Here is a 72,089-nt window from a genome sequence, read left to right as displayed (position 1 = left end):
ACCAGGTATCATGGTGTCACCCTGAGCTCATCCTTGTAAAATCTGTCTCTTTTTTGTCACCCTACAGCCAGACGGTCTTGCTGACTGAGCCTTCATCCCATTTGGGTGGATGCAACCAATGGAGTTGGAGGAAAGCTGCATTTAGCCTTTTATGGTTGGGTTGAACCAGGGAACAAGCATCCTTCTCCCCAGTCAAGGCACAGGCAATTAGATGACGGCACCAATATTACAGCAGTGGGAAAACACTTGCTTTGGAGCTCTTGGACCTGTTGGAGCAAAGGCCCCATGGGATGTTTACAAATGGTTTGTCAAAACAGAGCCCTGAGTGGGTACGTGTTGCCCTTAAGAGACACCACTCACACCAGTTCTGGAGACTCACTGCTCCCACACTTTGCCTTGGGGGGAGGGTACAAGGTGGCACCAAATCCTGGTGGCATTTGATCCCATGGAGGTGCCACAAGCGTGTCAGGGTACCCGAGGCTGGCACTCTGTGAGCAGGGAGGCACAAGCGTCACCCGAGGGCTAGCTCTGACTCCAGACAGAGCAAGATCTGTGTGATTAACTCTTAAAGGCAGGCTGCATTGTGCTTGAAGGTAATTTTCCTCTGGCATTGATTTGAGGTGCAATTTGAAATTCATGACAATCTATGTAAATGTGCTGGTGACACTGGAGAGACACACAGGGAGGATTATGCGTGACATCTTAAGAGCACACAGGGGTTGGGGTTTTTTTTTCATAAATACTCGTGCAGTGTCTGCCTTTTAGACATCCTGGTCCTACTCTGCTCTCAAGTTACACCCATTACATCTAAAATAACCCCCATGTTGCTATCAATACAAAAGAATTTAGTCTGCCCTCTCATTCTATCTTCACGTTTAATAAACTCTGGGTAACTGTAACGAAGAACACAAAATTTAAGGGGTCACAGGTACTGATCATCCACCTTTGAAGCTAGGATACATAAGAGGAAATGGAAAGAGGAGAGGAAAGGAAATGTTGAAGAAAGAAAGAAGGAAGCAGCTCCCCTCTTCACTGCTTTCCTCAACCTCAATTTTCCCTATGTGGTGATAAGATTGCTTGACCACAAATAGAACCGTGGGGATGTGTTTGGCTGATTCTTGTTGAATTTACATTTATTCCTTAGCACACTGTGGCCTTCCAGATGTCAATAAAACATCCATGAAGAGTTAGGGACAGGCAGTGACATCCTAAAGCAGACAGTGTGCTGACACTGTAGATAACCCTAAAAGGGGTTAAATCTGAAGCGAGTTACAGAAAGAGGCTCTTTCATGAGTGAGATAAATATGACTAATGTACTTTTACTAGAGACAGTTAAAAATAAAACCTTAAAGAAGAAAAACAGGCATTCATTTTCCACGACAGACACTATTATTTCTACGTATTTCAGATTCATTTGCAAGTTAGGAATATTGTGATTGAAAAAAGAAATTTAAAAAGAAAATGTTAGCAATCACATTTACAAGCAGGAATTCTACTGTGTTGAGTCATAAACTGCCCCCTTGCCTCAGCTATATTCCACTCCCGAGTTAAATCTATTCCTGAGCTTTTTCTTCACCTCATTTAGCAGTGGGTATATCTTTTGGATTAATTAGAGCAATCCTCTCATTCAATAATAGTCAATTGTTTTCTGTTCAACCATTATGCATAATTGTTTTCTTTGATCCATACAAATGCTGGCTATTTTTCATGCTTAATTACACCAGCCACCCCTCCCTCTCCTACTCCCCCCCCCTCAGAAAAAAAAGAAGAAGAAGAAAAAAATAACCCCTCTCGGAGTAGCGCGGAGCGGCGCGGAACGATGCGCGGCATCCCGCCGGCTCTGCACCGCACCGCGATGCCGGGAGAGGGCAGCCGAGCAAGAACAATCCGGCCGAGCAGGGATGCTCGCTGCAGATTATTTGTCAGCTGAAACAATTGGCCTCAAAAGCTTTTTCTTTTTTTTTTAAGTTTGGGTTGGGTGTTTTTTTTCCCTTTCTCCCCTTTTTTTCCCCCTCCCCTCCCTTTCCCCCTCTCCCTCCCTTCTCCCTCTTTCCTGACAAGCGGATCCTTGGCAGGCAGCTCCCTGCTTCCAGCACCAGCTCTCCACACCTGAACAGCAGGCACTGTGGTGCCCAGATTACTGCTGAGATACTTAAGAAACACGCCGAAAAAGAAAAAAAAAAAGGAGAAAAAGAAAAAACCCAAAAGACACATTAAAAAAAAAAACCCTCCAAACCCCACCAGCAAAAAGCGACAAGCAGAGCAGTAACTGATGTTTGCACAAGCTTCCAGTCTTCCTGAGTGATCTAGTTCTAATAAACAGCAGAAAGCTGGGCTTTTTATCTCCAAATTATAACAGCAAACAAAGGGGAATGTGTTTTTGCAGGGGAAGACCTGCAAGTGAAATTCTCACAGGAGGGCTAAGAGGTAAGGCCCAAGCTTGAAAGCACTCAGCCACACAAGGACTGATGCTTCTGTGACTCTCCTTAGCAAGGTTACACATGGATAGGGTTCTCCAGATATTTCTAAACACTTATTTATAAAAAATATATCTACACATGCAGAATTTCTTAATCCTACCTGCTAAAGAGAAATTCCTAATTCCTTAGAATTTGTGTGGGCTTAGATTTGCAGATCTTCTTAAGGGAAAATTACTTTTTAAAATAGGATTTCTCCATAAGAAATGGATGTGATATGCACAGCAGCAAGATAGCAACAAGGCAACATCTTGGGGAAAAGCATTCAGGCATATCTAGAAAGTTACAAGGATCAAACTGCAAATCTCTGAACTGCTGCAAATGTTCAGCATAGGGGTAGTCAGTGGTTTCCAACTTGGTTTACTTTAATGGGATGATTGTTAATAAAAGTGGCTTTAAAAGGGAAAAAAAAAAAAAAAAGAAAAAAAGAAAAAAGAAGGAAGAAAATCTTGGTTTGAGCAACCAAACCACAACCAAACCACTGATTAAGGGTGCAAACTTTGACCAGAATGATCTCTCTAAGCTACAAGTTTTACTTCTGTCTCCCCACCACAATTTCCAGCTGCTGACAAGCCGGGAAAGCACAGGAGTACCAAGAGGGCTGCTGCTGGATCTGCCTGGATCAGGCTGGATCCTGATCCCCTTCCCACCCCCTAAATACCAGCATAGCAGAGGAGGGACAGGCTACATCCCATGTCCAGCAGCAAAAGTTCCCAAGCTTTCCAGCTCCTTTCCATCCCTTGTGTTTTACCTCACCCTTTTTTCTTTAAACTACCCATCTAATTTACCACAGGTTGTCACCTACAGGGACAGGTAAACTGAGGCAATGCACAACCTCCCTGGAAGCTGGTGACATCTCCCCACACTGCTCCAGCAGAGATGGGACATCATCACCCCTTCAACACCAGCTATGGCCCTGCTTACACAATACCACAAGGTTATTCCAATTTTTAGCCAATTTTTAGGGGGAAATCAGCTAATTTGAGGATTTTTCTTTACAGGTCTATATGAGCTCAGAGGATGATGGTTGTCTTCTTTTTCCCTTTTCACAGAAACCTCTTAGTAGCAGACAAAGCTTCTGTTGAGAGAATTGTTTTTTACAGCAGTGGAAATAATCAGTGCAAGGCTAGTTTTTAAAAACCGCTCCTAAAGTGCTTGGAACATTAAACAATTATTTATGAACACTTGAAACATTAGCTGTTCCACTTGAAACCATTGGCAGGGCTTTAATAACAGCCCAAGCAATGCTCTGGAAGCAAGAGCAAAGGCTCTCACTAGTCACAAACCCTTTATTTCATTTTTACAGCTGCTGGTGCTCTGCACCAAAATTAAAAGGTTTTATCAGTATGATTAAAACAAAATCTCATCAGAGTCATGAGCATCTATTCCCTTCAGTGCTCCACTGAGACATTCCTCTCATTTTTTGACTGTTTGGCATGCCCTTGCTTTCCTCCACTTCTTCCTAAAACAAGTTATTCCTGCAGAAAGCTTGGCTGGGGCATTGCCTGCCCTCTCCCCCAGGATCTGGGTGGATTTTCACATCAAGGAGGCCAATTGACACCAGGTTAAATAGATTTCCTAATCAGGATTGCAAGCTCTTTGATAATGCAAGTACCCTAAATTTGTGTTATTTTGTTAAAAAAAAAAAAAAAAAAAAAAAGTAATAATAATCTTTCTGCTAAGAGAAGGGGAGTTCAATGACAGAGATTGCTCAGTGATGGGACAGAACACGTTCACTGAAGTTTGCAGCTATGTTTTTTTCCTGCAGTCCACTTTTCCCAGGGAAACAAAAGTGTTCCAACCCAAAGCAGGGTCCCATGACATGGGCTGTAGCACACTGGCTACACCCTGCATTCAGGATGGTGTTTGAAGAGAAAGGAAAACAGGCTGACCTGCTTTGAAATGAGAAAAATGTGTCTTATCATGGAGAAGCTGAGATGCAGGTCTGGAGGTGGATCCCTCATTCCCTAGGAACCCATCCCTGGGACATCAATCTACCTGTGCTCCTGCTCTGGTACTTCCAAGGTAAATGACACCCAAATCCCAGACCTACTACTATTCCACAGCCTAAAACTTCCCTTAAAAAAAGACCACATCACAACGAGGGAGACATTTCATAACCTCCTTTTAGCACATTTTTAGTTAAAGAGTTTTTGTCCAGGATGGTGGAAAGCTCTACTCGTGCTCCTGGGCTGGGAGGAACCCAAGCAGGGCTGAGCTGCCTTTCTTCATTTATTCTTCATTCACTCATTAGGATGTTCCTCAAGATTAGATTTCTATTTTTCTTTTTTTACAATTAATTTCTGATTTGTTTTTTTTTTTTTTCACAGAGGATGGAGGCAAGCAAAGGGCAGAAAGGTGTTTCCCACCAGGTGCTGTTGACCCCATGGTTAGGATCAAACATGGATCACCTGACCACATGTCCTAAAAGCAAAGCTAGTAAGAAAGGTGACATTCCAGCAAAGAGAAAGGGAAAAGCAGGCAGCATGGTGTTAAGAAATAACTGAGGCAGAAAAAGCAGCATGAAGACTCTGAAAGACATGAATGCCTGAGGAAATGCAGATTTTGGGGAATCTGTGAGTAAACAGGCATATGACTGACTGAGCCAAAATATATACAGGATTTCACAATATTTAAATCATGTCTCTTTGTGTTCTTAAAAATAAATTAAAACTATACCAAGGCTTGCACATGGGGAACTGCCATGCACTGAGTGCTGCTAAACCTGCAGCCAAGGGCCTCATCCTTCAGCATCCATGCAGAGGAGCAGAGCTGGGAGCCCCAGGACCCTGAAGAGCTGGCACCAGGGGCAGCAAAAGTTGTGAGTTGTTTCAAACAAGCCATCTGTGAGTGGTTTTAAACCCTCCCATCAAGGGCCCTAACAGCATTTGAGAATCACCCAACAGAATCTGCATTATCGCTGGTGGACCCTGTGCCCCCTTTTCAAGATGGCTGTGGTAAAGGAGTGGAAAAATGATTTGATCACATTCAGTGATATTGCTCAGAGCAACAGGGAAAGACATTTGAAAAAGTGGCCTGCAGTCATTTATATACCTCTTTCCACATGTTAACCATTTTTACTTTCAATAACCATGCATCAGTGCTCTTGCTGCATTACCTTATAACTCCTTTTCTTCTTTATGGTCCTTTGTGGACACATTTTCACCTGCTTAAATCTCTGCATATCTACTAGGAAAAAAAAAAACCATGAGGCATACACACAGGTATCCTGTCCTGGGTTAGAAATATATTAGAGACAAATTTCATCACAATCCTCAAATGCAGCTTCACCAACTCCTGCCACATTATGACTTGCTAGATGTGCACCAGCAGAGTCTGGGAAGGTTTCTGGGACTGGGACTCTTCTCTCATCTAGGTAATTTGTTACACAAGCTGTGATTTTATTAAAAGAGCTATTCTTTCCTCTCTGACTGCTTGCTGCTATGTTAGTTTTCCCCAGAGAGATGCAAAGCCCACACTTCGCTCATATTGACAGAGACATTTTCTTGTTGCAACTCTGGAGTTAAAACCCTGGACTTACAAACTGTGAAAAGCAACTCATGAAAATTTACCAGAATAAATCTGTCCACCTAGACCAGGGGCGATATTCTTGTAAACCATGAAGTTGCAACCAAAAATCAGATAGCTCCCCATGTTGCCTCTCCAGTTTAGGTCTGTTCCCTCCTCTCTTAAATCCTCTGTCATCTTCTGGAGGTATTGGTCCCAACTCATCATGCTGTACAACCAAGCAAAATCTCTACAGCACCTCTCCTACTCCAAGACTCCTGCCATTATTCTTGCTGACTTAGTAGAGATTTTGAATCCTTTCTGAATGATATTTTCAGAAAAATACAGATTTTTCTCTAGGCACGTGTTCAGGAGGGCTCAGCATCTGGAAAGTCAGTTCTCTGGGAGCTTGGCTATTCCTGCCCCAGCTGGAGATGCTGCCCTTGACTCTTGTGCCCATCCCTACCCCAGCTTTAGGCATGAAAGGGAAAACTGAGAAATCTGAAGTAGGTCCAGATTGAAGCAGTTTACATCTTATGTAAGACTCTTCTCAAGTGGTTTTAAGCTCTACAGGTCTTGCACCAAGTACTTTTGAGTTTAAAGAAAGCCTTTCCAGCATGGCAAACAGCATGCACACCCCATTTTCCTCATGTCTCTGTGTGGTGGTATTGGTCACATAACTTCACACTGGGAAGAAACACTGCTTCAGATTTTAGCAAGATTTTGGGGAAACAGAATGCCAGCAAGGAGCTGGATACGTTATTATTTCCTGCACAATTTCTGATGAAATTCTTACAGGCATAGAAAGCTGGAGAATTCTTGAACCTACAAGCAGTCCAGTAAGGAGAGCTGAAAATGTTTGGAAATGTTTGGAAAAGCATCGAAACAGCAGACAGAAATTCCTTCTGTCTCCTTTTGTCCTTAACCTTTGGAAGAATATTTTCCTAAAGTGATGGACTGAAAAGGCATGAGTGGCTGTGCAGCAAACAGCTTTATCCTTAATTTCATTTGTGGTCCAGAAATAATAAAAGGCTTCAGAATTCAATATGTTAGCACACATGGAATGTACCACCTAGAAATAAAACATACAGAGAGTAAAAGGAATTGATAGGATGCTTAGGGTGAAGATATAGAGAATAAATTAGAATTAATCTATCGTATTTTAGGACACTGAACTCCAGCTATGGTTCATCTCTTCCCAGTTATTGATCAAGCTGTAACTTACTAGTTCTTTATGAAAGAGACAAGGCCATTGTATTACTAGGTATGTCTGAGAAATCAAAATAGCACCAGCATATTCAGTAACTGGATTTCCAGTTATGAAACAGACATTTGACTCTTGAGAATGCTGGAGGCTGAATAAAGGTTAAAAACTCAGAAATAATATTGTTCCTGCAACTTTTGCAAAAATCTTTGAGAGATGAATTTAGCAATATGTGGCTTTTAATGGTGTTACATTAAACAGCAGGATTTCCATATGGCGTGAATCTGCTGAATTGTATCAAAGATGGGGATTTTGTTCCAAATTTCTATGGCATTCTGTGATTGTGTCATTAGGTACCCGCAAGCCTTTGCTACAATGAAGAGTACAGAATGTGCCAAGTAAAACAATCTTGAGTGTGCCTTCCAAGGGAAAATACTGAGACTAACATTTCAAATTCCTCAGCCCTGTTTTCCTTTGAAAAGCAGCGAGTTCTTTTTGCTAGAAAAGGGTTAAATGGAAATGTGTCATTTTCATAATAATAATGTGGTTTATATTGAAATTTGTTCTTTGCGTCTTTTCTTTTCAGTGTAAGTGTTGGTGTGTATGAGTGATATGAGGATAAGTTTGTGAGGGCAATTACCCATTATTGTTGAGTAGCTGAGTAGTCCCCTGAGCAAACTCATGCATAATTTGTTTGTTCATAAGATACTGTAGAGCTGAGGCTGCAGTATCTCCTATGCTCCAGCTTATGGGAAAATGGAAGCTTTTCCCCACTACTCTGCATTTCTTACCCTATTGTTTGAACTCTGCTCATCCTCCTTGCCCCTCTATTATGGGCACCTTGGTTGAATAGGAATCGCATATCAAGTGGGTGAAGGTCAGAAATACATCATAGAAAAGGGGAAACAGTGAATTCCTTTTACAAGATTCATTATGATAATCATGTCCAAATACATTATTAGAAGCATTAAAGAATTCCTTTTCTAATTTACTTTCGTGCCTCTCACTATCTGCATACCCTTGTTATCTAAGAGAAACAGTGTGGTCTGCAAAGTTGAGGTTACAGACGTGCAGTGGTCTTGGGATAGACAGGGCTGGCTTGAGATACAAGTTCAATGTGAAATCATTTTTCACTGTTGAAAAAAAAAACACTCTAATCTTTCCTGACGTGGATTTCTCCCCTTACAGCTCTCTCTTCCCTTATCAGCCAGAGGACTTGCCCTTCCCCTCAGGTAGCAGCATCCCTATTACCTCTTTCCCTTACACAGACTCCAGCAGTGATTTCTTGCTTTACTGATCAGCTCTGCAGTAGTTTCACCCTGGAGAAGCCCCACAATTTAAATGTTGCTGTCTGCAGCTCTTCCCCTCTCAAGAACTGCACACATTTCACATCATGCTGCACGGGCCATGTATTTTGTTATTAAAATTACTGTTATATGAACAGGAGCAGTTCCAAATGATTCATGGGCACAGGACAACTGCATGCCCTGATTTGTAAGGGTTTTCCTCCCACCTTTTTTGTTTCTAAGCCAACGTGGTGTTGTGCTGTAACACAAGGAGGAAAGCAGGCTGATAAACAAGAGATCTGTGTCAGGAGATACAGGTATCTGGATCAAGACATCACTTTCTGACATGAGTTAATATTCACTGTAACCCACAAAACACAGATCTTTGCAAAGGGGTTCACAAATTTTTCATCAGGTGCAGTTCAGGAGCCAGAGGCAGCACCAAAAGCAGAGGCAGGGACATGTCAGCTGTGCCTGTTTGGTGAGGCTGGCATGCTGTGTTTTGAAAGCTTTTATTTTAAAATGCAGATATTTAAAAAGTGTTTCTACAAATACTGTTAAGAAATTACATATAAGAAATACACCTTTAATTCTTTGAGTACATGGCAATATTTCTGTAACTTATTTTGGGTAAGACTTTCACAAGTGATTAGCTTTACAAAACCTGCAAATAAAGCTAACCCTAGTTTTATCCTTTGATCAGGACTAGGACAACATAAAAAATAGACAATCCCAGCATTATATTTTCATATTTGGGCAAAGAATTGTTATCTAGAATGAATTGTATTCCACCTGTCTCTAAGACCTTAAACAGTACAAACTGGTTCTTTCTGAAAGTGATGTTGTTAAGAGAAGGATGTAGCATTAATTGATGTCAAAACTATGTGGGTTTGGTGTTTTGTTCTAAATAAGACACCTTTTTGAGGAGGATTCTTGCTTCTTCTTTAGAAGCTTTCCATGTATTCTGTTGGTAATTAGGTAAGAATTTAGTTGCAGCATGATGGCAAGATAGCTTTAACTTAATTTGTATCAAGTCCTAATGTTTCAGTTTGGCAGAAATGCCAAACCAACACATGCATCTCCCCATACATCCCTCTTCTTGTGGAACTCCAAAATAAGATATTTTTTAAAGCAGCCTCAAACTCCCTCACACCTGAGCAGACTGAGCTAAAACCAGGAAAACTCCCCACAAGAAGAAAAACCTCCACAACCCAAAGTGCCTGAATTCACTTACCAGCCTCTACTTGTAGCTTATGAAGCACTAAATATCTTCATGTTATCTCCCCAGAAACTGAATATTCCCAGAAGTTAATGTGGGACTTTCAAACTAGCTTTTTTCTGATGAAGTTTCATAATAAATACAGTAGGGTTCCAGGCTGATTTGAATGACAAATCTAGTTATTAATTTTGGTACAGACTTTGGATGAGCCCTCCAAGACTTTATGACACCTTCCCTCACACGTGGAACTCTGCCACCAGTGCTTTTATCTCCTCTTTTGCTCTGGCTGATGTTATTAGCATCAGAAATGCTGTTTGGATGGAAAGAGGAAATGGAGATATAGCTATTTTCTTAAAAGGAGAGGCCATTAATCCTGTCAGAGGACTATTTGGATCCTGAAGGAGCAGATACTCTCAAGCTGGGAGCTGTCAGCTATAGATGAGCATAAAGGCTCTAAAGCCAGGTCCATCACCACAAAGCCCTCAGGTGCAAGGTGAAGGCACAGACTTTGTGGAAAGGATGTAAAAAAATAGGGGCAAGCAAACATTTACAAAATGCATTGGCAACTTGTGCCAAAGTCTGAGAGATCCATTGAGATGATGAACAATGAACAGTGAAGTTATGGGACAAACGGGGCCTAAATGAAGAATTAAGGATCCTTTGATAACCCTAAAAGCAATTCTGGGAAGGGACTGATGGGTCTTTCAAAAAATGGTGAATCTAAAAGAACTGTGCTGCACTTTTTGTTTCCTGGGTTCATGGCTCTTTAGGACCTTATATGACTTGCAACAGCCAGAATTTAGTGGCAGCAAGAACAAACCCTGAGCTGCATAAGACCTTTCCTGTTCACTGAGCTGTCATCTTTTCTTTTCACCCTCAGGCAGCTTTATTTTAAACAAATTAAATGCCCAAGAACATGAAAACTGACTTGGCACTAATTGGAATAGTTCTGGGGTCTCTACAGATTATATTTCCTAGCTAGAACATAACAGTTGATCACCATCTCATTTACAGATGGGGAAAAATACAATGATTTATCCAGATCACTCATCACGCAAACAGGAAACCAGGGAAATTTTCCTATATTTGCAAAGTCCTTAGCTGGTAAATGGTATTCACAAAACCACATCTTAGCTCTAAAACATAATTAATTATTGGGCTTTTCAGTGTATAGTAGTATATTAATGTATCTTTATCATTGTGAATCCCAAAGAGTGAGAGGAGGAACATGCTCCAGAAGATGTCCCAGAAAGACTTGCTACTGGAAAAAAATTACATCACATCATACAAAGTCTTCTCTAAAGACTGGAAACTTCTGAGCTTTGGATATAAGAAGGAACACCCTGATGTCTAAGATACTACCTCTAAAAACTTGAAAGTGGTTCTTGATATCCAAGACAGTTCTGTTCCTCAGCAAGAACTCGTAAGAGCTGGGAGGACACTGGGGAATCAGTCGGAAAATATGACTTGCAGTTAAGTCCCTGATCAATCAGTGGAGGGAAAGGAGCAGCATCACTCCTCGGAAGTTAATTAGACACTAAGAGTAATACTCTAGAAAGCTTTGAGAGCAAATTGTGTAAAGACAGCTCCCCGTATAAATCATTACCATACCTCAACTCTGAATATCTATGAATTATTAAAGCTTTTGAGGCAAGCTAAGCAGATATTCTAAGACACATATTTCAGAAATTTCCACGTTAAAAATTAAGTACTTCTGAAGAAGCTGGGCCAGGCAATGAGAGCCTTTGGAGGCCTCCATGGCAATCTACCCATGTCACTCATCACCCTCGCCCAGGTCTCCTTCAGGCTCCCTGCTGAGGCAATGCTGGGTCCATTCCCTCCATCCATGTCACCTTCCCAGCCAGCCAATGAATGTTGTTTGGTTTTTTGGGTTTTTTCCATGGTTTTGGGACAGATCTGGTGATACGTGTGTGTCTGAGGTTGTTCAGAAGTGCTCCTGGGTTCTTTGTGGCAGTAGGATATTAGATCATGACAGAAAATAAAGGAAATGGGGGTGGGAATTAAAATATTTGGCACAGGGAGAGCAGCTTGCCTGGAGAACCAAGGCTTGGCTAGATGATGGTAGGACTGAGGCTCTTCCCTTCATTCTTCAAGTTTGCCTATCATGTTTTCCTTGGATGTATGATCAGACCTGGGAAGAAACAGATCTGGACTGAAGATGTGATTTGAGCAAATCCTCCTGGTGTTCCCAGATGTCAAGACAAGTCAGACTTTGCTGCCCCTTCCCTTTGCTTTGGAGTTGAATTAAGAAACAGAGGTCCACTAAAGAGCTCTCATTTGGAGTGACTGCATTAAGGTTTCTCAAAATCCACCTGGCCAATAAAGTACTGGGAACAGAGGTTTGTTTTATTTAAATTAATCTGTCTGCTGTTTTTTCTTAGATTAGTTATTTTCAGTATTTCCAGCTAAGACAAAGAAAAGTGCAGCATAAAATATTCTGGAATAGCCCTGTATCAAATAAAGGCAGCCATTTCTCAGATTTCAGCAGTAAAACAAAATAATAAAATCAATCAATCTCATTAAGTCAGGGCAAAAATGTGGGAAGATAATCCCCCCATTTTATTCTGTGGACCTTTCTGGGTTTCTTTTTTTATATCAAATACAAGAGCTGTTAACTTTATTTGTAAATAACACGTAAGCTTGTCCTTTTGTTGGAACCAACAAAACAGATGAAGATCAGCAATGAAAATGTTCTAAGGAACTGGTGGGAATGGCAGCCTTTAGATTTGTGTGCAAAACTTTCCATGAGATGAAATGTACCCAAATAAAGTGTCTCTATTTTCTATTATTCAAATTAAATATGACTTTTTTTTTTTTTTTTTTGACACTCAAGACTTTGAGCTGTTTATCCATTTCCTTTCCTTACTACCCTTGTCCCCTGAGAATCCAAACAACTGAAATATAGCAACAGTGCAGAACATTTATTGGAAAAAACAAGCATTTCACATGGTTAAAAAATTCCAGATTCTCAAGAAGAAAAGGCAATAGCCATTAAAACAAAAGCTGCTTCTTAGCATTACAGATAAAACATCATTTTTTTTCAAGAAGAAAATTAAGCATAGTTGGAAAAGGGTGTTAAGACTGCTAATTGCACAGCAGAAGGAAGCCTTTGGAAAAATACACTAGTCCTGTGTTTTATCAGCTAGGTGATTTTTGAAAATACAGAGACTACTGGATTAGCTAAAACCCAATGACTGCTTAGGTAGAAAAGCAGAAGAAAGGCCTCAGAGATGAGCAGCTCTTCTCCAATGTAAATCACTCACATTTGAGAGATTTTTTGCAGAATGGTCTCATACCTCCTGCCCTTGCATTTCCAGCAAAGTCCATGCAGTGTCTGAAAAGCTCTCTGGAAACCTGTCACCAGGCTTTCCAGAGCAGGTCAAGTTGCCTTGCACAAATCCTTGTCTAAATCCAAGATATGGCCTAAACTAAAAATTACTCAAATAATATGATCACCCAGCATGTTAATAAATGAGGGAATAGAAATAAGGTTGCCTGAGCAACCTCAGTTCTGGCATTGCTTAATAGCAGAGCACTTGGCTAAGCAACCAGAATAATTTTCTTTTACTAGCAAGTAGATTTCTGGACAAACCTAGAGAGAACAACATCTTCAAAAGGTATCAGAAGTGAGGATACAAACACATGGATTTCACTTCCACCACCTCAGAACACATGGAAGCATCATCCTGCCTTAGGGTAAGATATTTCCAGTACAAAGCAGTACACCCAAAGTTCTACCTGAGCTTGCACCAAGTTCTCCAAACCTACTTTCACTGTGCCCTTGCCTTTCTCTCATTTATCTCACCATGAGCCAACTCAACCTCATGGAGCACCAGATAAGGTTTGGCCTTCCAGAGATGAGTTGAAACTCCAGGGCAAACTTTGGTGGTTTCCATTGTGTCACTTGTACATTGTCAGGACTGGTGACCACTCATTATCTGTGTTCAGGTCTACAGTTGACTGCAGATACAATTTTACCCTGTTCTCATCTGCATGCTTCCTATATATAGCACTAGTTTTTCTTTTTTTTCTTCCCTTCCAGCAACTTTGACAAATGCTTTTCAAGCTTTAGGTGGAAATCAATGCTGTCTTCAAAACAAAACAGGAAAAAAAAGAAAGCTTTTCCAAAACAATATCAATTTGATACTATTTCACCTGTGGAACACTTTGGCCACCCTCCTCCAGCCTGTTACATGTTTGAAAGAATCCCCTAATACAATTAATATGTACAAATAGCTTTAAACCTTTAATGGTTTTTGAAGTGTCATACTGCATTGAATCAGACAATTCTTCTCTTTCATCTCCATGCCAGACAACTGCACTTTTTCCCTGCAATCCTATTGCATTTGAAAAGAAATGGTCCCAGTTTACAGGGACAGAGCTCCAAACAGTTCTTGTGTTCTCCCTTAATTTTTGGTTGTATTTGTATTCTGTTCCAATTAGTCTCTGTTAGTGCTTCAAAGCTCTGCCTCAGCTGCAGATAACATCAAAAGATGAGAGCTTCCAGCTTTAAATTTGGTTTGTAGTTATTTTAAAGATACAAAGGCATCATTTGTGAATAGTTGATCAAATAGAATAAATACTTTTTTGTTTTGGGCTCTGAAAGGGGCAGAAAACTACTTCTCTTTTTGAAGTTCAATTTCATTTAGACATCATGCCTTCTTTTCAGGGGGCTGAACTCCCAGAGCTCACGATGACTTCAGTTGTCTGTGCTCAAGTGGGAAACAGGGCTCCTCTTCCACAAAACTTTGGAACTTGATAATTTTTTCTCATTTCCCTAGCCCAAATCTGTACCTTTACAAAGCATCTCATTGAAGCATTTGCAAGAGACCCCCCAAGTGACTCCCCAAACTGCCAACCTATTGGTTCCTTTAAGACAAAGTCTTAGACTAATATTAATCTTCTCTCTACTGCTGCCTTCTCTCTGGCCTGATAAGGATTTAAACAAAAGCAAACACTTTGCAAAAGACCAAGAAACTCATTTCAGTGGTGGCTAGCTGTGGAATAGCAGTGCTGAGCTCAAGGCAGCTACAAGTTCCCTTGACATCTTCCTGAATTAAGGCAGAGGTCTAATTTTATCTTTTTCTTATAAGAGTAATTTAGACAAAACCCCTCCCCTTCTCAGCCCTACTCAGCACCTCTGAGAAGGTGACCACAATTCAACCACTGTTGGGAAGGAGCTTATTAAAAAGCACGAAGGGAAAAGGCTCAAGTCCTTTTTCTCTATTTAAAAAAAGCACAGAGCTTTCCCTGACACTTGGATCGTGCTGGCTGGGGAGCTGGTGTCAAGCTTTGCTGGTCAGCAAAGATGTCTGTAAGTGCTCAGATTCCTCTTCATTAAAAAGTCTTTGCCACTGGCTTTTAAAGTATGATGGAAAATGTAGTAAATCTCTGCCTGGCTTGTAAATAATGTTCAAGACAGTGATCTGGCTGTCAGCAATCCCAGTGTGCAATTGCTGAGAACACAGTAATTCTGGAAGCATCCACCAGCATGACCAGAATAGGTCAGAGCTCACAAGCACTTTAGAGGACAGGATGAGTGTTCAAAATGATCTTCAAAAATGGGAAAAGTGTGGAATATTGGGATGAAGTTCAGGAATCAGAGCTGCACAGCCCTTGTGCTTAGGTAGGTTGAATAAAATAAAGCAAACAACTGGTTACATCAACATGCCACAAATCTTCATCTGGGGAAGAGGATGATTCTAAATCAAACATTAAGTCAACTGTTCTACACCACCATGAAAAAGACAAACATCATACTGGGGTGTATAAACAAAAAGAAAACTTGTAACCAACACCAGTAAGCTCACTGTGGGCAAAGTCTTTGGAGGATACATGAACACTTTTGGACACCACATTGCCAGAAAGGTGAAGGTCCACAGAGATCATAAGATTGATCAGAGACTAGTGAATAGGATCTAAATGTAAGTGTGGTAAAAAGACAGTTGTGATGAACACTTATCTGCTGAAAGGGCAGTCACAAAGGGATAGGAAACTGCACAGGTAGAACAGAAAGTCAAGAGGTAACAGGGTGAATCTGCAGCAAAGGAGGAGTCAATTTAGACATCAAAAAAAGTATTTGTTATCAGGATAGAAGACCACTGGAACAGACTGCCTGGAAAGGGCATGTACCTGGAGGTCTTCACGGGATTGTAAAATGGTTTGTGTGAGTATTGGCAAAGAGAGAAACAGAAAGTCAATCCTGTATTGAGCTAAACAAGGAGTAAATAGTGTCCTGAGATTCTTTAAAATTCTTGTAAGTATATTGAACTAAGGGTCTTGCAATAATCTGAGGCAGACAGTTTCTAGACAGTAATGAACTCCTACAATAAAAATACAACCTTCAGTTTTTCACCTGCTACACAAACTCCTGTACACTCCCATAAAAGTAACTGCAGCGGGTTGCACCCTTCTGCCACATCTCCTCCATGAGATGGTCACATTCCTGTCTCTTGCACCAGTGTACACCAGTGTACCAGTGATATGGCAGCAATCACACAATTCAGCTTATTTACCATCTCATCCAATCAAATCTTCCCCATTTTTTTGCTGTGATGCCCAAGAGCCTTTCAAATATTTGTCCAGAGAGCTGGCCTGCAACAGGTGTTCACCCAAGGGACCTGTTTCACCCCCCTTTCCAAATGGCCCAAACAGACTATTTTAAAGGGCAATTTTTCCCCAAATTACAATATATATATATCAATTTTTCAATTTATTTAAAAGATTTTGTGTTTAAGATACTTCCCACCCAAACACACTCACCTGAATACCAGGGCAATGCAGAGCACACAGAGAGGTAATGGAGAGCTCAGTCCCTGATGGACAACACAGAGAACAGCAGAGGAGAATTTTCTGCTTGAAGCCAGACCACACAAAGACACGCTTTGCTCATGTGTGACTATAAAACCTTTATAAAATCTGGGCCTTGATTTTGACCAGGGCCTTTAAGAGCTTTCTGCTGGTAGGAGGGAAGATGCTCAAAGTGTACTGCTGCATTGAGACCCTTCCCCAGCTTGGACAGGGATAGAGGGCTGGTTCTTTATGCCTTCCCCACCCCAGCACCACACTATCATCCTCTCAACTTTATATCAGACTTGACCTTCATCTTCTCCTAGCACTGTCCCCATCAGATTTCTCAGTGCAGACACCAAATAACATCCTCCTGCCCTCTTGGAAGATGGAAGAAATACAATCTCTCCCTTTTTTTAATGTCCCAGTAGAAGCATGGAACATTCTAAATCTGACTGTAGTAGGTGCTTCCTTTGTGTTATTAGTGACCACTACTCTAACTTGTTTTTAGAACCCTTTCCAAGCTTTTATTCCATCCTCCAAGTCTGAGCACAGTCACCAACTTACAGTGACACAGAGGGGAAAATTGAAATGAAACCCCATCCCTCCCTTTGCAGGACTCTGAGTTATTGAAAAATGACCTGGAATGTCACAAGGCAGAATGATGGGGAGTAAAATTCTCCTGCCTTTGTACTGCTCCAAGCCTCTGCAGCATAGAGATCACTGGTCAGTGCCAGTTTGAGGAAGTCTCTATAAACAGCCTGGTTTGCATTTGAAGCACTTGCAGGACATGATGGTTCAGCTCAAAACCATGCATTTTACATGTAACCACCAGGATAATTTGGCTGGCTATCAGAACTTAATATTCTACCTACAGATACATGATCAAGAAGAGAATCCTTAACTTTGACAGGGCACATCAAATTATACTCACTTTATTATTGGAAATGATCACCCCAGGGTGTAAAAAAAAGGGAGCAAAAGACAGTTTCATCTCAACTTTTTTTCTTTTTTTAAACCCACATTGACTGCAGTGAGGAATTCCAAAGGTACAGAGCGCCACTTGCCAGTGGACAAGTAGCTTAACTTTACTTGGATTGTGAAAGAAAAAAATTGCTTAAGCTAATGCTGTGCTGTGGAAAATTCACACTGGAAAATTCAACTTCGAGGCACACAGTTCATATCCTCAAATAAAAAGTCACTTTAGATAATGCATTGCAAAAGTTGTAGCTACTGATGTAACCAAAAACCTTCCTGATTCTGGCTGCACATCCTCCCTTAGACATGGGGCAAGAGCTTTTTTTTTTTTTCCCTTTGGATTGATGGTTATTACAAACTACCAAAATTTCCTATTCTCCAACTCTACAAAGACTTGCATGGACTTCCAGCTGAACAGACCAGAAAAATGGGCTCTTGAATCTCAACAAGCACAGTACATTTATATGGCAACTGATTGATATCACATCTATTTTGGCACTGTGATTTTATTTTATTTTTTTTAATCTTAGATATAAATGCCCTATTTCACAATCTGGAAGGAAAAGGAACAAGTGATGGCCCGTAGCTATTTAATAGCTGTAAAATAAAACCTATAAAATAAAAGTGAAATGAATTATCAAACCATAAACTAAAGTTCGGAGTTTAAAATGGGCCATGGCTTTAAAAATTCAATTACAGCTTTAATAGAAATAAGTTTACTCAATATTTTAATGACCTTTTCTCATAATGCTTTTTTCCCCTTTGTATAGCCTGGCATTGCTGAGGATGCATGGCAAGCCTGACTTTCCTCTAACTACTTTAAGATTGATTAGGGAACAGAAATATTGATGCATTTATCCAAAATAACTTAATTAAATGGGGCAAAAAATAGCACACAGAAACATGTCTCAGTAGAAAACTGGAGTTGATCAAGATTAAGAAAGGTTACTTTTAATGTTCCTGGACTGAAAGCATTAGGACCATAAATTGAGCATCAGCAATGGAGAATACTCTGAGTAGGGAACTCTGAGTATGGTTTTTTCCTAACTCACTGGTGGGCTATTTCCTCAGGTTCAGGTTAGGGAACTTCTGTAGATTCGTGTTACCCACACACAGAGGGGTCCTGCAAGACACCTCAGCTGAGAGCAGCAGATGAAAAGATGATCTCAGAATAGAAATCTCCAGTGTCTCTACTGAAAAACAGATTTAAAAACCCAAAACAAACAAACAAAAACCATAAAAGAAACAAAAAAAAACCAAAAAACAACTAAAACTACAAACAAACAAAACAAAAAAACCACCCCTGAACAAACAAACAGAAAAACCCCACTCCCCCCAAAAAGAAAAAAAACAAAAACAAAAAACAAAAAACAAAAAACACCCCAAAATCAAATCACTACACTCCTGGACACTGAGGCTGCACTTCCAAAGTAGGAAAAAAGCCTGGAAGAACACAACTTCAGGGGCTGTTACTTCAAGCAACAGCAGCTTTCAGGGCTGTGGTTTTCTTTTCTGTTTTACTTTCTTTGGGAGACATTAGGATTCAGACAAAATGTCTAGAAAAATAGGGAGGAGGTGCTGAAAGAACTTTCTCTGCAGCTCATTTTGGAAACAACCCATATCTTCAATTTAAAGGGTGCTGCTGAAATGCACAGGAGCATCATGTCCTATAACCTGCCCTGACAAATCCATCTGAAGAATCACCACCACCAATGCATTTAAAGCATTGGAGGTGCAACAAAAATGAATAAAAAAACCCCAACAGGTAAGTGATTATTACCTAAAAATTCTTGATTCTCAAAGCTGCATCCAAGGGGAACCGAACAAAGATCTTAAAATATTGCCCCTAGATGTTTCCCCCCCCCTGTGGTTGCAATTATTCCCAAAGTACCCTGTTTAAAATAGGTTTTCAAACCATGCAAGACTAATAATACTAATAATTGCAATTGGAGATGTAAGTAGGCACTTACCATGCAATTCACAATTAGCTAAAGATGGTAGAAGAATCTCAGTCATGTTGCACAGGAGATTTAAGAATAAAAAAGAAAAAAAAAGCAAACATTTTTTTTTCTTGTAAGAATGACATGTGATGGGAGAGTAGAGGAATATAATTGTCATAACAAAGGGAATATGTTATTATTTATTGGCCACACTTAAGCACAGGGATCTAGGATTATAGTATTTGGTGACAAATGCTGCGTGAAATTCCGTAAATATTGCTTAAGAGGCAACATAACTGAGTAAATCTGAAAGGGAATTTTGCAACCAAATTCAGGTCTGGGAAGCAAAGTGCCATTTTCTTTTTGTCCCATAGAAAAAGTAAGATGCAACATCGAAGCACTGGAAATTCATGTTCTCCTTGGGCTTGACTCTACAGAGCAATATTGCTGCTAACTATGGATAGAGAGGTTTTAAAGCCAACAAATAACCCTAAAGTTTTGGTACTTTTAAAGTACAGGGATGCCAAGCCTACTCAGCACAAGGAGACCACAGGAGACCACCCAGCCTTGTTGCAAAGGAGGTAAGGACTTGCCATCCCTACAAACCTCCCCTTCTTGGTGACAACAGACATCGAATCGCAGATGAGTTTGGGTTGAAAGGGCTTTAAAGATCATCTGGTTCCACCCCATGCCAGGATGCTCCAAGCCCCATCCAACCTTGCCTTGAAAAATTCCAGGGATAGCCACAGATTCTCTGGGCAACTTGGGTCAATGTCTCACCACCCTGATGGCAAAAACTTCTTCCTGGTGTCCAACCTGAATCTACTTCATCTAAATTTCACTCTCCTGAGTCCAGGAGGGTAGCAGCACTCAGGTCCTTACAGGATTAAACCTTTTATTTTTGCCAAACTGTCAGGAGAAAATAGCTATTTTAGGGCCTAACTTCTATATCCTTCAGTATTTTAACTTGATTTAGTCAAAACATTTATCTTATTTTTCACTAGTAGTTTCCTGCTTCCCTTTTTATTTTCTTGAGCCTCTTGCAGATAAGTTAAGAATTGCAATAATAACCATTTTTTCCTTTTTTTTTTCTTTTCCTCTTTTTTTCCCTAAGATTTTTATTTTATTCTGTTTTGGTTTTTAATCAATCCAAGCTGGGATGCTTATTACCCCCATTCCTCCCTTGCCCCTACCCAGCAAAGTGCACGCAAACAAAAAAGAGGCAGAAAAAAAAGAAAAAATAATTAAAAAAAAAATCATCTAAATCCCTTCAGCACTAAGTTGGCTGCTTCTGGCAGGAAGACAAATCTAGCACCACACAGCAGGCAGGCAGGCAGAGTGCACTGCTCATCCTTGCAGTTTTGTCAGTGTATGGGAATGCTGGACATCAGCAGAGAGCCAGGGAGCCGGCCGAGAGCTCTCCTCCTCCTGGGTGCCTGAACCCTGCTGCTTTCACCCCCCCGGTGGGAAGACACAGGTAAAAATAGAGAAATGCTTTAGTTAACTGGCTTCAGTGGAAATAGAAAGCAATTAGGAGAAGCCCAGACAGCTTAATCTTATTCCTAGCAGGCAATGGAAATAAACCACAGTGTACGGGCTGATGGCTGCTGTATACATAATACCCTCAGGTAGTGTAACTTCCATGGGATTCTCTGCATTACAGCAAATAAATCGTTGCAAGTGACAGTAAAATGTCCTTTATTTTTTTTTTGGGGGGGGGGGCTACACTTTGTTCAAGTTGTCTTTATAAATATTTATCATTATTTACATGATTATGCAGCAGGCTTTGCAGAGCGACTTTGAACCACAATAAACAGACAGACTGGATGCCTCCTTTTTAGCCAGACTGTATCTATTCTCTGTGTTCTATGCATACATCTATTACCAGCATGCTAAGAGCTATCACTCATTCATTTCATAATGTAGTTTATAGTTACATTACAAAAGAATCTATCTACAAACAGCAACTATGCAATATTGATAAGGCATTTAGGAACAGAACATAAATTTCACGACCGAGGTATTACTAGTATCAATAATCCTCAGGAAAAAGTGTCTGTGTAAGTAATCACTATTTATTATAGCAGGAACCTAAACAGAGACTGTATTTCTATGGCAGAAACTTTCTCTAAAAGAACTTGACATCCCAAACTTCTTTTCTCCCCCCACAGATGTCAGAAGCCGAGACAGACAAGGTAAAAATCAAACCAGCAGAAAGTTTTGAACATGACAAGCAAAATATTTCTTGGCTGAGGAAAGGTAAGTTACATTTCTGAGTTATTTGCTGCTGGTTTGCATTCCAATATATGTCTCATTTAATAAATATTCTTAAGAATATTATTATTATTATTATTATTGTTCTTAATATTCTTAAGAACACAGGCTTAAATGTGGCCGGAAATTTCTACCACACACTTCCATAGCTTGACTACTATGAAATGGGCATGTATATTTGGTTACTGTACAAAAAGGCCTAGCTTACCAAATTTTAAATTGCCTTGAAAGCTCATTTTTTTCTGATATCTTTGCATTCTTGAGGATGTTTTGACATTACAAGCCAATTTTGACAGTACAAGCCATTTAGAAGTAGGGGCCATCCTAATTCTGATGAAAAGTTCGTACTAAATCAAGCTGCAAGTGAATTGGATGAATATTTGTTTGGTTTTCTCAAGCAGTAAAGGTCAACCCTTTGGAGTTGGCAGCGTGTTGCATGAGGATAAAGAAGCATCAGCTGGGAGCAGTTTGGGAAATAGAGAACCAGAGAAGTTATGCAAAACAAGTATAGGAGACCCATCCAGTTTCAAAGGCTGAAAAATGGCAGGTGTTAAGAATTTGTGGCATTTCACAAACTAAATTCTAGTAAAGACAAATTATGGTAAAGGTTTTATCACATAGGCCTGTACAGGTAAAGAGAGAAGGTCCTTGGGATGTATTTTTTGCTGAAAAAGTTGATTTGCCAAGATAACACAGAGCTTATTATGTCTTCATGTATGCTTATTGGTCAGAGAATAGTTACTTTATTGTATTTTATTCACACACAAGAACAACATGAATATTTAAATAGAGTCTCAAAGCAGAGACTTTCAAGGCAGAAGTGATATTAAATTAAATATCTATGGTTAGAAGAAAATTATGTTTCTTAATCAGAACAGATATATTTTAATCCTAAGGAAAGTATTTTGGGAACACTCAACAAGTAAACCATTAACTTAGGGTATTGAGGAAAAGGCTCATTTATAGCTACTGTTTTGTCATCTGCAAAACATGCATCACTCTTCCAAGGTCCTGTAGTTAATGGTACGTGAGATTCTTTGGCTGCAAAAGGAGCTGCAATAATGCAGGCCTAAATTAAAGGCTCTGCCTTGCAGTCCTCAGTGTTTATGCAGTACTGCAGAATGAGAAAAAAATCAGTGGCTGGAGCACAGCTGCCTGGCCAACACCAGGATTCTCTTGGCTGGACACCCAAAACCCTCTGCTTGCAAGGTGTGATATGGCTTGAGTAAAAAATCTGTAAGCAGAAGATTTGCAGTTTGAGAAGCCCAAAGATGGATGGAGTGATGGAGCTGAGAGAGCTGGGTCTGATCCTACAAGCGTTGTAGCTTGGAAAGAAAAATCCAGCTTGGAAACAGCAAACACTTTACTGAATTAAAGATAAATTGCATCAGAACAGAGCACAGGAGGTCTGCAGCCTTACAAAAGGGGTGTTAAAGGTACATTTTTATAAAGGAGACTTCAGCTGGTCTATATCTTTGAGGAGGATAAGGTCCTTGGAGTCCCATACAGTTATTTATCCTCTAGTCCAGACCTACTCCAGGAGCTGGGTGGCATCCCTCCCACCTGCACATTCCTGAGGTCATTTCACTTTAGTGATGTTTCTCCACAATGTTTTATATCTCCATTTCACAAGGAGAGACACCACCCAGAGTTTCCAGGTCATTAGTTAATTTTTTAGTGTTTTCTATTTGGAGAAGCCAATCTCCTCCAGCAATGGCCATTGTTCTAGTAGCACCTCCTCTCTATCAAGTGCCACAGATCAGAATTGGGCCTTGATGGTCTTGTACAGAAACTGAGCCAAGAAACAGATGAAATATCTCAGAAGAAAAGGCTATTTTCTTTGTGATAAGAAAATGGGTATTACTTTATCTTATATTCTTGCTTCTTTAAAATGTTGTGACTGGTTTGTTGTTTCTTTTTTGCTTTAAGCACTGCTGTGATACATGGTGGGTTTTTAGAATATGGTGAAGCAAATTGTCTGGAGCAGAAGCTTAAATGTTTAAATGTTTTAAAAATACCTCACGTATAGATTTCAGGCATTCCAATAAACAATGAATTGTGGGGAACAGACTTGTACTGTTTCCCTCAGGCACAATAAGAAGACTGTATGTTCTTTTAGCATCCAGTTTTAAAGAAAAGTTATTTTTATTCATGGTTTGGTATTGATTATTTGTTCCTTCTAAAAGAAGAAATCATGAACCACATAGTATCAGAAATAAACAAAAAATATAGAGTAGGCAGTGGCTTAAGCATCTTTCCTAGACTTTATTGTTTTCCTAATGCTTTGTAAATGCATGGACTGGTCCTGCAGTAGGTCAAAATCAAAATAAAGGTAACTATTAGTTTTTTGTTGACTTTCAACATTAGAAGCTGTTTAACCAGGAAAGGAGGCAGGGGGGGGTTTAATCTTACTTGCAGTCGTTTATCTTCTGCTTGTTCTGGAAAAAGAAATCTTTTTTCTGTCTCACCTCAAAAAGCAGAAATCAAAGACTCCTTCTGAGGGAAAACTTCTTCCACAAAGCAACACAGTAAGCAAACCAACCTTGTGAAAATTACTATAGAAAAATATAAGGCTGTGTGTATAGGGTGGTTTCTGATCATAACAGCAGGAAGAGCATCAATGGTCTTACTCATGCCTCTACCTCTCAGTAAGCCACTCACAGCCAGTGCTGGGCTCTCAGGCCCCTGTCACAAATGCAGCAAAAGACTGATGGGAATTAAAGATGACATGGAAAAAAAAAATGCTGCACAAGCCAGCAGATTGTTGGAGAGAAACAGCTACACAATCACAGCCCTAGACTGTGTTATTGAAATGGACATTGGCATATTTGCTTCCTCATTTTATTTGTTGCTCATCCTACAAAGCTTTTTTATTGATGGAGGGACTGAGCTCTTCTGTAGCTCCTAGCTGATGGAAGAAATATGAAAAAATAGAAATGTAAACTGAGAAGCAGACTGGTAAATGCATGCTCTGTATTTGTTAAACTTTAAGAAAGTCCTAAAACATCTGCCTCCCTCCTAAGACACTTAGCACTCAATTCTGGATGCAGTGAACATGAGAAAACATGAGTATTCATGGAGAACTAAAGAACAACCAATGGAACTTGAAGGTAACACTAAAGAAATGTCCTCTGTGTCCCCACTTGTCATGCACCCACCAGACATGCAACAAGCAAACCATCACACCCCAAGCAGCCTTTGGGGGCTCCTAATCAAACAGTTATAGGGTCCTGAAGTCTGGGAATTAAACAAGACATCTCTAGAAATGCAGCATCCCAGGGGTGAGTAACATCCCCAAGGGCTGACTCAGGGATGCTCCATGAGCCTCTTCCTTGTGGATGAAGGCTCTTTCCACCATGGTGGTGATTTAACTGCAGCTTAGCAGTTTAGATTAAATCCTTACAAACATTTAATCTCTTGGTATCACTCCATGATTAGAGCCATATGGACACATGGGAGCAGGCAGGAGCTTATCTGGCTGATATAAAGCTGTAAAAGGTGACACTGATTTTGCACAGTGGTCTGCTCATGATTTCTCCATCCATCTCAAATTCTAGGCAAAAGGTGTGAGGGGCAAATGCTGCCCTCCTATGGTTTCATCCAAAACTGGCCCCAGCAGCCCAAGGACACAGATCCAAGTTGTGCAGAAATGAAATTTCATTTTGAAGATATTTTCACACAAAGCCCTCCTGTTTTATGCTCCCCAGCTGTGTACACAAATGCCCTCCACATCTGACTTCCAGTGAAAAGTTAATGGAAAGGTTTCCTTGCTCTCTTGCCAAAAATACAACCAAAATGCTAATCTCAAGACTTGCACCATAAGAACCCCTTTCTGCACTAAAATTCTCATGAATCAGAAACATTTTTGTCTAAAACAAGTCTGTTTTCATTGTCTTGCAAATAATAAAAGTCTAGCCCCAGCTTCTTTAATCAGCTGCTCCAGACAGCAGATTTGCACTGTAGGGTGAAATTCAGCCCTGTACTGAGGGTCAGTACAAGGTCAGCACTTAAACCATAAAACAGGGCTTAAGTGGTAAATAGAGCCTCTGTCTGGGATTATGTTTCACCTCTCCAAGGGCTACAGTTCATATGAAAAGGGAGATTTACTCCTATCATAGACCTGGCTGTAGTGACATTATTCACATTATTCAAATACTACCTTCTTCCCGAGGTAATCCCATTGGGTGAGATTGTCCCACATTTCTTAGTGGTACATCCCAGAAATCCAGTATACAGGTTATTTCTAACTGTACCTCACAGAAACACCCCACACCCTGGTCCCAGGGCTATATTCCTGGGGGCAATAGCAAACCCATCCCATACTGCAGCATCCAAATGACTTTTTCCCCAGCACACTCCTCTCCCAGGGGCCTTAAGAGATTTTTACAAGTAGTAATGGAGCAGGAAGGACATAACACCATGAGTCTGGTTTTGCAGAAAGTTGTCCTTGGAGACACTCAGGGAATTGCCCAAACTTCCAGCTTTTCACCTGCTTAAAACCAGGTTTTTACTTCTTCTGTGATTATTCTCAGAAGAGCATTCCGACCTGACTTGCATCTCAACATTTATGATGAGATTTATGAATCCTAAATTTAGGATTTATGAATCCTAAATGACACTTTTAGGATTTCTTTCTAAAAAATCAGAAGTCAATGAATGCAATTTTACACACAGGCTTGGCCACTTGTTTCCTGAATTTTGCTGACTTGAGTCCAGAAGCTTTTTTCACTCTCTTCTTCCAGCCTGAATTGTCATTGGATTGAAAAGCTTTATAGAAGACTGATAGCAAAGAAATACCTCTTTGCTTCATGCAACAGAAAATGCCAAACATTTATAAAATGAATGCTGTAATCCAAGCAGACTGCTTCCAGATAAGAACCATATAAAAAAAAATAAATTACAACCCACATTTAAAAACTGATGACAAGAATCCCAGGGGGCTCAAATTCCTGGAAGATGCCCTGTCAGCTTCAGGACTATGACCAAATGAATTAATCAAGACAACCTTTTCTTTAAGTTGTAAAATAGCAGATTTAAAGACTCTCTTCCAATGGACAGGGAGTATATGAAATCTCCAATGGTCCCAGCTCACCACTCCTAATTATAGTTTTATAAACTGAGTGGTCCTTGATCTTTGAACTGGAGACTCCTTGGAGATGTAAAACTTTGGATACTGCTACAGAAGTGGAATAACTGTACAGCAAAGAAAGAGATATTTCTCTAGGAGATAGGGTTAAGTTTAAAGTCACACTCCTATGCTGGATATTGACTGTAAAAATATATGGGAAATTTAGATTTGACTGCCTTAAGTGAATTTATTCCACAAAGGAAAAATCTCTTTCATTCAACCACCTGTGCTGGAGAAAGCCTGAAGCTGTTGTTTCATTCAGCCCTGGAAGTTCTCTAGACCAATTCTATTCTTTGCTAAATTGGGGCAAAATATTCAGAATTTTGCCCTCAGTTTTTTCACTAGAATTGAACAATAGACACTCACGAGTTGTTGATTTTCCCAGCAACATTCAAGTTAAAGCAGAATTCACATTTCCAAGGGCCTCCATAACACTTCCTACATCAGATAGCAAATTGGTGCACAGAAAACCTTGAGCTAAGGGTTAGGGCCAAAGTGAGGAGTAATCCCAACAAACCAGCAGAGCTCCACTGCTTTGCAAGATTTGTCACAGTATGTTTAAGTATGTTTAAGACAGACACCTATAAGCATCTTAGGGCATCAGGGATGCAGGAGAAATGAAGCAACGTGTCTCATTTTTAGCATATCAATTCATACAGGGTAAGGGTCACATGCCATGTTAGTCTCCTGAACTCACTAGAATAGGTATCTTGGGGGATGAAGACAATTCAGTGCCAATAAAAGTGATAAATATTTTTAAAGCTTCATATTTTCTAGTGTTTGATCATGTATCTGCTCCCTATTGTCACTGGCATTAGATACCAGCCCATATATCACTTTCACAAACTGGTTGTTTCTCTTCAAGATGGAAGCAGAGCCCAAGTTAACTTCAGTTTACTTTACCCCACATTTCTGAAAACTGAAAAAAAACCCTATATGTATTCCTGCTAATCTGGAGTAATGCAAATGTCTGAAGGGTTATTGCCAGTTTCTTCTGGAGGAATCATAGAATCATAGAATTAGCCGGGTTGGAAGGGACCTCAGAGATCATCTAGTCCAACCCTTGACCCACCGGAGCAGTTGCTAGACCATGGCACTGAGTGCCACATCCAGTCTTTTTTTAAATGTCTCCAGGGACGGAGAATCTACCACCTCACTGGGCAGTCCATTCCATAGCCTAATCACCCTCTCCGTGAAGAAATTCTAATATCTAACCTAAACCTCCCCTGGCACAACTTAAGACTGTGTCCTCTTGTCTTGTTGAAGGTCGTCTGTGAAAAGAGTCCAGTTCCCACCTTGCTACAGCCTCCTTTCAGGTAGTTGTAGACAGCAATGAGGTCTCCCCTGAGCCTCCTCTTCTTCAGGCTGAACAGCCCCAGCTCCCTCAGCCTCTCCTCATAGGGCCTGTGCTCGAGTCCCTTCACCAGCCTGGTTGCCCTCCTTTGGACCTGCTCCAGGACCTCTACATCCTTCTTAAACTGAGGGGCCCAGAACTGGACACAGTACTCGAGGTGTGGCCTCACCAGCGCTGAGTACAGTAAGCGGAAGTAAGGGAAGACAGCAAGACCTTTGAACCTTGTTGGGTATTAGATGTTTCAAAGCTATGAAAAACAGACATCTTAAACCTATTGACAAGCATTTCATTTATAGAACTTTTGTTTCCTTGATAGATGCTTGAAGGCAAGGTAATCATGGATGTAAGCAGTTCAGTGCCAGTTTTCAGAGCTGTTTTTTAGGCCTGCAAGATTACACACTGATACATGGACCCAGACTGCCAGTCACACAGGGGTGCAACAAAATCCTTTGTATTGGAGGGGTTCAATGAAACATTTAAAGATAACTAGACTATAAAAGAAAAAAAGAAGATCTTCCCTCTACTCAATGAATATTTACAATACTCTCCAAAAGAGAACTGCTCCTTAGTACTCAAAGTGCTAAATCTGGGTTGAATCCTGGGCATTCTGGATGTCTATTGCTTAGAAAGTATATTACAGGAGTAGTTTAGAAAAAGACCCAAAGTGGAATTATTTTAGATATTAATTGTTGATGGAGTCCAAAGGAATTCTTTTTCCATCTATTTTTTTTAAGAAGTATTTAGAACAGAAAGACACATTAAAAGTGACTGAGCCAAACGTCCACTAGTAAAATATTGAATATAAATCCCTTATCAGAACAGCTGAGTAATTAGCACCTAGTTTTAGGACTTCAGATCTGAGCTGAGAGCACAAGATTGTGTGAATGGACCCAGATTCACCCCTTCTACTCTTTACCATGGCTTGGAGATTCCCAAGTGTGTGTCTGATGGACTACTTAAAACTCATTGCTCCAGAAAAAGAGGATGAAAGGCAGGATTGTGGCTCAATTCCCATTTAGCTATCCAGTAAAAAGTGGAAAGTCTTTGACAGTGGTCTCAGCATTCCGGAGGGCAAGGTGGGATTTGAGCCCTTCCCAATCCATCATCTGCTCTCACTCACACAGGTGGGAAGGGATTAGAGCACATCCTCCTGAGCAGTATTTATTTGATAGAGATGTCTGCTGTCCCCTTAAACTAAATTAATTTGTATTTTAAAAGGAGTCAAACAGTCTCTTAAGGTCTCCTGATTATAGTCTCATTCTAATTTCAGTCTTTAATCTGAATAAACACATTAGAAAGACACAGACACAATTAACTTAATCATAAATTCAGATGGATTGTTTATTATCTGTCTACTTAATGTGCTTATGATTGCAGCAGTTAAACATGATAATGTTTTCTTCTCTCACATAAATGAATATACACAGTACAGAAATATATGCAGGAAGAAAAATTTCTGCCTGAATATGTCAGCAGGCTCCAGAGACAGAGAAGGAGATGAACTACTCACTGTTGTGCTCTAGAAACCCCACAAACATTGCCACGAGAGTGTTGAGACATCTGGGATCCCATTACTGACAAATCAGGCTCCTACTGAAATGTCTACAAGCAGTTTCCAAAGAAAGAAAATGCTATTGCAACAAATGCTTGGCTATGGCATTGCACCTGTAATTTCAGAGGTGTTAATTTGGGGTAAATAATATCACCTGAGTTCTTGAGAGTAAACTCCAGGTCAAATCAATATCTTCCTACAGAAGCAAAGTCAGACATGGGATTTACAGTGGAGAGTTTTCTGTGTGGCCTTTGGAAAGGCAGCTGGTTTAAAGGGTTAAACCCTTTTAACACCAAATTGTCTGTTTTGTTCCATGTCCATGGCAACTGACACATGTGCCAAAGTGCTATCACATATCCACAAACAGTTGGATGCCAAAATTAAAGTTGGAATAGGATTCTTCCTGTTCCCACAGCACATTGAAAGTAAATAATTATTTCAGGCATGCGTTAAGTTAGTGATTATGACTCAATTAGGCTTTTCTCTATCATTAAACTAATTTTTTAATGGCAGCATAATATCCCAGGATGAAGTTATATTTGGCTTTGGAATATTCAAGTTTTAGCTAAACTTCAAACACATTCTGCTTTTTTTTTACTCCCAAACAAGAATCGTTTATCATCTTTGCTGCCTCACTTTTGGTTCCCAGATAAAGCAACCCCAACCTTGATGTTCTTATTATGTAACACTAAAGCTAAATTCAGCCTGGTGTTTCCTATCTCTGGCCTTCCCAGGCTTTCTGACAGCCAGAAAAAGGGTCTTGGAAATTAACTTCACTCTGTTAACCCACGCTTCAGGCTGGCCCTCTGCATGACACTCACTTTTACTACCAAGAACTTATTTCTAAGCTGAGATGAGCTGTAGGAAAGCAGAGCACATCCTTAGATAATTACAATTTTATAGGACTGCTCTATGGAACATCTATCAGATGCTGTTCTTTCAGCTTTCCACCTTGTGAGCTGCACTACCTCTGCACCCTCATTGAATACCAACACAGTCCAGTATTAAACTAAACCACAGCTCCTCTCATTGGTTAACAGAAGCCTGATATGCTGGGCAATCCACACTGGAAAATGTAAACCAGTTCTGATTTTAACTCAGACCAAGCTTGGGTTTAATGCCTTCCAAGGCTGTCCTGTAGATGTGTCACCTACATTGACTGCTGGTCCTAAACTGGCATCATGTTCAGTCAGCAGTCCTGATGGAAAAGAGTCAAGTGTGAAAATCCTTGGGTGAAGTGGAAGATAAAAGAATGGAAACACAAAAGTAAATCAAAGCCTTTTCACTTACAAAGCTGCAACCAAATTTGTAATCTTCTTCAGATAGTTTAAATGATCACTATTTTAAAATATTGCTGCTATTATAAAACACCACAAAAATCTAGCATGAAGTAGTTGAAATATGTCAGTTAGCTTTCAGCTAAACAGTGATTTATTTTTTTATTCCTAGTGTATTTATGATTTAAATGAATATATAATCTATGAGTTTCACTCTGGGTAATAAAAATTTAGTATTTATTTCTATCAGAACACCCTGAGCTTATAGTAACTTTGGGCTGCACTTCTTGTCCCTTCTACCTGGAAATATCCTCTCCCAAGCTGCCTGCTTTTACATTGCACAGGAACCCAGAGACAGACTCTGCAGACACCCTGATGAACCTACCAGAATGACCCCCAAGTCAGCAGCTTTGGGGTGACTATTTTTGGCACAGCCCATGTAGTTTATGCAGGTAAATGACAGCTGAACCAAGCAGCAAGATAGATGTTATGAATAATATTCTTATTGTGAAGAAATTATTAAGAAAGGCTTTGTGACTTTATGTAAATACACACAAGCTGGCTTCACCTACACTTCTCTGAGAGCTCATTCCACAGATGGACACCCAGAACTCAGATTTTCCCTGGCTCACAACTTGGTCCCAGCTTTATGATTAGCCCCATCCCAGCAGAGACAGTGATTGCTAAGCAAAGGAAGTCCAAACAGCACTGGAAGCTTCCCCAGTTCTTGCTGGGAGGGAACTACCAAGAGTTGCAGAAGGATAGTACAGTCTCCATACCTTCAAATCTTTTCATGAAAAATAAATAAAATATAAAACTAAGCAGTGGTTTTTACAGTATGACACAGCAGTATTACTTGCATTAGGCCAATTTACCACTTATGATAGCAGTAATAGCACTAAAAGCCAATAAAAGTGGTCTGTTCGTTCAGAGATTGGCTTTTATGGCTTATTCTAAATATTATCAAGTGAATCAAAAGCTGTCATTATAGTGTCTAAAAAGCCTTCGTACCTTGTAAGCAAACAGTGTGACTTTGACAAATAATCATTAATATACCTGTGTGAGACCAGGGCTAAAAGAGAAAGAAAGAGGAAAACCCAATATTTCACTTTACATAAGCCATTAAGACCGTTACAGTTAAATTTCACAGAAAATAAAACAGTTTTATATGTAAAATGTCATGGCTTTTTTTTCTTTAATCTGTGAACATACTTTTTTCATAAAACAGAGTCTTGCCAAGTAACTGAGCAGTGAATGGATGATCTATAATGATACATTCTCATCCATTTTGGGAAAGCATCAGATGTCTAGAGAGTCCCTTTTGGGTCAGCATCTAACCTAACCAGCCCTTGGCTCCCATCCTCCCCCAACACCAACACCCCTCCTTCTTCTTGATTCACAAGAGAAGGTGTTTTCATCTGGAGCTAGAAAGGCACAATTTAATTTATCTGCTGTCTCATACCTGGCCAGGTCCTCTTGTGAGAAACTTAGAGGAGCAGAGGAAAGGTTCTGCAGCTCTCAGGTGCATTCCACCCATCCCCTGTCCACCTGAATGTGGGATGTCCAGAGAAGAATTCTCTTTGGTATGAAGGACAGATCTTAGAGATACAAGATTTCCTCCTCCCAGCATTCTCATTGCTGCCCAGCACTCCCAGGGTAAATTCTCTTCAAAGCTGCACAGCCCAAGTCAAAACCATTTGCCAATTTTGGTCTTTGAACTTCTTGAATGGCACTGCCCAGCATGAAGCCACCAACAGTGGTTCAGGATGGGTCAGGATGAAGATCTGGGCTTACCACTGGTGCTAGGACAGCTGCTACTGGTGATGTCAACAAAAGGATTTAGGTCCTCCAGTTCTTCTCAGCATCCCACAAGGATTCTGGCCTCACACCTGCAGGACTTCCTCAGCTACCAAACAAACCACAGTGACTTCTTGGCCACATCAGCACAATCCAGGCTCTAAAATATTGGGAAAAACATGTAACTGTGTCCCATGATGTGGGACAAACCAGATGCCTCAGGCACCATGTGGTCACATGTCAGGTCTCATGCATTGAGGACAAACCTTGGGCACTTGGCTCAAGCCTTTATCCTCCCCCAGCAAGTGATGTGTCTCAAGGACCTTTCTTGCCTCTTGCTATTTACAGTTTTGGGGGCCCCTCTGGAAGCACAGGAATCTGGGGTGATTTCCACTGAGGGGGTTATGTGATACCCCAGGCAGCTGCATGGAGCATAGGGGGTGGCAGAAACACATGGTCCTGCACTGCCAGGGGAACTATTCCCCCAAAACAGCCCTTTAAGGGCCCCAGGTGTTTTGCACACAATTTATGTGAGCAGAAACTTAACAGACCTCCCATTCCAAGCTATTGCTTTTACCCCCAAAACACCGCATTAATGGTGAGTTAAAAGGATCCCAGAAAGCTACACCAGGTTCTGTCTGAGTTATCCTAAAGAATGGTAGGAAACCTCTGAGGAAGCCTCTGCATTCTTGCATTTATCCAAGAAAAACTGTACATAATTCTAGAAAACTATACCAAATAGTTTCTTCCCTAAAAATATTATGGGCTTCAATATTTCAACCCAAGGAATGAAAAAGGGGGTAAGAACAGTTTATCTGCTCACAAGAACAAATGGGCTTTGGTCTGCTTCTATCTCTTCTTTCATTCAGAGTCTAAAAACTCCCAAGCTCCCTTTCAGACCCAGTACATAAACTGAACATCTGCTTCTCCATGCTCAGGCAGGTCTAGAAGGTCAATAACCAAGGTCTACAGATCATAAGATGCTCATGGAAATGAATCAAGCAACTATTACTCTTCCATTTTCCAACAACAGTATTTTTCAATGCTTATTTCAGTCCCAAGCATTCCTATAAAATGGAAAGAAAATATTTTCTAAGCACAAAAGTTGGAGTGGTTTGGCCTGTTTACTTTTCATATTGTGGCTCTGCAATGCATCTATTCATCACACTCTTGTATTATTTTCCTCAAGGGTTTAACCTCCCCATACTTTTGACCCACACTCATCTCTTTCTCACATAAAAATTCTTTATTATTGATGAAGAAAATCAGAGCACAGGACTCCATGGGTTGCTGTACAGACTGAAACAACCTGTGCAACACTGGCAAAAAATAATTATCAGATCCTGTTCTTTTGACCAAGATTTCAAGATCAAAGTCACTAGAATTGACCTTGTGCTTGAAGTGAGGCTTGTGCTTAGATGAGTTGCTGAATCTGCTTCTGATAGAAGATGAGGAATTCCTTGGCCTAGATTAGAGGCCACATCTTGGATCCAATCTTGCTCTGTTTCTAATTGCTAGTGTAGCCAAGAAACCCTATCCTTCCCTCCACTGGAGAGACCACCTGGAGAAATACATTTTTCCTCCTCTCAAACTTTGCACAAGAGCCCAAAACTTGGCTTAAATATAATACATATTTTCCATTTCCCCCACTCTAATGAGAAGCATTTATATTTTTTACCTGTGTGCACTGTGCTTTGTTAATGGAAAATTTTTCCAACACTGCATGGTAATGGACTGTGGGATTGTATATTTATTATTCTCAAGAGCACTGTGTGGACTGTACCACGAAGTTACAAGCAGACTGGTAAAACAGAGTTTGAATTTTGGCAGGGGATCTCTTCCAAATCTGCATTTACCTCTGCTTTAAAACTTTATGCAGGCTGAGCTATGGTTTCTTTGGTCATTTGTGCTACAAAGCAGCTGCAAGGAGCACCCTGTCAAAACTCAGGTGGCCAAGGACAAGAGTTTTGAGCAGCTGGCCAGCATCCTTTGTTGTATGATATAGAAAAAAAGTGCTATATTGAGAGATAACAGCAAAAATTGTTAGACATGGTGTGCTGCTCCTACTGGTAGTAGAAAAGCTCTTTGCCCATAGAGATTGTATTTAGACCCAGTGATGTCTCAATCTGAGTTTACATGGATTTTTGCACAACAAAGGCTATCATTTTAAGATGAAGAAGTCTGCTTTTCTCCCCCAAGGGAAAGTTGTGCAAGTTTCATGGCTTTGCCCTTTGTAATATCCTGAGTTTGTCTGCAGCAAGAAGAGGAAATAAAAGCTAATGGAAAGAGACTTTTCTTCTTGGATCAAAACTGCACACTTCCAAGAACGTTTTGTCAGGCTGTACTCATAAATACTTAGAAGAAACAATTGCTAGGTCAAATGATTTGTAGTGTCGAGCTCCACACAGCCACTTTATTTTTTCCTAATCAAATAAAAAAGGAAAAAAAAAAAAAATCACAAATTTCTGCAGGTAATTTGAGAGTCTCAAATCTTTTCCAGCTATTACCACTGCAACAGCCTATTTACCCTGAGAAAGTGATTAATAAGAGTGGAGGTGAAGCAATTACTTAGGAAGTGTGAAATTAATTCTCAGATTTGGACATTAGGAACACACTCCAGAGTGAACCAAATGAAAACTGATCCCAGAGTGTTTTTAAACTTCAGAACAATTCAGATCACAGTTTTTCAGGCTTGTTTCATCTTTCCCTATGCCACCACTTCTGAAATTGAGGCATTTAGAGCCATTGTTAAATTAGAGACATTATATATATTATATATATATATGTAATATTCTAAATATTCAGCTTCCTGAGTAGCCAAGACCCTTGACTGCAGGTGCCAGTGCCCAGCACTTCTGAATGAAAAAAAGCAAAAAAGCTCTGCACTTTTTCAAGAAACAAAAAGCAATAATTATAGCACCCAAAATTAGAAGCTCACAAGCTTGCACAGGGCTGCCATTGATTTTACTGACAGAAAGGCTGAGCCTGAATAAAAACGTTGGTACAGAATTAGTACTGACTTCCCCTAATTCTCCATCTCATTTTCTGCTATTTGTTTTATTACTCTTCCAGTTCTTCCCCCCCCCCCAAAAAAAAAAAACCAAAATCAACCAAACAAAAAAACCCCCAAACCAAACAAAACCAAAAAAAAAAGACAAAAAAAACGCAACAAAAAAACACAAAACGAAAGAATAAAAACACAAGTGGCATTATATTTCTACAAATTATTGTCTAGGTTGTATGATGCTCATTCCAATCTTACATTTAATTTTATGATCTCTGGACTGCAAGACTAGAGCTTAGATTTTAAACCAACTCAACTTTTACTCCAAAACCACAACATTTTGCAGATTGCAGATTTGGTTTGTCTACATGGTGAAAGCTCTCACATATCCACTGACTATTGGAATTATTGTGTGATCTCTTCAGCTTCTAATACATATTAATTGGTAAAATACAAAACGGTTCAAATAAATAATTGTGCAGACTGAATAAAAAAGCAATTTAAAGTTTTTCCCCCCTTACTGGAGACACTTTTTACAGATAGTTCTTTTAAGTAGTCTTAATAGTATCTCTTTAGTATTGCCATTAAAATTCAGAGTTCAAGAGCAGAGCAAATTTACATCTGTTAAAATAATGGAATTGACACTGATATTACATCATTGCTATTTTAAATAATCATTCTTCATCATTTTGAGCTACTTGCTTTAAGTTGCAAATAAAGGGCTTGTTCCAAAGATGGCAAAACTGCCTTTGGCTTCCAGGGAGCAGCACCTTGCTTTAAAGGCAGAGCCTCTGGTGATTTGCAGTGGGGTTTGACTGCAAAGAATAGAATCATAGAATCATAGAATCATAGAATCATAGAATAGGCTGGGTTGGAAGGGACCTCAGAGATCATTGAGTCCAACCCTTGATCAACTACCGCCACAGTCACTAGACCATGGCACTGAGTGCCATATCGAGTGGCTTTTTAAATGTCTCCAGGGACGAAGAGTCCACCACCTCCCCAGGCAGCCCGTTCCAATGTCTGATCACCCTTTCTGTGAAAAAATTCTAATAGCCAATCTGAACTTCCCCCGGCACAATTTAAGACCCTGCCCTCTTGTCTTACTGAGAGTTGCCTGGGAAAAGAGACCAACCCCCCCCTGGCTCAGAACAAATCCCTCCGAAGGAAAAATGACTGACAATGGTTCTGTGAGGTCCAGATAGACAGAATGATTGTGTTGGACAAACCTGTTCACAAAACTCTCTGAATTCCAAGGTAGTAACAGTTCTGCTTCGTTTCCCAAGAATTCAGCGTTGAATAGAGGAGTTTTTTCCCATTTTGGTGCAATTTTGTCATTTTCCTTCCTTAATATTTTGGGAGAGGTGATCTGAAGAGAAGCATGATGGCAACCCTCACAAGTCCCCTTCTCCTGGGAGAACATCTGAAGTTTCAGTAAAATTACATAAGTGTTCTTATAGGAAGAATTCAAACTGAACCTAAAAGACTTCAGATACACTACACACAGATGGAAAACCACCTTGTAAGTGAACCAGTGCCCTCCTCCCCCTCACTGACAGAAGAAAATGAAGCAAGGATTTTTAAGTATAGAGGATAACTGAGACTAAAACTGGAGAGAAAAAATATGCTTTTTACTGTCCATTTAACTCTCTAAAGTTTTGTATGTGGCTATTCCAAGAATGCCTTTGTGGTCTTAAAAAATAAAAATAAAAAAAATGTGTACACCTCATTTGTAAAATTGCCACAATTCAGCTACTCCTGTTTTCAGGGATAGGAACATTTCATCTTTACCTCTACTGAAATCTAGTTTGACACATTTCAGACCATAGCAGAAATCCCCAGGCACTGCAGTTAACTTTCTACTTACTTATTACTAGAATCTGTTGAACATTTACTGGACAATAACCACCAGCTGAGTCTTAACCAGAATTTTGCCCTGCAATATAAGGCCTGCAAGATGTTTTCTGGGAACCAGAGAACTTTATTAGCTCCATCATAAAACCTGAAGCTGAATCAATCCCTTGTTCTATCATCACTGGCACTGCCTATTGCAACTAAAATACCCATCAAACCTTAGTCAATGCAGGTCCTAAATGAAATAGGAATTGCCTTGATGTCTTTAAGAGCAATTGGATTTTTAAAAAAAAACACACAAGAGGACAAAATGTGACCCTTCCCATTACAAATAATACTTTTGTAAGCAATTCACTATTTTTGTGGATTTCCAGCCATGCTAATAGGAGGAAACAGCACACACCTGACATGGAGCACCAGCTCTTGGCACAACTCCACAGCACTGGGGGAAGGAGAAATATTCAAATATGCCAGTCTAGCCCTGTTTAATTAAACCTATAAACATTAGAGACTATTTTTATATTATAAATATATAGCCCAGATTCTTCGTTCCAACACTATTCTTTTCTAACACTCAAACCAGCTTATCTGAAGATTTCACAAAGCTGCAGAAATCTTCATGGGAAGAAATATGTTCTCATGTAATCTACTTTTTGGCTTTCTGTGCTGTGACAACAGAGGCTGGCCCAGTGTTTCTATATATGAACACTTCTCAGGTAGCAGAACAGCTACCACAGATTGCTTGGCAGCTGCTTGAGGATGAGGTGAACAGAAAGTAAAGCAAAAGGTTTTTGTTTTTATACTTTTTCATCAAGAACATCTTGGCCAAGCCATATTTGTAAAAGATAAAAAGTGAGGAAAAGGGCAAACTGAGGGAAAATGGAATCTTGTAGTATTTTTGGAGCATGAAATGGAGAAATTGGTTTTGAACTTGAACAGGTTAAACGTGGAGTAGAATAAAAAAAGAACAAAGAGCTGGATAGAAACATCGTTTTCAGGATAAGTATTTTACATTTGTTACATTTTGTTAGTTCCAAAATTCTTTTAATTAAATAATTTTTGAAAAGGGAATATTAAAATATAGAACTTAAATGCCAATGGAAACATATTGTAAGCATGATACATTACCAGCCAGCCTACCATTGCTAGAGTAAGAAAAACCTACTGCACTTAAAAGCATCTTTTGCTTTCTAATATATTTTTTTCAAAGATCTTTTTTTTTTTTTAATAGAGCAGCTATTAAGAGAAACTAATTATGATTTCATTTTGAAGGGCCTGGATTTTCTCTTACATGTATCATTCTAACTCAGGAGTAAGCCCATTCAAGCAAATGAGATGAGGTTGGTTTGAGCAAATTTAAATGGGATCAGAAGCAGGCCCCAGGATATTTATGGATGGAGTGAGTCATTTTGGTTCTGGTTGGATGATTACATCAGCAGAGAATTAGTCCATCACCATGCAGGGCCTCAGGCTCCTTTGTCTTATAGGACCACACTTCAGGAAACATTGTGTGGAGTTCACCACTATTTCACTACCCTAAAACACGATGGAAGAACTGAGCCCCCAGCCCTTTATACTCTCTGTGCATTGAATACAAAGAAGATGCCCTTGCTTAAACCAACAAATCACCTGCTCTTTTCTTCCTTAGGCTGTTAACCTACTAAAACTTTCATACAAGCTATTTTAAGACCTGTTTCACATTTCAAATATTAAGTAACCGTGGTTATAAAACAGCCCATACTCTTTTTCTGGCATCACATTCAAGAAGTAACTTTTCTTCCATGGGTCTCCAGTGACACATTTACAGACATGGCAAGGAGAAATAGGTAATGTAAATTTGCATACTCAAATTCTCTCTACACCAGCTGCAGTTCTGGGAGAAACCTTTGGCACTCGAAGTCTCCAAGCAGTTTGCAACAATCTCTGTGTCAAAGTAAAACAAGAATGCCAGACTTAACTATTATTCCCTTTTTTTAGGCACACACCAGGTCTGGTGATGCTACAACATGTGATCCATCCATCTTATCTCTAAGAATAGGCAATACCAGCTAGAAAGAAGCCAGCTCAAGGAATGTGGTGAGCTGCCCTGAGTAGATAGAACAGATTATGAGGGGAAAAAAACACACCTGGAAAGTCTCCAGCACTCTTCTGAGTTCCCAAGAAGTTTTTTCCCCCATGGCAATGACCTCAAGGCTAATTAGAGGCAGAAAACCAAAATGGCAGCCTATAAATCCCCCAGGCACCAGGTGTTTACCAGGAAAATCTGTTCCCCAGCCACACGCTGTCTCCATTCCCAACGTTTCCCTTGGGTATCTGTCCTACCAGACACAAAAGTTCTCACTTCTGAGAAACAGGGAGGATTAAACCACCTTCAAAGTGGAGAAAAAAAAAAGTGTGGCTGCTTCTTGGATCCTGAAACTGAGAATGACAATGATCTTTTACACCAACTTCTTCATGCTATAGGCAGCCACAGAGCATCAGGTTCTCCTGCTCTCCTTTCCCAGAGCATCCAGTGGTCCACCAAGGACACCAAGCTGGAAAACACTGGGTTTAAATCATTCCCAGAGCAGTTTGCCTTCCTTAAATTACACCTTTTCCTCAAGGTATGTAGCCATCTAGCTTTGCAAGTATCATGGGTTCATGGTCATGTTATTCTTTGCTAATACTATGTAGAGTTTCTCTGCATCAAGTGGTGTAAAAGAGGTCTGCTCCATAATATATCTTACAGGCAGCTCTTCTCCTATCTAAATCCCAAGGATTTTTTTTTTGGGAAAAAGAGAAGACTACATATTTATTCAGAAATTAAATAAGATTAACAATTTTAAAAGTAATTTACAAATAGCAATCAGCCTCTGCAATGAAGGTCAAAAGAAAAAGGGCACATTAGCAATTGAATATCTTCCCTCCCTTTAAAGTTTTAATTCTGCATACCTGGTAATAATGGGAAATATCCTTCTTCAAGAGTAGCATTTTCAAAAATTGGTAGGATCCTTTTGCTAATTCTAATCTTCTTTTAATAAAATAATTTGTTAAAAAGGATTATAAAACCCATGAAAATGGAATGCCAATAGAAATGTCCTGCCTATACAATAAATAGTTAATGTATTTTCTAAATGAATGATTTAAAATAGCTATTAAAGTAAAGAGAATGAGCTTATGTTTCTAGTAATGACTTCCCTGCCTCGGAATGAAATCTGTAAATCCCTGATTGCAATTTCACATCCCTAAAGAACAAGCAGTCCTGGGACTCATGCTTATTGCCTTTATCATTAATACGAGCACACCACATCTGCGATTTTTATATCTCTGATTTGAATATTTAGAGTTACACTTGTGTATGCTTTATATCTTAAATCTCAGTTCTTCTGTCACAAAAATAAAGCTCTCCTTCAACAAGGCTTTTTTGTATGTACATGCATACATGTATACACAGACTTCCAGTACAACTAGAATTTTATTCATAAGAGTGCATAATGATTCAGGCTGTGATTGTTAATAAAAATGCATTTCTAACCATCAAATTTGAGTCTATTATTCTAAGTTAATTGCATTTGCCCTAAAGAGACTTGCGACTGGCTGTCAGCCTATTTATGTCAGTTCCATTTTATTCATCAGTCAATCTTGTCTCCTTTTTTTCACATCCCATATATTGATCAAATAGATTTGTTAGCATGCCTCTGCAGCTTTAAAAAAGTTTGTTATTTGTCAGGTTTATTTGATTACTCTATTAACGTGCGTGCTATCTTAATTGTTATTTCAATGGAAAAGAAATGCCCTTTGATAGTCCCACCAGATTCCTGTTAAATATAATCCATATAACAAGTTAGTGGATGGAGTGAATGTGGTAGGAAAACAAACACATGAAGCCTATTTTAAAAGGTGGCATTAATCTGCAGCTGTATTGTGCTTGATCCAAAAGACAGGAATAGAAATAAGTATAGTGTGAAACAATTCTGATAAACATCAGTGCCATATCATTGCTTATCATACTAGGGAAAAAATACTTTAAGAAAAGATGCAAGATATAAAATAAACTGAGGTCATATCTGGAAGAGTGGGTTTTGTGGTTAAGTGTGATATGGAACAATATTATGTACGGCTTCAGAACACTTAAAATTAAGCTGCAAGCAAAGCCAGGGGAAAATGCTGTGTTACATGGGGCAAATTTTTTATAGGGAGAGGGAAAAGACTTTTAGAAAGGTATTTATTAGATCAAAAGAAGCTTCTAATCAGGCAGCTTCTTCCTCTGTGAAGATACAATACAGTTCAGGGAAATAAATAAGTTTAACTAGATTAAAATGGAGCAACATCTTGTGCACATTAGTCACTCAGTTCTGGTAATGATTTCATGAAAACACAATTTTTACCCCAGTTTTCTCAAAGGAGAGAGTGATGTAGCTGGTTTTTCCCCAGTGAATGTCTCTGAAACCTGCCTTTGATACCTTCATTAGCAGTAAGACCACAAATCCCTGGCTTGTTGCTTAACGTTGAATTTGAGATCTCCCCAGGTGGTACCTGAGCTTACACAGGGTCAAAAATAAGCACTATGGGAAATCAGCAATAATGTTCTTACCATCTCATCTAAAAAAAAAAGTTATGAGAAGTCCACGTGTCTTAAGATAGTCACTCAAGATACAGAAGTATTGATTTAATCAAAAATGCAGTAATCTGCAACTTGTGATTTAGCTTAAACAGTGACCAACCCAGGGCTTTCCAAAACTGGAATGTGAAATTACTGAAGTTTTACAAATTTCTTGTGAAAAAGCAAAGGTCTTTCATGTCATCAGCCAGTCATAGTCGTTGTACTAGTTAATATTAGTCACCTAAAAGCTTGATTTCTGGTCTGGGTAATTCTCTATATTTGTCTGTAGCCAACTGCAGAGGGATTGGGTGAGAACAGGGCCAGAACAAGTTTCTCAGACGGGAATATTTTCCCAGCTTATACTCTTCTGGCAAGACAGGATGACTTGCCAGTAGGTCGATCTTGTCTCTTCTGTTCATTATTGTAGGAGTTTAGACCAGACTGAACACCTATCACACCTTCTACAGCTGATGGCCACCACCACCCTAAGGGGGAACCTACTTCATTATAGCAGGAGAGTTTTTAAACACCTTTACCTACTCATGAATGCTTCAAATGGGCAACTCCTAGATTATTATTTTTCATCTGGAACCTCTTTTAACAGTATTTCATCCCAAACAACCATACTAAAGCTTCAGATGCTTGAAAATAAAGCTGAAATTGGCAATTGTCCTGGAGCAGTTAGCAACACTCCTGCAATTCAGAAGCATGAGGCGTGATGATAGTTTCAATCTAAACTGTTATGACCAGCTAGGATGGAATATAAACAGGAACAGATGAGAAGAATACAGCCTCAACATTTGAGACAACAAAGAAAGAGTGAAATGATTGCTACATAAGACATGTCAAAGACCTCCCAGAAAAACAGGCATAAAAATCCCCAATAAAAAGGCTCAGCAAGAATTCTGTCACACCCCCTAATCCTCAACAGACTTTAACAAGATGTTCACATGAGCCAGAGATTGTCTCCTTCCCCAGAAGACAAAAGGCACAGAAAACAATACTGTCTAGCACAGGATTATGAGGCAAGAGAGAGATAAAAAAGATTCCTTAACCTTACAATTAGAAAGCCCAACTCTCCAGGCAAAAGGATAATCAGAATCAGACCGCCAACCTGGGTCTCAGTAATTGCTGCATCTTTCTTTACTCTTTGAGAACTGATATATTTTTCTAAAGATTTTCTTTTAATATATTGCCACCCCAAGAAAGGTTTGGATGGCCACTTAACTACAAGACAACTGCTGCTATCAAACTACAATTCAGCACACCCAGCAATGGCCTTTTATTTCCCATTCTTTATACTTCCACCACTGCCAACCAAGCAAAAATTAGATTACTAATACCCCTACCAACCTCCCAGTAAATTGTACTACTGAAAGCAAAATGATATGGAATACACTACTCTTCTAACAAATGATCAGCTTCTGATCCTAAACCAGACACACACACAGATTCTTCATGCCAAACCTGGCATAAGCGTGCGCTCCGATTAAAAAGGAAACAACTTAGTTGTTATAACGAGCATCTTTAGCTTTATTTGGTATTACTAATGCCATTAAACAGAAGGCAGGGTACTGGCAAGAGTAGAAAACAGACTTGGAGGGGGAGGAAGCCTACAGGCTGGAAAGAAACTACAGTTTCCAAAGTTTGACCCTCCTGCTGTAGCTAACTAGTGACCATAAGCTGTGAGAGCTGGAGAAGTTTGCTGCATGAAACTTGAAGACTCCAAAGCTGAACAAGACAACCACAAGACACTGAAAATTGCATTTACAGAGCCATTTATGAGTGAGTTAAATATGTATATTAATTTATAGACATGACTTCAGGGCCTAGTCATATTTGATTAGGAACTATTCATACCCTTGCTTTGGAGGGGATTATTTTAGGCACACAAGAATTGAATGGTTGGTGCAAGAATTCACTATGGGACAGCCAGGATTCAAGCAGTATACCCTCCAATGGACAGCTGACATTGGTAGATTTCCCTGTCTTTCTGGTGTCATCAGGAAAAGGAAACTTCAAGCAATTCCTGTTTAATTCAGGTGCAGCACAATTGCAAACTATTGCTCTATGCTCTTGTTATCTTACTATCAGGCCTTAAATTTCCTGCCCTAAACTAATGTTCAGTGGTGTTCTGGGCAAGCTAGACATTAACTAAGACCTGTCTCATGCTGTGGCAGGTGAAAAAACCAAAACAAAACAAACCTCTTTAAGTAAGCTTCTTGAAACCACTTAGAAAGAGGTTAGCAGAGATACAACCTTAAGCATTCTCATTTTTTTTTTATGCAAAGATGTAAACAAATCCTGCTTCTCCAGAGAATCAGGGCTTAAAAAAAATGCAAGGAAAAAGACATATGTTTGGTTAGGGTTTTGGGGGGTTTGTTTTAGTGATTCTCAAAGGTAACATAAAGCTTGGCTTAAACATATTTGTAGAAGGGACAGGCACACTTGTCCCCACGCCATGAGGAGTTTTGTTGCTGTCCTCTTGAGAATCCAGCTATGCTTGAGCCTGGAAATAGGACCATGCCCCCCCTCTCTTGTCTTAAAATTATTTCCAGTTCATATTTTCCTCATTTTATAAGCAACTCTTACAAGCACAACTTCAGATTTACAAGGCAGGCTCGTATTTTTCACAGCTTGCATCCAGATCTAAATTTCCCAAAACCATTACAGAACATTATTTCTTTGAGTTACCCCTCATCAATACAACCACCCACCATCCAGTGGGATCACAAGCTTCCAGTCATTTAGGTAAGACCCATGCCTGCCCCAAGAAGCTACAGAGAAATCCATAACACAGCAAACATCATGAAGTCTCCTGCTTTACTATAATTACTGATATTAAGATACTCACATACCCTAATGGTGAAACACACTGCAAAGCCCTAATATATCTGAAAGTGTAGGAAGCTTTGCTATGCTGGTACAGAAAAAGATAGGTGAGCTAAACTTAAAAGCCCAACCATTCTCTGAAACCATGGTTCACAAAACCAGTCTGCATGTATTACAGCTGTTATCTTTAACCAACAGCATCTTCATGTGTACCATTGGTAGGAATGAGATATGATGAAGCACACAGCCATGAGGTCTGTATTCAGGTTCATTACCAGGGTTTTTCTCAGCTGCAATTATTTTAATGAAGATTTTGCCTAATGAAGATTTTCACGATTTGACATAGGAAGCAGATACAACACCTGATAGACTACACCCTGAAGCCAAACATTCCCATCAGCTTTAATGGGCACCGGGGTGATCCCTTATGGATCAATGCAGAGACATTTCACTGATCAAGCAAGCAAAGACAACTCAGACATGAGCCACCAAAAAAAAAAAGTCAATAAAACCCATAATGGTTACTCACTCAGAAGCTCAGAGGTGAACACTGTGTGAGTCAGGATCCTTGGGTAGTTTCTGGGTGATCCAAGTTGTGTTGACTATATGAGAATGGTGTCTCCTAGGGGAAAAAAATCCATATCACTGGGAGGCCAGAGGACACTGGATGCTTAAGGGGAAGAGGCATCTCCCAGTTTCTATTAAAAGTTATTTTTTCCATGTTTGTAAAGCCCATTAGGGAGTTAAGTTTCCAGCTCTCGTTGGCTGACTTTACCCTTCCCTGTGATAACTACACAGGGTTGAGCAGTTTACCAGACACTGGTGCCTGGTAGGATAATAAATCCACCTTGCCAGTTGAGGAGCTTTTCCTGCTTAGTGAAGCCTTCCTCTCTCATTCTTTTTTTCCAGAACTGGACAACCCCATCCTACAACCCCTTGGAGACTCAGGTAAGTCCCCCACCCTCTCAGCTCCTTCTCCCCACACTACATGGTACCACATCTTTGCAGCTACTGAAGAGGCCTTTTCATACAACAAAATCAGTTCAATTAATCTGATTCCGTGAGAGATGTGAACAATGTTTTTTGCCTTAATACTGACTCACCACTTGTTTCAGACCATGTTTAAAATGAGATTCTTATTTGTACTAATGGCTTGAAGAAGCACATCATGGCTTATTGAAAATAACAGAACAAGGATAGGAATGCTGAGCAGGGGTCTAAGCCCACAGGCTTTTGAGTATCAAGATAACAATCTCTTAACCTCACAACTATTTCCTTATGAAAATTGAAAAACAAACCAAAAAAAAGTCATCCTGTGAGCCACACAAAACCTACTTCTCTCAATTTGCAGGATCTCAGAGGATTATTCTAGGAGCAGGCAACCCCCCAACTAACACTCAACTCAACCGCCTACCAAGAACAGGATGTTTCTTTCTTCCTCTTACCTTTATTTATCTCCTGAAGAAGTAGGAAGTCCCACTGCCTCCTCCCTTCCCAGCTGAGGATGGTTTCCTGAATGAGGGTTCTCAGACCAATCAAAAGCCTTTAGGAGGGGGAGATGAACCAATTTATCTGTTTCACAGACACAGCAGAAGTGGATAACTCTTATCTGCTCTCATTACTTCATAGAGTCCCAGGATGATTTGGATTGGAGGGGATCTTAAGGATCATTTCCTTTAATATAGATCATCTGGTGGGAAGGGACACTTCCTACTAGACCAGGTTCCTGAAAACTTCATCCAACCTGGCCTTGAACACTTCCAGGGATGGAGCAGCTACAGTTTCCCTGCACAACCTGGGTCAGTGTCTTAAAGCAAAGAGTTTCTTCTTAATATCCAGAGTAAATCCACCCTCCTTTATCTTGAAACTGCTTCCACTCATCCCATCACTACATACCCTGGGAAAAACGTCCCTCTCCAGCTTCCCTTTCTTCTGATTATGACCTTTAGTTGGAGAGTCCCAGCTGGAGCCAACCAGAGAAACATCTCTAATTTTGGCAGTGGCCTTCAGCAGCTCTCACCAGGACCATCAGTTGGCCCAGTAACAATGACCTGGCTCTGTTAGAGACCACAACATCTCAGAAAGTTAACAAAGCCCCCGTGAGGAGCATTCTCAATGGGGCACCCAAGGTTCAGTTGTTGCAAGAGAAAAACCTGCACCCAACACCTCTGTCTTTATTTGCATTGCAAACACCCATGGTGCCAACTTTCTCTGCTACTTAGAGACCCCTGTTGGGGCTTTAGCAGGCAAGGTCAGGACAACATCACTCTGCTCTGATAAAGCATGAGGTGGTAAATCATTCTGTGCAATGCAGAAGTCATTCAGATGGTACTTTTGGCATTCCCCCTCCCCTCTTTTGTTCTGTCAGTCTGAAGAGAACAGCTCGTGTGATGTAATTTCGAATGGAGCTTTTTTAAAGCTTTCACTCAGGAAAAGCTTCAGGAGCTCTGGGGGTATAGCTTAGCTCCGAGAAATAGAAAGAAAGCAAGTTTGCATTGACAGCTTGATCCCAGAGAGAGGTGGCTGCCTGCTTGTCTAACAGGTCCTCTGGGTCTGGATGAGGCAGAGACAGAGGAGCAGTCATATTAAGTGAACGTGTGCTGCCAATGTTAAAGGAACAATTACCATTATTCTGCATAGTTCACTGTTTGCTACTGCTATTTCCTTCAATAAAACCTCTTTTCACTTGCCAATTGGAGCTTGTCATGTAACAATATTTCTTATGCACAATACACATACTAAAATGCCCCTGTGTTTTTAATACATTTATAGTTTTTAACAATAGTGGTACAGTGACAGAAAAAAAAAAAAAATTGTGCTTGCTTGGAATACAGAATAGATTGGAAAAAAAGAACAAGCCAGAGGCTCTGAAGGATTAATGGAGGTTAGGTTTTGCCTAATCTCAGTGTTCAAACCGTGGCACCTCTTCCATTGCATTGACACTCACTTCTTTTGCTCAGGGCCTGGGCTGTGACTTCCTTCCTTGGAAGAGTTTCTGCACCTGAGCCTTGAGCAAAAGCTTCAGTGAGAGTTTCAACATGAGGAAGTGTTGAGGAGACAGCTGAGCTCTCACCCACCCCATGCCTGGGCAGTCCTAAAGGGATGGATGAGACGTCCCTCTCTGGGGGCTTTGGTGAGCTTGGAGCACTGAAACCCACCCAGCCAACACCTTGAGCCTTCTTGATCCTTCCTAGAGGGGTGGGAGCCATGCAGACATCCCCTCTTGCAACCAAAAACCTCTGGTGTTCACTGCTCATGGGGGACAACAACAAAACTCCTTGGGAGTGTTGTTCCTTGCAAAGCAGGATGAATGCCCAGGGCTGGGGAGAAGCTGGCATTTCCCCCAGGCTGTAGGAGCTCTGCAGCTTTCCTCTGAATGATCATACAATGAAAACATTGTGCTAGGACTGCACTTAACCAACATTACAAAGCCAGGTGGAAATGACCACAGTCAAGGCACCAGAGTGAGAAGAAATTACAAGTTTGCACTCGTGAGCAGGCTGAACCTAATATTTCATGCACCCAAAATGAACAAGCAGCTGTTTGGAAACCTTTGTAGCACAGTCATGAAGGAAACTTTCCTCAGCCATACGATTCTTGTTTTCCAAGAGCACTGTTTTGCTTTGCATGAGTTATTATGCACAGGAAAAGACATCTTGTGTGTTCCTGGACTCTCCTACACTACCCAGGAATAGTGATAGACTGTGAGTTTAAACACATCCTTCCACTGCACAGTGAGGGAAGTGTTTGTAGTCTCGTGAGCAGAACAGTCACCACGTTTGCCTTTGCCAGAGCCAGCAACACTGCACTGTCCTCTAAGTACTTACAAGAGAATTAAGAAAGAGTGGATGTCATTTGTGTGCCTCCAGAATAGATGTTCCGCATCTTTGGTGCCTACCAGGCAAAAGGTATGTTGTGAAAAGATACACACATCCTCTGCTTCAGATATTGCTCATTGTTTACAACTCTTTCTGAGGAAAAGAGCAAACCTTCCATAAGAAGGCTGCCATATTTTGGAGCCTGATCTGGGGAGCTCCCTGGAAGTCTTTCCATTGACATATGCTGACACTGGATCAGGCCCTTACAGAGCTACATACATGGTTTCCCAGCAAGGTCCAACAAAGGCTGCTCATCAGCTCCAGAGGAGCTCCTGAGAAAGTAGCAAGATTAAAAATGTTTGCCATAATGGACAAGTCCAGCTCCCAGTTGTGTCCAGCATGGCATGAAGATAAGAGAAGAAAAAAAAAATTGTTAGGAAAGTCTGTAGAAGACATAAGACTCTCACAGATTGCCACTCATCCTTGCATTCAAATCAAAGAAAAGCTTTTATAACTTATTAGAAGACTTGGGGTTTTGTAGTCATATATTCTCCCATTCCAATTTACCATGAATAGAGCTTTAAGGACCATCCATGACAAATGCTGCATCTTCTGTGATTTGCAGCTCTCTGATGGTGTTTAAAGAGTCTGGATATATTTTCAGAATATATGTGGTTTTGATAGTGCTTCCCCTCACCAAATCAAAATGCTGACAGCCTCAGAGCTCCTGTGACATTAATGCTGTGACCATAACCATGTGTAATACCTGCTTTGCAAAGAAGCTCTTGGCTCATGCATTTGGTGATATTCAGAAAGTGGAACAGCTGACAAAGAAGCCAGAACATGAAAGGAAAGCACTGTGCTGTCTTTTCATTGGAAAGTTCTCAAATTCTGCCTGGAGATCCCACTGATATTTTCACTTTCCAATAGATAGTGCTTACCAAAAATAAAACTGAGAATTTGAAGAGCTTTCCAAATATAATCATAGTTTTACATGGGGAAAAAAAATTATTTTTTGCAATCAACTCAGTATTTTATGGTTTACATTACCTATGAATTTCCCAGACTAAATAGAGTGAACAATTACATAAAAGTGTCTGTGAAAGACCCACCTTTAATTACTGTGCCAGAGTATTAAATAAATCCCTGTCCACTTCTGGCTTGGAGCAAACCTTCTGGTTTGGATTTTGTTTCTGAAGCTTGATCACACTGGCAAACAGTCTTAAGCTCATGATGGGGTGGGTAATTAACCATGAGAAGAAGGAAGGAAGGCAAAATTAGTGCTGCAATATTTTTTCTTTAATTTTAAAACAAGAGAATCAATTCAGACAATGCATCAAGATCTCCAGCAGTGAGGAATCAAGAAAACTGGAGCATTTTGAGTTGTCCCTGCAATACAGCAGGTGGCTGCCTGTTAGGAGCAGGATGGAGCTGCCCCAGGTCCATCTGTGGGTGTCCCTGCAGCCCCCTCAGCAGAGTGGCTGGAGGGGACAAAGTGCATGGAACAGGGCACCTCAAATCCCTGCAGCCCAAGAGGGGGACAAGGATTTGCCCTGTGGTGGGTGGGTGATGTACTCACATTAATTTAAATATCCAGAAGCTTGGGGAGATAAGAAAGGGCTGTGTGTTTTAAGTTCAGGTTCTATTTAAGACTTGCTCTGAGTTTGTTTAATGATCCCTTTTAGAGAAATGTCAGGAGAGTGCAGCCTTAAAACAGAAAGAAAGAAACAAAAGAATACAGAAAGAAGACTTTTTTCCTTTACAAAAGCTTTTTAAGGCTTCACGTGTTAGAGCAGCCATGCCATCTACAAGATCCAACACATCCAACCTGGGGCTTAAATCCAGCTTCAGAATTAGCCACTTCTTCTCAGAGATTCCCAGAGAGGACAATAGTTTTCAAGAGCTGCTGGAGTAACAACAGGGTTCCAGGATGCCCTGGTCATAAGCTGGAGGAAATTGATTAAAACCAGACAAAAATCAAACCAAACAACTTACCTATCAGTAAGCAGTATATGAAATGTTATGAGATCCTGCTGCTCCTCAGTTACTACAATGGATTTATTTCATGGAGGCTGTTTCATACAGTCACAAAAGCCAAGACATAAATACAGACCTAAAGGAAAACTTAGTGGGGAAAAGAACAGTGGCTGAGGGAGAACTTGGAAGATCCAATTTATAAACAAAACCCTGGGAGTTCCTGCATCTCCTGGAGGATGCTCAGCCCATGGCCCATGGGGTCAGTCAGCCTGCTGACCAGGTTATGTTTCTGCTGCACTTAACACCTGAAACCTAAACTGTGAAGTTTCTGTGCAAATACAGTGATTTATTTTGGTGCTGCTCAGCCAAGGCTTCCTGGGGACCTGGCACCTGACATGGAGCACTGGGGAGTGCAGCTCCCTGGGCAGTCACCTGTAAACCACCCATGGAACAGTCCCCAGCAGCACCTGTGAATTTTGCCGTTGTGTTTCTTAAGAGCACGGGTTGTGCCCTGTGTCTGATGCATCAGGGACTTTTGAATTAGCACATGAAACCCTTTTCATAAAGTGTTTGTTCCCCCCTCTTGCAAAGTTCGTTGCAAGCCTCGAGTGAACATAAAATTCACACAGATCCTTTCAATTCTTTTTAAGGCATCCTTAAATCCTTCTCTTTTTTTTTTTTTCTTTTTTTTTTTTTTTTTTTTTGTCCCCTGCTGTACATCTTACTTTTTATAGTTAAAAGTAATTTTAAAGCAAAAAAAAAAAAAAAAAAAAAAAAGAACATAAACAATATACACTGACTCTTGACACTCCACTGCTTTTTTAAACTAGAATAATAAAAATTTGCAAATGAACAAAGGAGTGGGAGGAAGATATCTGATTTACAATGTTTTTGAGATAAAGAACACTATAAAAAAAGATCAATGTGAATAATAAAGCATTGTTAACTGAGTCATGACATTTCTATTCTCAGTGAAGATTTGAACAGTAGAGCTCTGCAAATGAGCACCTTGTGCCATTTTCAAAGTGGGAGGAAGACATATAATTATAATTTTTAAAGTGAAGAGAATTTTTAAAAAATCTCTGTGAAAAAGTTTATTGAAAAACATATCGACATATCAATATGACATAAATTACTTTAATTTTATTAAACTATCAGAGGGGGGGGGGAGAACCTCTTTTTGAAGACTGGCTGCAGAAAGCATTCCTTGCAAAGAATTTTCTTTATTAAAAACTCTTTTGCTAAGATGAAACAGCACTGAATGTCAGCACTACCGTATATTTATTCTGTAACTCTTCCAACAGCTGAGATCTATAAAAGAAACATATTTTCAAAACAGTTTTAACCTCCATTGTCTTGATCATTCGTAGGAACATTTTTCATGTCACCTCTTGAAAGCCCTCGCAGAAATCTTTTATTCAGTCAAAATTAATGAAACCATTTTCTTAAACAGCCTTAAAAAAAAAAAAAAAAAAAAAGCTTAAAACATGCATTTTCTTTGACATACATTTTCTGCCATTTCACTTATTTCTGGGATGAGAGCAAAATTCCATATTCATGCTATCAAATCTGCAGAGAAAAGTGAGCTGGAGAGGGAAGGAAACGAACCTCACTCTTGCTGTGTGTGCAATTTGAATCCACAGTGAAAACAGCGTTGATGGGATTACTCCAATGGAGTCATTTAGTGCTTTGGCATTCCTAAAGTTAGAGCCCAGCTGTGAAATCAGAGTTGGGGCCAAACTTTGCTGTTAGGTGAGTGCACATGGCTCCCATTTTCTTCAAAGGGAATGACACACATGGACAATATTTAACTTTCACCTCTTCCATTCTGCGGCTCGCAGAGCCAGAGCCGATGGACTGTGAGCTGGCAATTTAAAAGAATTAAAAATATAATCAAGATTTTCCAGGACTTACTAATGATTTGGGCTGTATAATTCAATCCACCTCAAAATTTAGATGCTCAGCACATTCTGAAAATCAAGCCATCTCAAATGTCTTACTTGAAGCAGGTAAAAATCATAAATCACTATGAGTATATTGGCCATTGGATCCTAATAAACAGGGCGTAGGATACCTCTTCAAAATAATTAGCTCCAATTTCTGAGTCGGCTGGGATCCTTGAAAGAGTTACTACAACCCAACCCACTTTGGGTAATGCTTTTGTACACATTTCTCCATTGCCATTACTCTTACAGGACTTGAACACAGGGCAGCAGCCCTTGAGAAAATCTGGGATCTGGTTCTGCAGATCCCCTGGGATGGACTGGGCTTCTGGGATGGCCCACAAGGCATAAGTACCACAGAGAGGAAAAAGGATGCATCCCAAAATGTTGCTGCCCTGTGGTGTAAGCAGATCTTCATTTCAACTCAAGGTCAAGTGGAAAACTTTCCTACCAGCCTTACTGACTCTCCTCTTCGCTTTCCCCCGACTCCATCTGTTCCTCACCCATCTCCTTCGTTCCGCACTCGCCTCCCTCTTCTTCCTGTGTCCATCTGTTCCCTCCTTCCTCAACACAAGTTGGAGAAAGGAAGTAAATTCAGTCATTCACTGAACAGATTTCAGGATGAACCCCCTCCCTCTCCAAGTTCTAACTTCATTCATCATGGGGAAAAATTATAATGAACAGAAATGTTGAAGGTGAAAATTTATTAGGGATTGTGTTGCTTTCCTATATCAAAAGCATATAAACATTGGCTTCATTCATTTTTCTTAATATATGGTATAATTAGTGAGAAATATTAGTGGAAGTGCTTTCTATGCAGTTCATCAACACATGCCTGTCAGAGTTTAGGATCTGGGCCAAAATTTTTTGCCAGTCCTTTGATAGATTTATAATAACTCTATAGAAGGCTTTACAGTCACCTGGGTCACTGATTCATGAAACTAAAACATAGGCAAAGAGGTCAAAATTTCACTATTGATAAAATATCCCCTCCCAGGACGGCACCATTAGCTTTGTTACTGCAACAGCAAAATAAAGCAAACCCAAAGCTCCTGTGACTTACCAGTCCATCATCATAAATCAGAGGAGAAGCACTTGCGCAAGTTCGTGATGTCACATGAAGCCCAAAATATATTTATAGCCCTGTGTAACATTTCCTGTTTCCTTACAGCAAAAATAAACCTTCTCTACATCCCCTTTATCTTTATGCCTGAGCTCAGCAAAATGCAATGGGCACAAAACCCTCTAGCTTCTCCTACATGGATGAGAGCTTTTCCCATGGAGTTTGCTCCCTCTGCTGCACTCGCTGCAGGGACAGTCCCAGACCTTCTCCTGCTTTGCCTCTCTGACCCTGGCAGAGAGAAGGAAGGAAGACTGAAGCCTTATAAATCCTGCATGTGGAGAGGACAACCTGGAAAGCACAGCAGAGGGAGAGGAGCTCAGCAGCCATCTAGGAACTTAACCTTTCCACCACAAGGACCTTGGGCACCTTCTCCAGGAAGAGAGCTAACCCATGGAGGTTGGGATTTGGGCTTCAGTTTCCTCTCTCCTCCTTTGCTGATGGTTTGGGAGCCTCATCTAAGGTTTCTGGAGTGTTTGGGCAAAGATGGTGCCTCAAATTTCATTGCAGATGTCACAGATTTAAAGCTTTCTGTTCCTACCTGAAAGAGGAACTTCTGTGTTTGGCAGTGATTCTCTTCTCCTCTTCTCAGCTGAAACTTCATCCCTTGGCAAGTTGCTTCATTTCCAGAAAAGAGGCAGAGGGTAACAGAAACAGTCCCATGTCACTTCCCCCTGTAAGGAAACTCATCTACCTCTGTTCGCCCCCAAAGCAACAATGAACCCCCTGAAGTCAATGACTATCACCAAGTGGCTAAAGGTGATATATATACCAAACCACATCTACATAGAGTGTCCCCCTGAAATGTTGTTTTGTTCTTCCACCAAGCCAGCCTTACCAGGTCCTTGCCTTTCTCAGTGTTCCCCAGGCTGATTCTGAGCAGTGAGGACCATCCAGGTAAGCTGCTGGCCCTGTGTCACACCCTGGCATCCCTTCCCATCTCTGCTGGCAAAAAAAGTTATGCCCTTTAGACTGGCAAGAATCAGTGTTTTGTTTTTATCATTTTACTTTTTCTTTATTGAAACACAGACATCAAAACCTGAGCTTTGGGTTTCATCTTACTAAGAGTCTTTTCAAACCAAGTGAGTTGAGTCCAAGCATTTATATTTACAAGTTATCATCCAACAGATCTGATGTAGCTCTGCCTGCTTCATCTCAGGACTGAATGGACATGGCACAGAGCTTTTTTGGTGATGAGCAGGTGATATATTAAATAGACAGGTAATGACAGTGCTGCATGGGATAACAAATGGCCAGGAGATCAGCCAGGCATTCCTTTGGTTCTTTTGCTGCACTGATACAAAAAGATGCTTCATGGTGAAATTAAGAAAATTAAACATCTTTAGCTGCTGAAGTTTTCCACACAATTCATCATTAACCCTTGGGACTCCCCACCACAGGGGTGTGAGGCAAAGGGCCAGGAAATGTCACCAGTGAGGAAAACCCCAAGGCTCCCTTGTTCCTTGCTTGTAAGATGCTTATGAGCCCTAAGTAGGGTGATAGATCAGTTCTCCTCCTCTGTCAGGGTTAATTCCCCCTCACTATTGCCTCAAGGAGCTCTTTGGCTTTACCCACACTGTTGAGGTCCCCATCAGAGCAACACATCCCCCCCCTGCCCCTTGCCAAAATCAGGGACCTCATATGCCAGGATTTAAAAGCTAATTTCAAAAGCAAACTCCAACCTCCTATCCTGCAAGACCCTGATTTGTGCCTAAGGCAGTGAAAAGAAATAGAGGTCAGGGTGACCTACCGAGGATGCTGCTCTTGGTATCACTGCTCCTTTCTGTTAATCTGGGGCTGGCATCAGAGAAAGGGAGTGAATTACTTGGTGCTTTCATGGATTCAGTGTATTCAGCTGCCTGAATCACCCACCTTAAAAAAAAAAAAAATATGTTTCATGTGAATATTGAGACTATCTATAATGCAAACTTGGGTGAACCATCCCAGCCTTCTGCAACAGCCAAGCCAAGTCCCAGCTTCCCTGGATGAGAAAGTTGCTACTTCATGGTACTATTTAAAAGTGGCACATTGTGGGGGTTTTACCTCGAGCTGCCTCTGCCTAACAGTCTAACACTGAATAATCTGAGATTTCTTCAGCATGATAAACTTACATTTTTTCCCTTTTAAATCACTTCAGTGGATGGCTTCTACACGTTAAAAGCACAAAGATTTGTGGATATCTCAAGCTGAACAGAGGCTCTTAAAGTATAGTAACAAAGTTTGACCTTCTGCCCATCTTTAACTGTAACTTCTTTTTTTTAAGTTGCCACTTAACAATAAACATAAATAACATTGGTTGTACATAACATATTTTTAAAACCTGCTTGGTTCCACTTATATTTTCCAACCTGCTACTGTTTCATGCAGCAACAAATTAGAGGAAAAAAAGAAAGTGCTAACCACTTTTTTTTTTTTGTGCTGGTCTAGCATAATCTTTATTCCTCTTCCTTTAGCCACTCTGTGCAAACATTAAATTGATAAAAGACATAATGTAGATGGACCCAGAACTGAACTGGAGGTAATTGCATAAAAATGAAATGGAGACCTATAATTGTACACTGCTTTAGCCTCTATCACACTGTTTTCTGGAAGCAAGGATCTCACTTGTCATAGCAAGTTCCTTGTTACAGTGATTGCAGGAAGACTTGATCTAGCTGTACAAGTGTAACATTACTTAAGGGGAGCTTTTCAAACTAAGAGTCTGACACTGAAATGCACTGTATTTTCACAGATGTAATAAGCTTTAACAAACAGAAGAGTCCTTGAATGACAGCTTTTGTTACCCTTTTGTTTGATGGTGCTGTATTGAAAAATTCAGGCTATGTCTATGCCTTTCTATTTCTAGTTTTGATTTCTCTTCAACAGCACTTCAAGAATAAAAATTGTCTCGAGGCATGAATAGTAAAAACTGGGGGAGATGGTAAATGTTAGTCTGGCATTTACTGATTACTTCCATCTGATTATTTTTTTTTTTTTTGCAGTTTTGTTTGTTGAATGCTTAAATGCCTCCTGTGGGCCACTGGTTTTTTTTACAGAACTCAATAGATGTTCTGCAATTTCAAATATATCTGGTTTAGGCTTTTTTGGGCCTATTTTGAAAGTGGAAAATTACAGAAAATGTCATTCTTCCCCAGGGTCTTTCAATCCGATCCATGTGTATTCAGTTTCTCAGCCTGGGTGGAGCTCTCAGTCTGGACAAACAAGATCCATTTGTCAGATGGTCACCTGAATAACAGGTTGGGGGGTATGTGGTTTTTAGACTTCCAAACCAATTTCTGTCCAACAAACCAAATGCATCAGAGCAATATTGCTTCCTCCAGAGCTCTGCTCCTTTTCCTGGAGACACTATGTTACCCAAAGAAAGTGCAGGAAAAATTCTGGTATGCCACTGATTTATAAACACTGGAAACCAGTGGTTACTCTACATGTAAGTCCATCCAAAATGCATGAAATTTCACATTTGGAACCCAAAAGGCTGGTCAAGAAATCTGAGAGGGGGGGAAAAAACCCTGAATTGACTCAGTTTCAGGGGAAAACCATCAACAGATGATCAGAGATGGGCAATACCAGACATGCTTTTCCCAGGATGCTGCTTTCCCACAACCATGTGTGCAGCCTGGCAGCAAGCACTGCTGTGCTTTGCACTGCTGGTTCGCACCTGGAGGAACCACTGTCCCTCCTGCCCTTCCCAAGTCCCACCTTGGCTTTCCTTCATCATAAAATTAAAAAGAAAAAATATATTTATGGGTTTCTAAGACTCCTCTCTGTGCCAGTGTTCTCTTACTGCCTCCTTCACTCCACTTCTCTCTATTCCACTGGTGGTCACTCCCTGCCTAAGGCCAACCTGTAAACTCTCCAGGACAGGGAAAATCCACACTTGCTTCATTACAGACTTTGTCGTTACTACAAGTTCAAAATCAAGCCAAAACCTCTGCCAACACATGTTTTTAAAGCAGTGATTTAAAGTTCAAATAAAAATGATAGCTTAGAATTGCTTCTTAACCTCTCCCAAGGTCTTACTCTGCTCAGCTCCATGCAGCTTTTCTGCTTCTATGTATTTCAACACATGAAAATGACATAAAATTGCATGAACTCTGCACGGAAAAATTTAAAGAAATTGCTCACTCATTCTGTAAGTAAATAGGATCATGGAAACCATAGATGAATTGGTTTGGAAGGGACTTGTAGAATTTACCTTGCCTGGCCTTTGCCTCAAGCCAGGGAAACTGCAGTCAGAGCAGGATGCTGGAGGCTCTGCCCAGCTGAGTCCTCCACATTTCCACAGCCTCACCAGCTTTACACCAGGGCATGAAAAGTTTGTTCCTAATGCAATCCCAAATGCCTTTGCTGCAGCTCATGACAGTGGCCTCTTGTCCTTTTTCTATGTGCTGTGCTGGGAGGAGTTTGGGTCAGAATTCTTCATTAAATAGAGGACAGCATCCAGCATCATTCTTTGCCTTCTCTTCTCCAGGCTAACCAAGCCTTGCTCCCCCAGTATCTCATACATCAGATGCCCCAGGCCCCTCACCACCTTGATGTCCTCCCTTGGACCTGCTCCACATACCAATTAAACCTCCAATCTTTGCTTCCCCCTACTTTGAGCCTGATAGTCCCAGTTTGGTTTTTTTTACCTACATTGCAATCCAGCCACCACATTCCCATTTGCTCCTTCTGGTTGCAAGGATACTACAGGACACAGCTTAAGTCTCATCAAGGCTTTGTTATCTACCAACCTTTTCCTGATATTGTTTTAATCAATGTCAAAGGTACCCAAAAAACAGGAGATATGCAGGGTCTCTCTTCTGGCTTCTTGCAGCAGAGAGCAGACTCACTACTTCAGAGCACTCACAGTTCCTCCTGGAAAGTAACTTTTGCAAAACTGAGGTGTTTGTAAAGATTGATTTTCTGTATCTAGCTCAAGAGCAAGCATATCACAAGATTTAGGTAAGATAAAAAGTGAAGCTGTGCTTGATGTGAGGTGCAGGAGTTAATCAGCTGTAGATAAGAACTGATGAGGTTTTGTCATCCCAGCCACAGAGGGAATGACTGTTTCTTGGTCTCCTGATCACTTCAGAGAGTAATTGAAATTGAATATCAACCCATGTTTATCTGCACCTGAGAAGTTCTTCAAGAATAAATTGAGCTCAGAACTCTTCTTAACCTTTCCCCTAGTTTGGGCTTAAAATTAAGCTCTCCCTCTGGTTTTTTCTGATGCCTCTCTGGCATGCTGACAGCATCTGAAGCATCCTGTCTTCTAGTTGACTTCCAGGCCAAGAGCACAAGTGTGGATGAAGTCAGGAAATAATGAATCTGGATGTTAAACAGAGACCATCTGGCTTCCTTAGCTATGAGATTATGAGCCATGGTGAGCTGGCACATCTGCATCTAGGTGCCACCTACATGCACGTTGTTGGCTGTAAATTTAAGGAAACAGAGATGCTGTTGAAAAATAGTAAGATTGTTGTTTTGCCTTCTTTTGAATCACAAATTAAAGCTAGGATTTCACACTCAAGATAGAGATTAACTGAGGCAATAGCTCTGTGCTTTCCCCTAAGATGATCCCACACAGTAGAGGTGAATTCTTAGCTCCTATGTCTACTGGGTTTAAAAGAAAAACTTTAGAATGCAAATTCCCAAATACTTACTCTATGCAAAAACTTCACTTACATAAAGACACTGAAATCATGAAATAAGTGGGTTTAGGCTTGGAAGTAAACAACTGCAGGCTTGGAAATTCTACATATGTTATTCTTTCAGATCTCTGTCTTAGTATCATAAACAAGTCTCTTTTCTTTCTTCTTTCCTAATCCCACCAGATAACCAGCTTACAAATGAAAAACATACAGATGAAAAGCCTATGAAAGGTATTGTTATGAGTTCTGTTGCCGACTTCAGCATCACAGGCACTTCATCAAAGGGTACCAAAAATGAGAAGAAATTGTCAGATGCAAGCACATCATCCATTGCTTCCCTGGAGAAATGCAGAGAATTCACTTACATTGAAGATGATGCATCAGTACACCAGAGAGACAGCGATGGTATGTTTTGTAAAACTGCTCATATTTAAGCTGATCTCCACATTATGCCTGTTGCAAGGGCACTCTGTGTGTCTAACTTGAAATAAATCACAGAATCACAGAGTCACTGAGGCTGGAAAGGATCTCTGAGATCACCAAGTCCAGCCTGTGACCTAACACCACCACATTGGTTCTATCACAGCACCAAGTACCACATCCAGGCTCTCCTTAAACACCTCCAGAGGTGGTGACTCCAACACTTTCCTGGGCACGTTCAAGAATAAAGCTAAAAGCAGCCTGAAGTTGCCCTGCAGACATTTTGATAGAGAAGAACTTGTGTAATATCATCTTTCAGTGTCAGTGGTACTAAAGATGCTGCATTAGATGGTGCAGTTTTTGTATGGCCCATTGCATCCAGCCCTTCCATCCTGCTGTCCCATCACCAAACCCTCCCTCTGGTGCCTGCCCTGCAAAACTCACCTGGGTCAGGACCAGAACTCTCTTCATACTGATATTTCTGATGCCTGGGTCAGGTGGATACACATAGAGAGGATTTCTACTTAGTTCAGGATGCTCTGAATTCTGAAAAAAAAAAAAAAAAAAAAAAAGCCTATTTGAAAACAAAGTTCTAGGAAAAGTAGTTACAAAACCAAAATTGCAGCAGAAGACAAATAGTTCAAGTGCATTTCCACAAATGAACACTGCTAAAACATAACTTGCCCAGGGGATAATAATCAGAGCTGTCTTACCTTTTCTGAAAAGGAGATGATTTTATTGTGTAAAAGCAGAAAATGAAGAACTGAATACCTGCAATATTGTTGTAAGTTTCAGAGGCAACAGTAAAACCAAGGGCTAAGGAATAAAATGGGTTGTGAATACTCATGACAGGCCAAGGATCATGAATTCTGCTGATCTAAATAATATAACATGATTTTAGTTGCCTTATGCTGAGAACCAGCTACTCCTGGTTATTCCACTGGATGTGAAAAAAGTGCTTCTGTGAAGTATTTTGGAAAACTTTGCTCTCTGTGCCTTTTCCAGTAATGGATTAGTGTGCTATACTCAATGGGGATATATCCAGCTGGGATCTATCACACATCATTTAACAGTTCCTGAATTAACAACTTCTAAATACAGATCAACACAATAAACCACAAAAAAACCCCAACCAGACCCAGCTCTCCAGCAACCATTACTAACTCCAGTGATCCTGTAATAAAAGTAATGGCACTGATACATCTATTAGCATGTATTTAATTTCAATGAAGGATCTGAAGCAATTATTTCATTTAAGGGAATTGTCCTCTAGCCCAGACACTCCCTATTTTCTGAGTTTGCTGACTATCTGATCAGGCCCCTTAACCATTACTGGCACACAGGTGTGGAACATGTGATGCAAATAACAGATTTCATACTCCTTAAAAAAGCTAAAAGTGAAGGAAATTAACAAAAAAACCCAATCTGTGCTCAATTAATAATGTTAAGGGCTGGCTGGAAGCCAACTAAACCCAAGGAAGCCAGATTTGTGGTTGTCACTGCATACTCTGCTCACTCTACTCTGACAAGTTACTGCTAATTCCACACACGAGGCCAAATCCTGTTTCTTGTACATGGAGAATCTCTGAAAGCAGAGCAATCTCTGAGGAAATCAGTGGTTATTTTTGTCCCCTGTGCTCAGGGAGGAGAAAAGCTCAAGCTTGGGTCTCACCAGGGGTGACCATCGCATCCTCAGCAAGCTTTGGACCAGGTTCATTCAGAGCATCATCTGTGTGAGCAGAGGGTGTGCCAGCAGCCACTGACAAGAGCAGGAAAATTTAGAGATGAAGCAGACTAGCAAAATGATTAGAAGTTTCTTCTTTTGTGGTAATTAATCTACTAATGCAGAGAATGAGAGCTGAGGTCGTTGTTCTCACGGAGATAAATGCAGCAACGCCGCTTCGCAACCAGCGGGGAAAAGGGGAGAAAAGAAGAGATTGCATCTTTTTTTGTGTAGTTTGTGGCTAATTTATTTTCAAATATATAAATGAATGCATATGAATGGATGTTTAATTGCTAATATCTATTATTTATATACATTACCCCACTTAAAACGGGACAAAAAAGCCTCACACATGCAGATTTTTCGAAATGTGTTACATCCATTATCACAGTTCATGGTGTGTGCTCTGATGGGAATTTAAAAGCATCTTTACTGCACATCACAGTCTCTGTGCTGAAACATTACTTTATTATTAAAATCTTGTGCTTTTTGTGTGCTCTCTTTCCTGGATGAAGCCCTAAGAACTATCTATTCTCTCCAGATTACATAAGCACCATTATGGTTAACACATGCAGGAGAAAAACTGTTATTAGAGAACAGATCTTTGGAGAGAGGGGAAAAAAAAAATAAAATGGAAAGATCCTTAATTGAGATATAATTTTGAATTTCATCTCTCGTATCTATGTATAGGAAGGGAATTTCATAAACATAAGACATCTAAAAAGAATAGTCTTAATTACACCATGGACTACTGGATAAAATGATTACATTTTCTACACTGTAAATTTCATACAATTAAATGCAGTGGTGTCACCTTCTAAAATGTTTCAATTTTATAATTATTTCAGTTCATTTAGTTAGAAAAAAATATAAGCATGAATTTACTCAGTATCACCAAAATCCAGTCATTCTTATTCTCCAGAACTGACTTAGAAGTTAGTTGTGCTTGTCTGAACTCAAATAGATCTTGACATATTTAAATAAGTATTAAAAATGATAACATTGATGATGATATGCTACTGAGAAAGAAGTTCAATCATATGCTATTTATTCTTGCTACCTGCTTTAACTGCCTTTTGTTAAATAAAGAAGCTGGGATGATTTTTTTTTTTAATTTTGTTTTTCATCAAGAAAGCTTTCTGAAAAAAAAAAAAGGAAAAGAAAAAAAAAAAAGAAAAAGAAAATGAAAAAAAAAAGCATAATTCTGGAAACATCCTGGCAGTGAACTTTATGTTACGTGAGATAGAAAATGCCACAACAGAACCAATGCAGTTGAATGAGTTCACAGTTAGTCATCCTAGGGCAAGAAATGTGGTTAGAACCATATGTTTTCCTGAAAGAACCAATGAAAAGGCATTCATGTTGTTGAAGGCATTTTTCCTCTCCAAAAACAAGGAGGGGAAAAAAAAAAATTAAAAATGGAAAGGTCTGGGTCTTTGCACTCCAACTGGATTCACACCCTCAGGATCCGACACCTGCTCCAAGCCTGGGGGCAGCCCCCCCAGATGCTCTGCTTTGAACCATGGGGAGGGAATTAGTTGAATTCTGAGGGCAACAAACACATTTTCAGGAATATTCAGTGCTCCTGAGACACATCTCCTAGCTGATACTGTTTTCCAAACTTTTCTTTCTGATCAAAAAATAAAAAGTATGTGAATGAAAAGATGACAAAACTGATTTGGGGCGAAGTGGAAGGACCCTGGGGTGAGAACTGATCAGCCCTGTTCTCCAGACTTGCCTCTCCTCCCTCTCTCTGATTAAGCTATCAAGCTGTCCTTAAACATTTTTACTGAAGCTGAATACTTTTAGAAATAAAACTATAAGCAGGTAATGAATCTCTACTCTTTTTTTGTGTGTTTTTAAATTTGGTCTTTTTTGTAAGATCATCTCAGGCTGTATCTGGCTGCCACTTTGACCTCACAATCTATCTCAAGCTTCCAGAATGGCCACAAAGAAAAGCAAGAGCTAGACCTGGAGAGCCTGGGGATCTCACCCATTCTCTGCAGAAGCTTTGAGTATTTGCACACTGACTTTCAGCAAGGATTTCGACTGTAGTAGACTTACAGCCCAGAAAGGAATCATTTAAATAACGAGTCTGTTCTGAACTTTTTGTATGTCAGCAAAAATGTCCCCAAAATGTTTAATTTGGTTGGTAGGGGTTTTTTTTTGTTTTGTTTTTTTTTGTTGATTTTTTTCCTTCCTAGAAATAGCAGGAGCAACCAGATGGTTTTTATCTTTAATCACGAATTCTTGTGAAAAAGAAGATAAATTCCAGTGTCTTGTGGCTTGGTCAGGTAGCACATGTGGCACCACAAAGCAGCAGCACTTCCAAACTCCTCAAGACTGCAAACCTCCCTGCAGAGCATCCCTACTGCCTGAGGTTCACTCCTGTCCTGAAATTCATAGCCCAAACTCCTTAAGACTATAGAATCATAGAATTATTTAGGCCAGAAAAGACCTTTAAGATCATCAAGGCCAACCATAAAGTCAGTTCAGAGCACTTGTTCCTCTGAGCCTCGTGTATTTTCATACACGCTGCTGCTTTTGTTTTCTCCAGAACAAAAAAACATCGAAAAGAAATCCTTTAAGTTGACTTCAGGGAAGTAGTTATCACCACTGTATTTTTAGCCTACCCTGTGTGCTGCCTTGCATCTCATTTCTGTGTAGTCACCCTCCCCTGAGCCTGGGTAACCCAGCAGGTCCTTTCTCTTATATCTCGCTGCTTTTCCTTTCTCTTAGATGAATGCGCAACACTTATCCTGGCCTGCTTGTTCTGCCAATTTTGGGACTTTCTTATAATGCTGCCTGATACCTGTGAACATTGGCTGATAGATACCTGTTGTCCATCCAATAGATACTACCAGACCTCCGACGAAGAGCACGGCAACAACGACTGCAACTGCGACTGCGACGTTGATTGCAGCCTCTTTGAGTCCTGCCATGAGACTGGGGAATGCCTGGAACTTGCCATGGAGATTTCTGAAGTCTGCTATCGTTAGGAAAATAAAAAGGACAAAATTCTTCAAAACTGACTGCAAGTGAACGGACAAAGTTCTATTTTTTTTTGTTCTTTTCTCTTTTTAAAAGATAATAATAATAATAATAATAATAATTACCAGAGTGTTTGCCAACCAGGACTATGTGCATCGTGCTGCTCTCAACTGGAGGTCTGTGAATCTGTACCATTCTGGCTGTATGATTTCACCAATTACTGAAACCAATAAAGGGGAAAAAAAGGATCTTTTCCTTTGCCATAGATGACAACAGAATCCGTAAGTGCCAAGTGTGCTTGATGCTTTGCCCACTGTCAATCCAAGGCTTTTCTAAACCTCTAATTGCTTCAAACATGGATTTCCCCATTCATAAACACAGGACAAATTAGGACATTATTTTAGGACTGATCTATATATTAGTTCATCTTCCTAATGGATTCATACCTAAACATGTATTACACATTGTTGGTTATAATTAATAATGTATGCTATAGCATCATTTTATAATTAAAAATTTATTTATTCAATCTCTTAAAACACATTTATATGCTCAGTTTAGGCAGAAAAGAAAATTAAATGAATTAGAAACCATGCTAGTGGTAATTACAGCAAATGCCTCTAAAAATCTCCAGTCAATTTTGTCGAGGAAGCATTTTAACAGGGAAGTGCAATTCAACAGTGTATTAATGTGCGTGCCTATGGTTAGGTAATAACAGGTTATGCCTATTGTTCATTAGTTATAGGAAAGGGCTCCTTAAGTGTAATTAGCCTAAATGGGAATTGACTGCACACTTCCAGAGGAGAATTACCCCATGGACAGCCAGTAACTCCTTTGCCTTGGAGATTTTCTGCGAGCAGCAGAATGCTGCCACCTACTCCAGTGGAAACAGGCACGGCCACCTGGGCACAGAAGATGATAAAATGGCAGTGTCTATCCTGGCTCTGCCTTCAAAACTCCCTCCATCTCTTTTCTGATAGCAGGTCTGATTCATAAAAAGGAAACACAGAGTGCACATTACACTTATATCAGCAAAAGGCTCTAAATTCAGCTGCCCAGGGGTGCAGAACACACGTACTAAGCACAGAGGAAAATACAGAGCTGCTTGCTAACATAAGATATAGACTAATAACAAAGACAATGTTTGCTTTCTATAGGCACTAAAACATTCCCCCAAAACCCAAATACCATTTTTGGTATTAAATCTCCCAATACTGAGGCTCAGAACTGAAGTCTCAATGTGCCATACTGGGCCACGGAGGCTTAAATCCTTCCTCTCTCCCCCATAAGTTGTCCTCAACAAAATGGCAAGTGGGCATGTATGAGTAAAGACACTGATCTGAAGCATTTAAGAGACAGGAAAGGAGGAAACTTGCCTCATGTACCAACAGAGATGCACATTGGCAATCCTTGCTCTTGATGCTGTCGTCCAAAATGGGACCTTTCATGTGCAATGGCTGGAAGGAGCCCAGGAGAGGAAAGCAGAGGGTGGCATGCTCCAAAATGCTGCCAGCAAAGGACCCAGAGATGGGGAACTTGTCTTGCAAGCCAGGATGTCTTGTTCCAGCTCTGAGCCTGCAAGGAATACACACTGAACATATTGGGATCACCCATGGCAAATGAGGGCTCCATGAATCAGCCTGGGAGCTGAATTAAGGATTACAGGCATAAATGTGTGGGTTTTTTTCAACTATTTTCCTAGGAAAGATTCACAAGAGCATTTACAACATTTTTCATGTTGTAATCCATAAATTGGCAAACTGAGGTCACGTCTAGCCTAGGGCATGGCTAAGGTCAAAGCCAGAATTAGAATGGTCACAGCCATGGCTAGACAGGATGTCCCAACAATAGGAATCAAATCACACTGTGGGTTGTATTGAGAGCTGTTGTTGTTGTAAATGGTGGTGTTTCAAACACTGCATCCATAATCTCCTTGCCCAAAGCACACAATGGCACAGTGCTGGGCTTCCTGTTTCAGGAAGCTGATATTTACAGGTCTTCTGCATGAGCAATGCAAATGCTTGAAAATCTTGGTATTTTGTACAAGGCAGGAGAAGCAGCCACTTCTGATAACTTTGTTTTCTGGCATAAAAGTGTTGATTGCAACACTGTGTTTTTGTGACCCACAGGAACTCTTTAATCCATTGATACCAGAGAAAAGCAGGCAGACTTTTCAGACTATTCCAGAAACTGGGTTTCTCCTTTGGAGAGCCATCCTATTCCCACACTGAACTGCCTTCCTAGTCCAGAGAAACATCCATTTATCATCTCTGAACATGGGTAGACATTCCAGAGAGGCAGAACTATTCGGAACAATTCAAGGCTGTCTCTGTGGTTTTTATTTACTGGGAAGGAAGGTCTGAGTGCTCGAGTAGGAGGCGTTTGGGTGGATGGCTGTTCTCAACATGTTGGACTCAGCTGTGCTCCCGGGGAGATGTCAGCTCCACAGTGTGTGAAAGCAGAACAACAAATAGAAGTTCCCATTTTGCAACCGGGAACATCGCTCCTGCTCGCCGCCTCTCCCCAGCCCCAGAAATGTGCTGACAGATTGGGTGGGGGAAGAGAGAGACAGAGATAAGAACCAAGAGCTGGATTGCTACCTTCTGCAGGAGAGGACCACGGGATGATCTCTAAGGATGGCCTCTTGGAAGTCACCCAGCTGTCTCATCCTTGAGAGGAAAATGTCTTTTCACCTCCTTGCACTGTGTTCTCAGGATGTGATACAGATTGGGGTGTAAACTCTTGACAGCACAAATTGTTACTTGCTCAGTGTTGTCCTGAACACAGAGAACTGAACATGAAAGGCCTCAAGATGCTTCCAAAGAACTAAAAGGCCAAATCTATCAAAGGAAATGAAAATCTCTGACTGAACATGAGCTCCTCCATAAACTCCTTCTTGTGCCTTACTCCTCGTGCACACTAAGAGTCCCTTTAGCTATGGGGCTAACAAAAATTAGCCCGTGTACACCCCAAATACAGTGATGGAGAATATTACATCATCTCCTTTGACTTTTCTCTGATTCCTAGAGCATTTTGATCATTCATACCCTCGTCAGCAGTCACAACCAGAATGACCAACATTATCCAAATGTCAATACAACAACACGACTCTGCCTTAACCCCATTGCTGGTTCTGGGTTCAGGCTGAGCACCACAGCTGAGCCCTACAGGAGTTTTTTTTCTCTCAAAGAAATCAAAATGCAGAAACAAGATGTTTGCAATTGCATTTTCCCTTTGATTATGCTTGTACACTATCAGAATATGCTCAGTAGTGTTGGACTAAGATTGTATCTATTAAATATTTCTTTTAATTACATGAAACAGGTGGTTCCATTGCTTCTATGTCAAGCTATATTTTAGGTCCCTTAAATTCAAGAGAAGTTTTCTATTATGCAAGACAATAAGTTTACTGTAGAGATTGGGATTTCCAGGCACAGCTCCACTGTAACTCACAGTAGCTGAGTGTTGAGTAATCTATCATTCCTGTGGTTTAAAAAAAAAGGGTGGAAATAATTGGAAGTGTTGAGAAGCTGCACTTTCTCTTAGGATCCTTCATATAGTTGCACAATGGAACAACTCTGTGGAATTCATTATGATCAAGATTTCCTTAACATTGCACATGAACTGGATTTGTTGCCATCTGATGGATGTTCCATGGCCTTTGCAAAACGAGTGGGTGGGTACAAGCCAATTCATCATATCATCAAAACAAAACAAAGGAAAAAAAAAAAACAACCCCAAAACAACATTATAATTGACACCCTTAGGAAAAATGCCAAGCTCTGAGTGTACACAGAGCACTTTGTGTCCCAGGAGTGAGCTCCTGCATGGGCAAGGTTGAAGCACAATAGAAAAAGCAATGCTGGGCTGCATCTGCTGCCTCTGTGAAGGAGTTCACTATCCTAGGGCAGCAGCTGGCATCTCAGAACCCCTTTAAAAACAAGGAAAATATTCAGTATTAAGGGGCAAAGTCATTGTGGCTCTTCCCCTTGCAACCCTGAAAGTAATGGAAGTTAATTATTACATGAAACAGAGGAAGTTGTTGTTTCAGTATAGAATTTGCCCCCTTTGCTAGGTGTACCCAGATAGAAACAAAACATTGTCACAAAATAAAGTGTCTACTCACCAATACCCATTTGAAATCTAGTAAATATAGAAATCAGAAGATGTCAGAAGTCATGGACTTACCATCTCCGAGTGCATTCAGAGGTGAGCCACCGTTTCCTTTGTGTTGAAGAGGGACCATGGACTTCCACCAGACTGGTTTACAAGCCACTATAATATCTTGCTTATAAAATAAAATAAAAAAGAAAAGAAAAGATGATGTCTCATGACCATTTTGTTGACGGCCTGCCTGAGCAGAGCAGTTTAGGTGACAAAGTAACATTGGGAAAGTTTTCTTTCTTATGAATCTAGCAAGCGAAGCAGTTTTCACATGCTCATACCAGAGTATATTTAAATTACTGTGGTACAAAGAGAGAAAAATAATCCCCTACCTTACACAAGCCCACAAGAAAATCACCATCAATATAATTAAAATGCAGAAGGAATTTGCATTGCCAGTTTTGCCATGATTTCTACAAAGTAAAATATAATACCAGAGAGCAGTGAAGAAAATATTAGACCAATGTATAAAAAGCCTGAATGGTTCCATTAGCAAGCACAGAGCACAGTTGAGAAAAGACAGGATTTAAATCAAATCTATCATGAGATTATATGGTCAAAGTGATGTTAGAAAACATACCAGGCAGGGAGAGAAGAAGTAAAGCAAAAGTGGGGTTTAGCTTTTATGTTTTAAAACATGTTCCATTTTACATAACATTTAAAAATCTAATGGAAGTTTCCTGTTAGCTCCTCAGTTTAATACTATATTTGGTCTAGATAAATCACAAGTGGGCAACTAATTCACAGAAACAACTTTTGCTCATCTTTATCCCAGTATATTTGCATCATTTGTGCCCTCAGAGAGTCCATGTGCTTGATGCAGCATAACCAAAAACTCAGGGAACAGCAAAGCTGCCCACAGAGCCACAGTTTCAGCTCCTCAAAATTTTGGGGTGTTGAAATGGGTCTTTTCTCCATATGGAAGCTGAAGCAAAATGTGCTGAATGTTGGTGTTAATTGGAGAGTCAATAGTAAAAGAGGAAGGATGAGGTTTTTCTGACCTGTTCTCTTCTGGAAGAGGAGACCTCACCTTGCACTTCATGAGCTTTTTCATCAAATAATGTACCAAGAAAAACCTCTCTCCAAGCACTTTTTGCATAATATAGTGTCTAGCAAGGTCCACTGCATGTGTGCATATATATATTTAAGAGACAGATGTGTGTATGAGACGGAGAGGAGAGGAGAGGAGAGGAGAGGAGAGGAGAGGAGAGGAGAGGAGAGGAGAGGAGAGGAGAGGAGAGGAGAGGAGAGGAGAGGAGAGGAGAGGAGAGGAGAGAGCCAGGTAGAGGATTAAGCAGCAGGACCCAGGGTAGCTTTGGGTAATATAACTGATAGGATTTGTTACTACCTTGTGACCTCTAATTGCTCCCTGGAAGAATTTTTTCCTGTCAGGGTAATCTTTGTGCCTCCTTCTGCACCAGAGACAAGTGAGCCCTGGTATGAGAGCAGGACAAGCATCAGCAAGTTTGTGTCTCAGCTCCTGGAGGTTTCTGCTTCCACACACACTGTCTGCTCCTGCCCATGGTGACACCCAGATGGTCTCCCTAAAATCAGTTTCATCTGTAAGGGATTTCAACCCAGTTCAAAAGCATGAGTGGAAAAGGACACATCTTCTCAAAGATCTGAGCAAATATTAATCTGTTTTAAAACTCTTCATTTTATTATGCTTTTCATTTTTTTCTGTAATCTATAACCCATGAATACCATAAAGTCAGCACTGGGAGGAGAGGCTGGAAAAATCCAGCTACCTTTCCAAATGGAAATCAGAGGATATATTTTTAGCTACATTAAGCCAACTGCATGCAGCTCTGCACACTTATGTAATTCCAACATAAAAATAATCCAGAGGAAAAAAAAAATATTCCAGAGGAACAAATCCAATTCTTAGTCATATATAAATTTTCATATAAGCCCATCAAAACCCATTCCAAAAATATCTCACTTTCACTGAAAATTAGGGTTGGAACAAAAGAATGAGTCCTTTAAAATGCCTTTGGAGCTTCCAGGGATGTTAAATCTAATTGCCCTTAGCATAGCACCAATCCACAAAGGTTTAAGTCATGGAAAATGTATTTTACTTTTATACAAGATGTACTACGCAAAGTTTATCCTGGCACAGTAAAGTCAGATCTAACTTACTTTGTGCAAATTTCAGACAGGAAGAAATTAACCTTTGATGCCTCAATTTAACTAGCCAGAGCAGAAAAAATGTGTCTTCTCATTGCAGATATATAGTATTATATTAAGTTATATGACACGGTGGGGTATGGTATGATAAAATATCAATTTGTGCACTTCAGTGTATACGTGTACGTAGAAATCTATATTTATACTCATGGATATTTATAGCAATAAAGTGTTCCAAGAAGCACGAAATGATGTAGAGTGGGCAAAGATTAATTGTGACAGAAATCTTCCTAAGACGAAGCCAGCACCAGCATTATTTGTTAATAACTTGAGAAGCTGTAGAGTTATCAGAGCTAAAGTTGAGCAAAGTTTTCCAGTAATTGCTCATGACAGAGGGACCACTTGCTACAGCAAACTGTGCAGCATCAAAGGCAAGGGAGCACTGGGAACCACTCATCTCCCTGGAGGGCTCCACAAGTCCTTGGCAGACCACAGAAAGAAGAATATAACCCAGGCACTTTCCTGGGAAGTCCTTGAGATACAGGTCAACCATTAGTTTCCTTTCCTAAAAACATAGAAGAACAGACTCTTTCCCATTTTATCCAGAATGAGTTTTCTTTGATGAACTTTTTACAGGAGTTCCTTCAATTTTTAACATCAACCTGAACTGGTATTTTCCACCAAACTCCAGAATCTCTGGTGGAATAAAACCCCAAATCTTTGCACTTCTGTCCCAGGCAGTGTTTTATAGGCATGGGGGGGAACCAAATCTGACCCAGAGAGAAGAGAAAGAGAAGACTGTACAGTCTGTAAACAGGAAAGCAGAACAAAGAGACCCAGCATGGATTTTTTTCCCCAGAAAACTTTATTTCTCAGCTGAAATTCTGATCTGTAGTGAGGGGGCCAAGGGACAAGCCATGTTTATAGCACAGCCAGAGATGCTGTTCCCTCCATTCAGTCCCCTGGCACACAGCACTCCGAAGCTGCCTGTACTCTATATAGGCCCAAAAAAACTTCAGCAGCAGTAAGGGAAAAGAAAAAAAGAAGAAGAAAAAAAAATTTGCAATGGCACTTCTTAACCAGCATCATGGAAAAGGA

The 72,089-nt window shown here is 40.3% G+C and overlaps 1 protein-coding gene across 1 annotated transcript; it reads left to right on the top strand.

The window, feature by feature from the left end:
- The first annotated feature begins 21,592 nt into the window (after positions 1–21,592).
- MDFIC2 (MyoD family inhibitor domain containing 2) lies at positions 21,593–64,708 on the top strand. The gene is made up of 5 exons (XM_030458553.1): positions 21,593–21,680; positions 45,985–46,023; positions 54,762–54,830; positions 59,750–59,971; positions 64,449–64,708. Exons 1-5 carry the CDS (start codon positions 21,593–21,595, stop codon positions 64,706–64,708), a joined length of 678 nt encoding a protein of 225 aa, XP_030314413.1.
- Positions 64,709–72,089: the final 7,381 nt, after the last annotated feature.

The sequence above is a fragment of the Calypte anna genome, chromosome 12 (genome assembly GCF_003957555.1).
Source record: "Calypte anna isolate BGI_N300 chromosome 12, bCalAnn1_v1.p, whole genome shotgun sequence".
NCBI lineage: Eukaryota > Metazoa > Chordata > Aves > Apodiformes > Trochilidae > Calypte > Calypte anna.
This window is presented reverse-complemented; position numbering and strand designations above follow the sequence as displayed.

Bases quoted from the DNA above. Each gene is read 5' to 3' on its own strand.
- MDFIC2 (XM_030458553.1), top strand. From the start codon at position 21,593: ATGTCAGAAGCCGAGACAGACAAGGTAAAAATCAAACCAGCAGAAAGT. The intron at 54,831-59,749 runs GTAAGCTGCTGG...TAATCCCACCAG, and splicing joins GAGCAGTGAGGACCATCCAG to ATAACCAGCTTACAAATGAA. The intron at 59,972-64,448 runs GTATGTTTTGTA...CCTTTCTCTTAG, and splicing joins ACACCAGAGAGACAGCGATG to ATGAATGCGCAACACTTATC.